Raw genomic sequence first — 68,406 nt, forward strand, 5'->3', positions numbered from 1 at the left:
ATCAGTTTTTTTTTTTTTTGTTTACCACTTCTCTTTTAGAAAAAATGCCAGCCTGAGTGACTAAAAACCAACCTGAGTTACATTAAACTAGTCTGAGTTTTTGAGTATATAACAAAAACAGGTAAAATGAGCCTTCAACAAAATTAATATCCTTTTAATCAAACTTAATCAAATAAAATACCAAAACAATAATAGGCTGGTTTGGATATTTTTGCTTAAACTCAGGCTAGTTTCTGCTTTGAATTTTTTTAACTGAATAGTTATGTTTACATCCTCTTATTACTGTTTTGGTATTTTTATTTGTTCAATTAGGAGGAATTTTTTAAAATTAAAAATATAAAATTTATAAAAAAAATAAACAAAAAAAAAGTTTTTTTGTCATAATTTTTTTCTTTTTAGTTTTTTAAAATTTTGCTTTGAAAGAATTTTTTTAACAATGCAAGGAAGATTTCCTGAATTTTTGAGGCAGTTATCTCAAAAAGCATAGGAGAAGATAGATTTTTAGTGATTTTAATTTATTTGCCATTTTAGTTTGCACCTCCCACATGGAACCTATTGTAGTCTCCAACTTTGACAGGCTATTTCTCAAAAACTATTTAGAGTTTATACTATTTAGGTTATGCTTAACTTTAGGTGAGCACCAATATCAAGCTGAAATTATAATACATTTGATGTATTATTTGATCATTATTTCAGACTAAAAATTTATCTTTTATAAATACATAAATAAAATTAAACTTATAAATCGTAAACTAATAAACTTGAGTATTTAATTGCTTTTATTTTACAATAGAAAAGTGATTATATCAATACAATAATTTGTGTTGATTAGGATATTGTAAAATAAAATTGATTTGATGTTTTAGTTTATAATATATTAATTTAGTTCTTTCTTTGTATTTATATATCTTGTTTAAAACAAAGTATTGTTTTTTAGCCTAAAATTATGGTTATATAAGACATTGAATGTATTATATTGACAGTTTGATATTGGTGCTCACCTAAAGTTAACCAAAACCAAAATCTGTACAAGGCAACTTGTAGCTTAGTTAAAACTCAATAAAATATGACTAAATTGTGAAATAAGTGATTTAACCCCCCTATGCCCATTTTATTGTGATTATTACATCTATTAGTACAGGCAGCACAAAATGAGACAATACGTCATTGATCCAACTTTTCCTAAACCATATTCAATGGACCACATTAAGTTTGATCAGAAAATTAAAGAAAAAAAGTTATTACCTTAATAAATTGCCCTACTTGTATAAAAATGAGAAAACAATAAAGACTCAGTGGATAAGAATATATGTAAATGTCATTTTGTAAATCTGAAATCTAACCTTTATTGGAAAAAGGAACTTTTTTTCAGTTTCGAATGAAAAAATTTACTACAATAGTAGTTACAATAATATTTCAAATTATACTAACTAAGTAGTTCAAAATATTGTAACCATTTATAGCAACTATATTAGTTTGATTCTCTTCAGTGACGTATAGTGTTCATTGTTGGAGAAACAAGAATAAATTTTGTATAACTATTCTTTTACTATTCTAAAGCTTTCTTTAGTTTAATAAACAAATAAAGGCACTCTTACAATAAAATAGCAGAAAGTAAAAAGTAGTACTTTTGAAGTTTTAAAGCAAAAAAAAAATAAAAGTATAAAAAGTAAGTAAAACAGTAAACATACAATCTCAATTTTCTCCCTTTAATTCTAAAATTTTACGAGGATACGAGGAATAAGGATGGTACGAGACGAGGAAGCCTAGCAAATTTTCAAATTAAATCATTAAACATATTACACTGTTTTGTTTTTCGTTTAAAAAATACAGAATAGGATACACATTTCTAAGGTCTCTGTAATTCTTTTCTTAGTTTTTCTTTTTTCAGTTTAGGGCAAAGTCGTCATAAATAAAGTGTAATACACTTGTCTTTGTTTTATAGTTGCCAGGTTTATATATAAAAAGGCCACTTAATTACACTTGCATAAGAACTTTAATTTAAAACAAACTCTTAATCAGTATTCATCAATCTTTATTTATAGAATTTTGTCAACTTACCTTTGTAGTAGTAAAATTTAATCGTGTTTTGTTCTTAGTTAGATTTTTGTAAGACCTTTACAGGAGTTTTTCTCTCTATGGAGTAAAAATGCTCTTTTGTAAATAAAATCCAAGACTTTAAAAACTTTTTTTGAAACTAATAATTTTTGCTAGAAAAAGATATTTAAATTGTTAAAAAATATATTTGTTTCGTTTATCATTTAGATAGCTACATGGACATGATGTAAAACTGTATTAAAGTGATGTACGTCTCAATAATCGTAAGGTATTTTCGTACACTAAGTCCTAAAACTAGATATTTTTAACGTTTTTTTTCCGTTTCATAAAATGTATATTACAATTGTACTAAAAACTAGCATGGTTCATTTAAAAGCTTAACAAAAATAACTTTCAATTAAGTCTACTTTACAGCTTTGGAAAAACTAAAATATTAGTTTAAATATAAATTTTTGATAATAAAATTTTTCTTTTTTTACTTTTATATACTTAATGGTTTGATAAATTGTGTAGTATATTAAGTTAATAAATATCTAAAATTTATAGCTTGCCTAAAGCATGCTTCCTGTTTCCAACTTATTAAGTCACGCCAAAGTCATTTTCCAACCAAATTATTTTTCATCTTATCGTTTTCAATCCAATAAATTCCTATTAAAATCAGTTTAGTTCGATCAACTAAAGTGCATCTAACTTCAATCGTATAAATTTATGCGCCAATATAAAAAATTTCAATTAGTAAGTATAAAAAACTGATAAATAACTTCCTATTTATCTTTGAAAGTTAAAGTAGTCAGTTTTTGTTTGGTTTATAAAATTTTCAGCGTGACAAAAACTTGCTTAGGTGCACTAGTTGTCGTATTTAAGGTTTTCAAGTTTACTATATAAACTTCTTGTATTAATGATTTACAAAAAATCTTATTTTGTTTAAAAATAGAATTAAAATTATTTTACTGCTATAGTTTTCAGTTTCTGACAAAAAAGGTTTTTATAGAGGCCTTCTAAACAACGTATTTACAATAAAAACTAATCATCTTCCAAATGAGAATACTAAAATAAAGCTTATTTATATAAGAATATTGTATAAAAAAATTCTTTAATGCAATAATGCATGGTTTTATATTTAAATTTTATCCAAAGTTGCTGATGAAGTATAACTCAAAAGGGGAGACTTTGGCTAACAAGTTAAGGATGGAAACTGAACAAATTTATTTAAAAGAACAAATATACTTACTTCCAAAAATACCTATTTTAAGTATATGATTAATAAAATTTATTAATATACTATGTTAGATAATTTCGTCTTTTAATTCTTAGTTAAAACTAGTTTAAACTTAATAACTTAGCTTTTAGTTGATTTAATCTAATGATAAAACATAAACTTTAACTACTTTTTAAGAAAGCAGTAATTTCTAAAAAAAAAAGGTATAGTTTAAATTAATGGTAGGCGGGTACACTCCTTCTATACCTAAAACAATTAAATAAGTAAAGCAGATTAATTTAATTCAAATTAATACAGTTTTGTAATTTAACTTTTATTTCTTAAGATTATCTAAAATTTAAAAGTAGATAGTTTTGTTTTCAAAAAGACTAATACTTTTAAATTATCATTTACAATTAAAAAAAAAGTTATAAATAAATTAGTATTATAAGTTTTTACGTATAGTATTAGTTTTAAACTTTAACTATTTCTTATAAAAAAAAAATTGGGCATAGTAAATTAAAGATTTTATTAAGGGTCTGGTAAACGTCATTATTACAGTAAAAGTAAACAACAAAGTTAGTAAATATACATGTAAAAATGGGAAACTAAAGTACTATTTTTACTGTATTTGTGAGCATATCAAGAAATAAATCGTATCTATAACCAGAATGTTTTAATTCACTATGTTATAACTCTTCTCATTCAGTTTTATTTTTAACTTGATTTTATATAAGCATTGAGTTGTTAGGGTTATTTAGGGTTAGTACAGCAGTTAAAGATACTTTAACCACATTTTTATCTTAAAAGTTGCTTAATTTCTGAAATCATAAATTTTAGACTAAATATTTTTTTACAATTTTTTTTTTATTGATTCTTCTTAAAAGCAATTTTAAGATATATCTTTTTACGAATTAATTTTTTAACATACAAAAATCTCGTAGTGTTTGTGAAAAAAAGAAATACTTAAAACGATTTAAAGTAAAATCATTAAGTAAAAAAAATGTATAACTTGTTTTTAAAGTGCGAAATTGAAAACTTCGTTTTTGAGATTTCGCTTGCGGCAAATGAAAGTGCTTCGAAGATTTTTTTTTGTTTATCCTATTTAATGGCAAACACCGAACGAAAAGCAATTTTGTACAGTTTTTTTGCAGGTTTTGAATTGTTGATTTTATTATTATGTACGTTTTCAATTTCTATGTCGTTTTTTTATGTTTTTCAATTTTAAAGCTTTAGATTGAGTTTTTTAGCATTTAAAAACTTGACTTAAAAATTTAATTTCTGTGTACGTAGATAAAAATTTATAAACAATTTATTAACAGAGTTTTTTTATAACTTTGATGTTTTACGTTTATAAAATAATCAAGTTATATACAATCAGTTTTTTAGTTGTTTTATCGCTGACGTTCTCAACAATTGGCTTCCTGAGAAATGACTGGGTAGTTTTAAAAAACAAAGACAAGGATGGAAATGTGACGTCAGCTGTTTATGGCTTGTGGGTTGGTGGACTGTCCGACCTAAATTGCCCTGAAACCCCTATTGATATTTGCTGTGAGAAAAACAAGTTTTTTTTGCCAAAAATTCATAAACAATTTTTTTAGAGATAAACTATTGCATCAAAAATGTTTAAAAAAACATTCATAAAGCGTTAAGCACGATGTAGAAATTTAATTAATAAAACAAATATTTTCAAATAATTCAGCTAGAAAAAACTACTTACTTATGTGTGTTTTTTGGTTATAAGGATGAACTTTTTATTTAATTTTAGTATAAAAAAACAAAGTCTTTTGATATATTATTATTACAGTACCGACGCGAGGATTCTTGTTTGCAAGCTTGACCATCATGCTGCCTTGCCTCATATCCATATCAACTTCTCTCGTAGTGTACCTGACCAAAGGCAACCTGCGTGTTTGCGCCAACTCGGCTCGAGTTTCTGCTGTTTTGCTGCTTGTATCCGGTGAGTATGATATCAATAACTTAGCGGTCTGTCTAAAAAAGTACAATTTTCTAATAATTAAAATTATAATGTTCTTCGGTTTTAGATTTTATGTTTTTAGTACAAACTTTTGAAAAGTTCAAGTTACTTAAAAGGTACAGAAAGTAAATATTACACTAATTAGTTCTATCATTATTTTGTTTTAAGTAACACTTATTGTAGAGAATATTTATTGTAGAGTGTTAGTAGTTTTTTTTGTTAAACTAATTTGTTCCATTCATCTTTTATCAGCTTGCAACCTTGTGATTGGCTTGTCAATTTTTACATCTTTTCACAATGGAACAAGTGAAAGTTTCATTGGATACCAATCATCGTTTTACTTATCCTGGATAGCTTTGTTTATGAGTTTAACGGGAACCATAACCTCGTGTATGTTTACAAAAAATATCAAAGAACAGGCTTTGGTTAGTTTTGTATTGGTTAAGAAACATCTTGTCATAGCTAACTCGAAAAATTAGATAGTATTTACTTTTGAGGTCTCTTTACATTAAATTAGCTTAAATTTAAATTTAAATAATTTTAAAAAGGTACATCACGTTGTGGGTTTTAAGGATTTTGTTATTTTTACTTACTAATATTTAAAAATGTCTGTACAAATGTTTAAACTGAATTATCCTTTTTAAATAAGGAAATTATTAAAAATTTATTTTTCTATTTGAAAATTTAAGATGTTTTTCAAATAAATATGAAATCGTTAAAACTTTAGATTTAGTTATTTCAGCATCAAATTATGAAGTATTTAATTAATAGTTTTTCAACTGAAATATTCAAACCTTACAATGTGTAAAAAATCCAAAAAGTACCTTTATATTACTATAAAAATTATATTTAAAACTTTCAGAAAAATAAAAAGTTTAAAGATAACTCATTTTAATCAATATTTGAAAACATGACTGCTTCAAGACTTGATGAAAACAAAGTGTAAACTACCATACGTGTTTTTGATAAAATATATCTTTTTATAAGCATATTTTGACTTTTTTGATGTCTAGTATAGTTTTTTACTTGTATAGTTTAAACTTTTACATTCTAGTTTAAACACTTACTTACTATATTGAATTCTCTAATTATACAAGGATGTTGTTTTCATGATCTAAAGAGTGAAATAGCTTTAATTTAAACAACTTTAAACTTTTATGACATGATTTAAGTTGAAATATATCAAATAGAAATATTAAATTTTATAGAAAAACTTTCTATTTCTTTCTTGAAAATATGAATAAAATAATAACTATTAAATTCATAATACATATCTTAATCTAAAAAAAAAAAAAAAAGAGTTTTAATAAAATATAACGTGCAGTTTTTAGTTATCTACACACAGAGTTAAATTTATTCTTTTATTTATTAGATGTACAATATGATTTTACATTGAAGACATTTTTTTACACTACATTATAATTTTTAAAGTCATTTATCTTGAACAAAAAAATCAGAATTTATAGTTTAAATAAAATTTCCTTTATACACTATAAAGTAAATTTATATTCAAAAATTCTTGTAACAAAATTATTTTTTTGAAAACAAAGTTTTACACAGTGAGCCTTTTTATGTTCTGTAATCAATTTTTTTAAGTAAAAAAATACTTTTTTCTATTATATAGTTGTTGACTTAAAGATCAGTTTTAATTACTATTAAAATATAAAAAATGTGTAAATATATATACCAGTAAAATCTTTAATTAGGGAAACAGCTTTTTAAATAACTAAAAAAAATACTTTTTTATATTATTATTTAATTTAGCTGACCATGATAATCTATTTCGCACGAATTACTGTTTTGTATAGTTTTGTAAAAATTCCTGTTTACGAGAAAACTGTCTACTGGTAGCAAATGAAAATAAATTAAGTAGCTAACTTTTCCGCTTTAAAACATCTTGTTTTATAAACTCTAAAGTTATGTTTTTAATACATTTTAAAAACTATTTAGCTATGCTTGTACTTCGGACGTAGTTTGGTCACAATTTTTGAATTAACAAAAAAACGCATACAAATCTAAAGGCTAAGCGTTTGAACTTAGCTAATGAAGTGTAGAATGAGTGTAAAAAATGACTTTTAAACTATCTAAAAACATTGACTTACAATTATAGAGTTTTGACAAGACACAGTTTTCAAGTGCATGCATAAAAATGATTACATGACAAATTCATGACATTTTAAATGGTTTAAGATAACCTAATAACTATTAAACCTAACTACTGAGTGATCAATATTTTTAATAGAAAAATGACTATGTTGACTTAGAAATTGAAAATTATTAAACTAAATTGGTTTTTGGTTTTAAAAAAGTTACTCGCTGTTACGTACATTTAGTTAATTAGTTCAAAAGTTTAGTTTTAATAATAAAAATGCGATAAAAAAAACACAATAACACAAAAAAAAATTGAAAAAGCAATAACTCAAAAAAAAAAAATTTACTGTTTAAAAAATAATGTTATTGTTTTATTTTATCTTTAAAAAAATTTTAGTTTGTAAATTCAAGGTAGTACTTTTATTTGAAGTTTTATTAACAATTTTTTTTATAATAAAATCAAATGTATTAATATACGAATTTAGTAATAAAAAAATATTCACCTCAATAGTTTACTAAATGAAATATTGTTTTGTTCATAATAGCTTTAAATGTTTTACTAGTCTTCGTTAGTCTTTGTTATGTGTTTAAGTACAGTTTGTTAACTTAAGCTAAGCCTTGATGTCTCCATTAATTCTTTTTTTTTAGAATTTCATCGTAAGTAAGAATATCATTAACCTCATTAATTTACTGAACAAAGTTAGATTTTTAGTTACAATGAAATTCTGATAAAATAAACATTTATGGGATATCTAGGCTTAGCTAAAGTTAACAAACTATATTTAAACACAAAAAAACTAACGAAAACTAGTAAAACACTTAAAGCTATTATGAGTTAAACTATTAAAAAAATCATTAACGAACTATATTGAAGGTAATAAAAGCTTGTTAATAAACACTAATGATAAATTCTACCTACTGAACAAAGTTGTAAACGTTAAATTTGATAATTAATCTTAAAATAAAGTAAAAATGTACAATTAAGAATAAATAATAATACTAGCTTTAATATTTATAAGTGTTGTAACCCTATGGGTTTTCAGTTGAAATAAAACAGAATTGCATTTATGAGATATATATTTCTAATTTTTTTGATAATATTAGAAATATTTTATTATCAAAGAAAAACCAAAAAATATAATCATAATCTGGTGGATTTATATGTTAAGCAGGTTTCCTCTTGCTCACCTTTCGATGAACTACTTGGTGAAACTTGTACAAACGTCCGTTTCTAAAAATAATAAAATTTTTACTTCTACTTCATTTAATAACTTTTATTTGTAGTATTTAAAGAAAATTATTAAAGAAAAAGTAAGCTACTATGTTTGAAAAAATAAAATCAAGTCTATGTGAAAATTAAATAAGTAAGTGTTGTAATGGTAGCTATATGAAAAAAAAACTACAATGCATTAATACATGTTATAATTGTAAGCAGTCTAAATTGCATAAAGCAGAAAAAATAGTTTTATAGATCAATATAAAACGAGTCTTAAAATTAGTAAATTATTCTTTGAACTTTAATTATTTCAGTTATTATGAATAAGTTTTTTTTTTCAGTTATTATTAAAATTTATTAAACATTATTTAAAATTGAAAAAAACGATTGTTGTTATTAAAATTTCTTAGCATAACTTACAAGAATATAAAGTTTTTTTTAGTACAAATTTTAAAAATTTAACCTGACTAAGGTTTAAGTTGGAACATGTTTCATTGTTGTTTGTTTTAGACTGTGCAACTTGTTGTCCATCAGATTGGTCTTCAACATCTTCATAAGTTTTTGTTGTATTAAAACTCGGCACAACGTAAATCAAACTTGCTATAGCCCCAGCAAACTATAAGTTCAGGTCGTTTTAATCGTTAATGATTTGATACATTGGGTTTAAAAGTTATAAACGACAGATCGAAATAAAACTTGCTACTTACTTCTATTTTTAAGATATGGAAAAAAAAAGTAACGCTAACTGCTTTATATTTATTTTAGGTAAACTTTAAAATTTTGATTTAATGTTTTGAATTTAAGATTTTTAGTTTAATTGTTTTTTTGGTATCAAACTAAAATAATTGAAGTTCTTTTGATCAAATAGACGAGTCATTAAAGATTTTATTTTGGAATACTACTTAACCAATTACTCATAAAATAGAAAAAAATTATAATCTACAACATTAAAAAGCTAGTTTTTGTAAAGTATATTTTAATTGAAATTGATTAGAAGCGTTTAATAACATTCATAAATTATCATCTAAAAATATCTGCACTATAGAAAAAAAAATGTTACTATTACTGTTGTATAATACTAGTTTTACTTTTAGATTAAAATAAATGTATTTACATAAGATAGCTCAACAGCTACCTTTTTAAAAGTAAAAAAAAACTAACAAAAACTGAAGACAAAACAATTAGTATAAGCAAAGGAGTATACATCAACACGTTTATAAGTCCAAAAGCAGCTTTAATTACTGACTCTAAAAAGACCTGTTATTGTTTAAAATAGATTATTGAAACAATGAATAGTTGTTTATCAGAAGTAGAAGAAGTTTAGAATAAGATTTTGAATAAGTAGAATCTAGTCCCAAAATATGTATAGATTTATTCATTCACTAACTTACTTATAAAACAGTGCTTAACTAAACTTATAAGATTCGCAGTTAAAATAAACATTTTATTCAAATAGAACTTCATTTATCTTAATATTTTAGTGAAACATTGCCTCTTAAATAGATTCATGGATCAATAAAATTTGTAATTTTCTCTTTGAATAAGTAATTTACATTGAGTAAACTTATTGTTATTCTTGTAACAAACTTAAAGTATGCAAAATATATATAATAAAATGGTAAGCTACTTGCATTGTGTAATGAGACGAATAGGTCGTATTCAGTCGATCTAGGTTGGTGACCAGCCCTTATAAACTTCTTCTTGATAAGATTTAAAAGTTTTTTTGCATCCTTCAAAACTTGATCAAAATGCTTTTTCGTTCTAGGTTTTAACGCCTAAGACATAAGTTACTTTAATAAATTTCTACAACTATTATAATTATAAAACACTAGTATAGCTTGTGACAAAGCAGTTTTTAAAATTAACATTTTTCAATTCTTTAATTGAGCGCTTATTAGCATTTTGTATTTTCAAAGGTTTATAAAAAAAGCTTACATAATATATATACGTTTACAGCAAAATCATTTATTCTATACAATTTTAATTATTTGTTTTACATATCTAAGTTAACTTTGCTTTATTTATTAAAAATGCTTTAACTAACCATTTTAATCAAGCTAACATAGTCAGTTTCTGATTTGTTACTTTCATTACCTCTTAGAATTTGTGAATATTTAAAAGCTATGAAGATGAAGGTTGTAAAGGTTAAAAGTTGAACAAGTAAGTGAATCACTGCAAAAAGTTTTCTTTTTCGCTGAAATATTATCATATAAGCTAAATTATAGCGAATCAAAAAAAGTAAGTGAATCACTGCAAAAAGTTTTCTTTTTCGCTGAAATATTATCATATAAGCTAAATTATAGCGAATCAAAAAAAATAAACTTTGTTGAACACTTTTAAAGCGTGTTTAATTATTTTTTTTTTCCAAAAATGATTGTACTGATAATAATAAAGCTATAAAAAGGTTACTTTTTTAATAATTAGTTGTAGTATAGCGAAACACTTGAAACATGGTTGCAATAGAAAAAAAAAAGTTAATTTAGTTAGATAAACATAAAATATTTACTACAAAGAAAACTAATAAATTTAAATTACAAAAACTAAACTATTCTTAACTAAGTTTTTTTTTGCTGTGTAACTGTTTTAATAAAAACAAATACATTTAACAAACTACTTACTTTGACTTCATATGTAACTGCTATTGGTAATAGAGCTAAGAAAAGTGAAATAACAGAAGCAACGATAATGTATGTTTTAATATTTTTCTCTTCATCTGAAAGTTATTATTTAAAGCAAATATTTAAAAAATAACAACCAATCTATCAAAAATTAAAACCAAAAATGTAATGAAAATTTTATAAAAAAGTAGTGAAAATTGTCAAGTTAACTTTTTTAGTATGTAAGATAATACTACATTAAACTATTTTCGTTCTGCATTATTTTTATGAAACAAACAAAATTTATTCATTATGTTTTTAAATAGCTGTAGCTTACTTGTTAATTCAAAATCTTTTGTTGGCCTACCTCCTGGAATTTTGTCACAAATCAAACAAGGTAAAAAGTAAGCAACTAATATACTGAAAATTACAGCATAAAATATCTGTTCAAGTTTGTGTGTTTTATAATTTTTTATGAAGTTCATAGAAAAAAAACTCAAATAGTTAAAATAAATAAATATTATTATTTTGTAAAAATTATAAATCTTATTAATTCAATACTAACGAAACCATTTTGCTTAAGCGCAGTTTAAATACTTTTAACTATTTTAATTTTTTAAAGTTTTTAGACTTAGTTAAACAACGTTATTACAATTAATATACTTTCAATAAAAAAATAAAGCAGAAATGTTGCTATAGCATAGTTTAATTTTTTTAAGTCAATACTTGTTTTAGGTTAATACAGTGTAAAAATTTAATTAGTTTCTTTATATTGTTTTTAAAAATATTTGTTTTCAGTTTTGTAAACAGTCTTTGAATTAGTACGTTAGAGTCATATCTACTTTAGATAAACATATGGTTTTTAACTTTTTTGTTTTACTACATCTTCATTAATCGTAAAGCATTTTTAAGGATGTAGTTATTAAGTTATAACAAAATAATAGTAGCAAAAAAATAAACAAAAAAACAAAAAATTTCTAAACTAACAAACGTAAATCCTGCTGTGATCAATGTGCAAAATTGTGCATTCGACAAACTTTTTTGATTTTTATTTCGTCTACTAGTTTTTAGTCCTTTTACTTGAAGCATTGTTACAACACAGATATTAATATTTTTTAATTAATGATATCTGCATAAAAAGTGATGTTATTATGTTCTGTGATTATTTAGTAAAATTTAATTTGTAGTTTAGGTAGAAAAAGTACATTTAAACTATGAACAACATAAATTCGAAAGGAAAAAAGTTTAAGCCTTGTATGTTTTTAAAAATATTTACGCATTTTAGAACTGTGTAGTTTATAATATCGTTTTGAAAAATTTAAAATAAATTACAAGTTTTTAAAGAATAGCGATAAATCATTGATTTTCTATTTTTTATACTTTATGAATTATGATATTATTAGTAACAATGTTAATTAGAGTTTTTGATTGTAATTATATATTAACATTTAAGAGTTTTTTATAGTTATAGAAACAAAAGTATTTTTCTTACAGAAAATAACTGCAAAAAACTATTTTGATAGTGTTGGTTAAAAAAATAACTACTTGAAATTAAAGCTTTATACTTCTATACAACGAAACTAACAATGTTTTACAAAACAAAATAAGTTTTCATGATATCCTACTAAATAAAGGTTTATCTTATGGCATAAAATTAGAGTAAGTGCAAAATGTGTATTCAATAATAGCTAAGTATTTTTATACATTTATAAAATTTTACTAAGTTTTACTATTATTAAAACAACTATATAACTAACTGAAAACTATTTACTAAAAAAAGAACCCAGAATTCAAATATGTTTTGCTAAAAAAGCTATTTTTTTTACAAACTAAATCATCTGATAATGTAAAAAAAATGTAACTAAAAAATATTTATAATTAATTTACAATTTTTGTTTTTCTGTAAATAGTGATTTTAATAAACCAAAATTAAACTAAACATGTATTGTTAAAATAAACATCGATTTCATTCGTTAAAATATTTATTAGTTTGTATTAACTTTAATTGATATTTATCAATTTGATTTAGCGCAATTCCCAAAAGTATTTACTTCTTATATATTACCTACTGAAAATCAAAAAGCTAAAGTTGAGTATGCATATAACAACTTTTTTCAAAACTCGTATAAGATAATTCTTTTCTATTATTTCATAAAACCATGTTTATTTTATTGAACATAAAAAATAAATAGAGTCTGTTAAAACCTTATTCAAATAGAATTGAAACTTTTATTTGACTAAAGTTTAAACAATTTCCATTTATATGTTGTAAAAGTCGTATGATTAACATTTAAAAATTTAATTAGATTTTCATTAACCACTCTCAATGAAATATATCTTTTTACTGTTTAAGTAATTTGTTTGTGTATGCATTATTGTCTTTAAGAATAATTAGTTGGTATTAAGTAAGAGACTAATTTTCATGTCTGTTAGTTTTAAAGTTAATATTTAGATTTGTCTAACAATTATAACAGCACAGTGTGAAAATTTACAAATTAAATAAATAATCTTTACTTAGGTTTTAAATTTTTACTTTTCAGTAATTTATACTTTGAATTTAAACGACTAACAAGTAACAAAAGTCCTTAATAATCTAATTAAACAAACTTTTAAGTTTGTTCGACAGCTTTTAGTTTTTCCATTTTTAGTTTGTTTGTATTAAAATCTGAATGAATTACAATAAAACTTTTAAAATTATTTTTTTTTATATTTATCAAATATAACCCTTCGAGCTTTAACTATGCTACTTTCTCCATTTCAATTTTTAACAGTTTTGGTTAAAGTAAATTTACAAACTAGAAACCTAGAGTAAAGGCTCGAAGTTCAAACCTAGAATTGAACAAAAAATATATGGGTATAAGTTTATGCTACTTTTGCTTTTTGGATGTCCTAAGTGGTTTGTTTTGAAAGAATGGTTACTTCAGATAAGCTTTTATAAATAAAAAAATGTAGTATTTAGCTATTTTACAAAGTTAAACCTAGACAAGCGAAATATACGTCGAGAAAAATAGGTTGTAGCAGTGTTTTTCTTGGAGAAGAGGGTATGTACTATGTAGTTTAACTGGGTCGGAGCCACTTTTGCACGAGGGGTCACTTTAGCACGAAGGGTCACTTTTACACGAGTAGTAAGTTTTGCACGAGTCGTCAACTTTGCACGGAGTCAGTTTTGCACGAAGGGTCATTTTACACGAGTTTAAATTTAGTTTCAGGTAATTGGTAAGCGGTTCTTCCTGTCGGCTTAGAAAGTGGCTGAAAACGACTGGAGTAGTGGTTTTCAATCTTTCTTACCCCTAACCAAACATGGTAACAAGCGTCGCAAATTAAATATATCACTATCAAAAAATCCCCAACAGTAGGATCTTTAAACCTCAAATGTTAATAAACTTTAAAAATAGTTATAGTAGTTATTTTTTAATTTTAGGCAAGGTTTTATCATTCTGAAGATATCAAAACTAATTTAGGGTAAAATCTTTTAAGTTTCATCATTTAAACCTTTGATTTATTTTATAGCTGTAGGACACTTATGCAAAATCTTATTTTGCCTTGTGTCCAAATTTTGATAACTTAAAGAAATTAATGTTAATCACTTGATATTATATTTTTCCATTAAAAAAAACAACAAATAAATATAGTAAAACTAATTCCCAAAAAACTATTTTTCACAAACAAAATAAGTGCTAGTTAAAATGATTTTTGTCTTTGATTTCTTGATTGAACTGGAAATAGCTTGTTTATGGGTGTGGCTAAGGGAAAATGAGAGAATCAAATGATAGATCAAGTGATCTACAGTCCAAAGTCCAGGAAAATGAGAGAATCAAATGAGAGATCGCGTGATTATTGAAAATTCTAGAAAAAGAATCGAAAAACTATAAATACGCCCAATCAGAGCGTGAAGCAGGTCATTTACCTCGAAACAAGCACGAAGCGACACTCTGCTGCTCGCAAATTTAAGCGTTAGCCGCCATCTTGGAAAAGCTAGATGACACCCGAGAAAACCTTCTTATACAACAACGTCGACGGGGCGAACAACTCGATTTGAGTTGTTAACGTGCCATAATCATAAGCCTACGCATACTGTAGCAGACAACTTCTTTGGATCAATTTGAACACTGAATTCCACGATTGAGTCCACAGCGTTCAAAGAAACAAACTGGAACATTCATCTTATTGAGCAAGCCCACACAGATTGTGGCGTCAACCTTAGCTACACTTCTACAAACAAGTTGTTTTCGTACTTTTAAATAATTCTGTCGTAATATTTATACATATTTATATTATCGTATCTACTTACTATTGTACTTGTATTGTAATATTTATACATATTTATATCATCGTGCCTATTTATATTGTATTTTATCGCCACGCTCCGATTACGGGAAGGAAACGGAAGAAGATCAAGCCACGTACATCAAGATTCTGTAAACGAGACGGACCAACGTCGAGTGCCAGAAACTGAGCGACCGGAGACCAGTGACACGTCTCCAGTGACACGTCAAGGAGGGAATCCAGAGCACGTTTTCCTTCTAATTGTTAACTTTAAGTGTTTAGACTTATTGTGAGCTGTCATTGCGTTTATTTGTACATAATAAAACAACATTACTTAGTTTTATTATATTTAGTTATATAAATTATATAGTTATGTCCTTAAAACCCCTAAAAAAGGCATTAGTCTTGAAAGTGCCACGCACACAAACGTGCACCGAAATGAGTTGTTCCGAGACTACTGCTAACCTGGAATCTGATGAGATTGTCGAGCCTGAGACCGAGGCAATTTCGAAGGAAATCAGTGAGGCTCCTAGTCTGGGTAACAATATAGCCACAAATTAATACTGTATAGTTACTTGTTTGGATCAATTCAGCCTATAATTTACAACTGTCATTTGTGGACAAAGCATACATAAAACAAAACTTACTTTTGTATGTTGTAAATAAAACATTAAAGTATTTCTTTAAAGATTTTGTTTCTCACTTTTACTGATTAATAAATATATTACAACACAGAAGTTTAATTTACCTTGAAGAACTTATGTACTTAACTTTATAAAACATTTATACAAAACAAAAAAGTTAATAAATAAAAATGACGAATTAAAGATATGATACAAAAGAATATTATTTTATATTTAAATATTTTTCTTTTATTTTATAAAATATTTAAGTAAATATAAAAAATTATTAATTAATATAATTCAAGAAGAACTTCAATTTTTGTTACTGTAGAAAAAGAAAGTAATATTGAAAAATAATATTATAAACTGTTTTAGTTTTACAATCAAGGTGTTGAAATTGTTTTAGTATATTGTAAAATAAAACTTATTTAATTTAACATTATAATAAGTTTATAACAACAAAAGTAATAAATTTATCCATTGTACAATATGAGAAGAAAAATAGCTATATTTTATTACTTTAGCTTTCCAGTTACTATAGTGATAAAACAGCTGTAATTAGTGGATTTAAAATTTTACCATGCCTGCCCCTAACCCTTTTCTTGTTATGTAAGTGGTTCCTTCTGTCGGCTTAAGGAGTAGCGGTTGACGATTGCAGCGGTGACTTAAACTAGTCAACTGTGCAAAACTGACGTTTCGTGGAAAAATGACAACCATGCAAAATTTAAAACCGTATAAAACTGTCTAGTGTCTATCTTGCAAAGTTGACCCTTCGTACAAAAGTGTCTGCTTGTGCAAAAGTGACTTTGTGCAAGCAAAGACGAATCGTGAAAACTTATCTACTCGTGCGAAAGTGAATCCACGAAAAGTTAACTGTTCGTACAAAGTGACCTTTCGTAACAAAATGCCGCCGTTCAAAAGTGTCCCTTTGCGCTAAGGTGACCTTTCGTGTAAAAGTGACTTCGTGCAAAACAGACCTGTCCCCAGTTTAATTATAAAGCTAAAACTTAGAATCATCTTTTTGTTTGAGTTTTTTTTAAAGCATATAAGTAATAAAATAATTTTAAATTTACTTTATATAAGTAGTTGGTTAGATAAAGAAATTTGAGGTTATTTTTTTTTAGTATACTTGTTTTTTTCATAGAAATTAAAATTTAAAAAAAATTTAAACTATGAGATTGATAAAAAATAATTCGCTTGTCCTATGAAAAAATTTACTTTAACAAGTTATTCCAAGAAAAAACATACAAAACAAGAAGTTCGTAAGTATTCATGCATTAAATAAAAAACCATGTTTAAACAGATTTTAGTAGGTTTCATAAATCTAAAAACTACCTTAAGTATTTTAAAACGATTTGTGTTTCAGCAAAACAATTTAATAACTTAGCAAAAGTTTTAATACAACATTCTTAAATTCTTTTTGAATTCTTAACTATTCTTAACGGACTTTCAAAAAGTAGTTTAGAATAAAATAATTTGAGCAATAAAACTAATTAAAAAATGTGAAATAATGTATAAATATTTGTGTATCTATAAGTTAAAAATTGGCTTCCTTTAAACTTTTATTTATTGTTTTTTAAAAATAACGAGTTTAACTCATTAATTTGTTTTCAAACTCGCCCAATGAACAACACATATGAAGTAAATCCAGTTTTATTGTTTAATAAAGAAGCTTTTGCTTTTACTTGCAAAACTGCATAAAATAACTAACTGTATCTAAGTGGTTTTCTAAGTTTTAAAATCTGTCTATTAAATTAGTAATTTATTCAATTTGTGTACCCAAGGCAACTAAGTAAACATTTCTAATATTTAGAAAATAGTTTTACTAGATAAGATGTTGTTTAGAACTATCAAAAATTTGTGGATCTGATACATGGCTTTGAATACACACTGAGTTGGACTTGCGAGATTAAACCTCTTTGGCCCACAGTCCACATTAAACCTTTTTGAGTTTGTTTTGACCACACAACAGAGTTTCTGTGCTTAGTAAATCATATTTTGTGCACACAATTGCAATATGGGATGCCAGTAATTTAAAAATGTGGTTGTATTTTTTTAGATACTGAACACTTTTCCTAAATGAGACACAACTTAGTTTATGTTCTAATTTGACTATAAATTCTAAATTCTATTTCATTGTAAAATCAATAGCATTGTTATATATTTTGATGTTTTGGAAAAACAATAAACAGAGGTCTCTACTTATACAAGAAGAATCATAACAATATAATTTTTTATAAATTTTATAAACTAAACAATGTTTTGCTCAATGAGCTCATCAGGACTTATTCAAATAAAATGAGCTTATTGAGCTGAACACTTTTTAATTAATAAAATTTAGAGATAAAGAAATTGTAAAAGCAATAACTTAGTTTAGATATTTTTTGAATTCTTGTCTCAGTATTTATTCAACCATAACTGATAAAATAGAGTAAATACTTTAAATTACTTAGAGTTGGAAAGCTTCTAAAACATTACAAAATTAGTAAAATAATTAATACTACTTCTTAGCATATACTTCAGAAAATTAGGATATTATTTGATGTGATAATGTTATTTTTTGTATATTGTTATAAATACAGGATGTTTTTGTGCCAATAGAACCCATGATAACTCTTGCTAGTTAGATAATTTTAAAACACTCAGACCAACTCAGGATAGTTAAGGCCCAAGGGGGGGATAAGACATGTTTTTTTTCAAGTTGATCTTATTTTAATCAGTTTTTTCTAAGCTTGAAGATGCTTTTTATTGTTTTAAAAATTCAAATTATTTTTTGAGATATGACTAGTCAAAGACGGGTAGCGTAATAGGTTCCTTATGGAAAGGGAAAACTAAAACACCAAAAAAAGACTATTTTATTTAAAATCTATGTCCTCCTACATTTTTCAATCAATCTTCTTCAAACTTACACAGTCTAATCTTTATACAATAACAAAAAATGTTACTTTGGAATTTGAAAAAAAAATGTTAAAATATTCTTTAAAAAAAAAAAAACTTTTTTTTTTAATTTTTCTGATAAAATTTTTATTTTTTTACATTATTAAAATTCTAAAGTAACGTTTGTTTCTTTTAATATAAGGAACATTTCCTGAAAATTTGAAGAAGATTGCTTGAAAAATTAAGGAGGAGATAGATTTTTAGTGAATTTTTAAATTTCTGAGAAAATTGACCCCAAAAAATTTGCGGTCCATATGTTTGTATTGGAAACTTTTTACAAAAAATAAAATATCTCAACAGTTAAATGATATTTTTAAATTCTATAAAAAACAGTCTTGTAATTTGTATTTAAAGCTTTCATATAAAAGCCAAAGTTAATTTTTGTAAAAAAAATGTTGGACCCCCCTATGGCCTTAAACTTGAACTTTTTTTGTAAAAATCAAAATAATTTTTGTACTTCTGCTAAATTTCAGGCAAGTTTTTAAGACTTTTAATCATTTTTTAAATAGTGTTTTTATTAAGGGCATAGGGGAGTGTAAAACACTTTTTTCAATTTAGTATTATTTTATAAAGTTTTTACTAAGCTACAAGATTCTTTCACAGATTTAAAAAATTCAAAATAATTTTTGAGATACAGCCGATCAAATTTTGAAGGCAACTATAGATTCCTTATGGAAGGCGCAAACTTAAACAGCAAAAATAGACTATCTCACTAAACATCTATCTTCTCTTACGTTTTTTGAGATAACTACCTCAAAATTTTAGGAAGTGTTCCATGATATATTTAGAAAATTCTATTGGAAAGAATTTAAAAAAAAAACTAAAATATAAGATTTTTATGTAAAAAAAAACTAAAAAACAGTTTTTTATTATAAAGTTTTTGTTTTTGATTTTTAAAGTTTTGTTCCAACAGAATTTTCTCAAATACGGCAAGGAACTTTTTCCTAAAAACTTTAAGGAAGTTATCTCAAAAATAGTAGGAGGAGATAGATTTTTAGTGATTTATAGTTGTTTGCTGTTTTATTTTGCGCCTCCCATAAGGAACCTATTGTTGCCTCTGACTTTGACCAACCATATCTCAAAAATTATTTTGAATTTTTAAAGTCTGTAAAAATCATCTTGTAGCTTAATAAAAACTTTATAAAATAAAATGGAATTGTGAAAAAAGTGTTTTAACCCCGTTTATGCCTTAAAGTCCTTTTGTAATAAATTTTGTGATTTTAGCAACTTAAGCTTCATTATCAGTATTTTTATAGTTTTTAGTTGATTAACTTCTCATAATTTTCTTATAAACTCAAACTAGCTTATTGTAACATAGTCTTGTTTTTGATCACTTCGGCCTACTTTATAGCCTCAAAAAGAGTAACAATCCAGTCAAACCATTCCTATTAAAATTTTAAAGTTTTTTGAGTCAACCAAGTATGATTTGTCATTATAATATTACCTGTCCCTTTATTAATTATAGTTTAATTTATTAAAAAAAAAAAAAAATTAAGCAATCATTTCAAAACTTTTACTCTATAGTCTTAATGAAAAAATTTACTTTTTGTAGAATTAAATTATTATTATTTTTTAAATCATTGTTTTTTAATAATAAAAAAATTGTACCTTATATTATAAAGTACGTTTTTTGAAAAATTTTGCAAAATTTCAGTTAAAAAAAAACAAGTAAAAAACAACAATTTGTAACTTTCTAAAATCTGCCAAAATTTAAGATAAAGGTTGTTTTGACATACCTTTATATTGTTTTTTTATCAAACTAATTATACTTTAAAAGTTAAATTTATTTTTACCATGTAAAACAAGGTTTTAAAGTGGGCAACATTGCTCCATGGGTTTAGTTTTGGTTATCGCAAAGGAATTAACTAGTAAGGAAGCAAGAAGTGAATGGTTAATTAATTAAGTGATAGGAAATGTCTAATAAAAGATGATAGTTTTAAAATTTTCTGCCAAGTGGTCAATTATAATAATAAGTTTTATAAACTCTGCTGTAAAAAGTATCTTATAGTATACTACCCTCTAAACTTTCAAATAAAGAGCAATGTTATTTTTTGTAATAAAAATGTTGATCTATTCTATGGCTTTAACAGAGTTGTCACACACTCAGGACACTCAGGATATTTTGAAATTTTTGAAAATATCAAGATTACTCAGTGTAAATTAGGATAACTCTAGATATTTTAGATTAATTTTTAAACTCAGGTTGATTCAGAATATTTTGTTTTGTTATAATAACTCGGGATAGTTTTAAGATATCTAAAAATCTCAGGCTAGTTCTTAAGGTTTTGAATGAGATTTCATTGATTAAGTTTCAGTGTTTTGTTACTTAATAACCATTTTTTTGAAGATCTTTATTTTTTCAAAAGGATTTGAAAAATCTTAGGATGACTCAGGACAGAGTAATTTGACTTAATTAAATATTTGAACTCTGCTTTAAGCAAAATAAAAATATTATATCTCTAGGATTAAGGCCATAGGGGGGGGGGTCCGACTTTTTTTTTTACAAAAAATAACTTTGGCTTTTATATGAAAGCTTTAAATACAAACTACTAGCCTGTTTTTATAGAATTTAAAAATATCATTTAACTTTTGAGATATTTTATTTTTTGTAAAAATTTTCCGATACAAAAGTATGGACCGCAAATTTTTCGGGGTCAATTTTCTCGGAAATTTTAAAACTCACTAAAAATCTATCTCCTCCTTCATTTTTTGACCTAGAGACTTCAAATTTTCAGGAATTGTTCCTTTTAATATTTTGAAGAATCCTAAAGTTGGAATTTTTGAAATTTTGAAAAATAAAAATTTTATTCACAAAAAACTAAAAAAAAGGGTAGTTTTTTGACAATATTTTTTTTTTTACTCAAAATTAATAAAATTCCTACAACAAATCTCTTTAAAGTTTAATGATACACATTCTGTAAAAATTTGAGAAAGATTACTCAAAAAATGAAGGAGGAGATAGATTTTTAGTGAAATAGTTTTTTTTCGCATTTTTAGTTTTCGCCTTCCATAAGGAACCTATTGAGCGCCCTTTCTTTGATCGCTTATATCTCAAAAGTTACTTTGAGTTTTTTTAAGCGGTTAAAAGTGTCTGATAGCTCAGATTAAATTCTACAAAATAAGATCAAGTTGTAAAAAACAAAGTGGACCCCCCCCCCTATGGCCTTAATTTCAAATAAAAGATTTACTAGAATGCAAGTCTATGATTTTATAGTCATAGGGTTTTGTTTAGTAGCTTTTGTTAGTGTGGCTAGTTTACCTAGAAACTTAGATAAAACTTGATTTTAATATTTTAGGCAAAAAAATCTGGAATTTTAAACAATGTTTATATACAACATTAATTAATCAAAATTTTATTTGTAAAACTCAGTTTCACCCTTTTTGGGACCTTCAGTTACAATTTAAATCTTATTCAAATAGAATATTTAAAACTTTTATATGTATAATAGTGAAAGTTTTATCAGTTAAAAAACAAACTCCATACACAAAAAAAAAACACATTATACAAGGTTTGTATATATTTATATATTTATTTATCTAATTATATAAAAACTATAATTTAAACAGCTGTTTCACACATTGAAATGTAAAATTTCATGTGATTAATAAACTGTAACTTACTGACGATCACATGAAATTTTACATTTCAATGTGTGAAACAGCTGTTTAAATTATAGTTTTTATATAATTAGATAAATATTTAGCTCCAACTTAATTTGTCGAGCACTATCAATCAGAACTTTTTATAAAACCTTTAATATATATATATATATATAGATATATATATAAACCTTGTATAATGTGTAATTATATATAAATAAATTTATATATATATAAAGTTTAATTTAAAACACATTTCTTGGGAAGTCAAAAAGTTCTAGCATGCAAGTTTTTAAAAATCAGCCTAAGGTTTTTACAAGGTGTTTTTGTGACAATTGCCACATGTAAAAAAATATATTGAGCTGAAAACTCAAAGTCTGCAATTTTTAAAAGCACCCTTATGTATATTAAGCTAATTTTATGTAACATATCTACTTTGCATTTTTATAAGAGTTTTTTATGTTGATCAACCATTTTTAGTTTTATGATTGAAAAAAATCTGTTCAAATTAATTTTTGATGCTAAGCTTTCAAAAAATTTTTATTTTATTTTACTCATTTATATAAAAAATGCAAATATGAAATTATTTAAGAGATTTTTTTTACAATCTATAAATACATATATTATATATTAACAAAACTTCAATTTAACTATCAAAAACTACTAAACAATTAGAAACTGAAAAGATTTTTTAAGATACTCATTGGGTTTTAATCTATCATAAAAATGTTTTTCATAAAAAAACTAATAAGTTTCATATAATTTATTTGAAACTGTCTTTTCTGTGTTTTAAGTTTAGATAATTAAAGGCATTGGAGTGTTTACCTGGTTGTTTACTAGTTGATCTTGTTTTTTACAGTTTTATGTTAGCTATTCGAATCCAAGTAACAAAGTTATGTAATTTTAATATGTAGGTGTTAAAAATGAGTCAATAGATTCCTTATTAAAAACGCAAAACAAAAGGCAAAAACTAACATGTTGATAAAAATAAGTTTTCCTCATTTTCTAACCAATAAAAAAAAAACAATTTTGTTACTTAAAAATAAAAAAGACCTATAAAAAACATTTGATAAAAAAAACACTTTTTTGAATTTTGTTTATTATCTTTTTCTTTCTACATTTTAACTTTTGTTTGTGAATTAAAAAAAAATGAAAACAGGCTTGCTCGCTTAAAAAATAAAAAAATGAAGTTTTAAAGTTTTTAGAAAATTAACAAGGAAAATATTGCAGTCTATAAGTTTTTATTGGAAACTATATACAATATTAACTAGGTATCGAAAGTTATTTCTAACTAATATATTTTATAAAAACCAAACTTATACTTGATACTTTAGACAGTCATTTAAGAAAATAAGACCCAATGTAAATTTTTTTTAGAAAATTCTCACTCCTATGCCCCTAAATAAAAAAAAAGACTGTTTATTATTAACATAAAAATAAAAAACGAAAAAAAAGTAGTTCAACAAATTATGCTCTAATTGATATTCAAAAAGCAAGTATTTTGAATTCATAAGTTAAAATTTTTTTAAAAGTTTTTTTAACTTATATATTTATATAAATTTTAGTTATATATTCTTCATGTTTTATACAAATTAGGAATTAAAGTTTTATGTAGGTTATACATTTATAAACTCTTGTTTTATCAAAAGCTTTTTTAATCACTGTTATTTTGAAAAAAGCTGATTTTATAGTTTACACTAGTTAGTTGTATATTATTTTATTTTGTTGTTAGTTTAAAGTTTTTTAGCTGCAGTATCAGAACAAGCAATTTTAATTCTTAAAGTTAAATACAAAGAAAATAATCTGTGTATAAGTACTACATTTAGTATTTAGTTCTGCAAAACTTTTAAAGTACTGAATAATAAATTTTATATGATTTTAAATAAGCATTTGTGATCAGCTAAATAAGATTTTTTTTATAAAACCATTTTATTTTTTTTGAGTGTAATTTTTTGCTTTACTGTTATTATATTTTAGTTATTGATTTTATTGTTAGTAGCTGTATTAAGTTCTTTGAAATGATACAATTACTATAATAAACAGCCAGTGATTTTTATCTGTTTAGTATTTTAAATATAGTTGTAAGCTTGAAGTAAACTTATTAAGAACTGATGTCATTTTACTTAAAGCTGACAAACAATCCTACTTACTTTCACACCCTGTAACAATCAAAATAATCAATAATCAAAATATAGTTTTGTTTCTGTGAAATAAATTTTACTGTAACAAACCTATTTTTAGATGTTCTAAGAGCATAGAAAGTCCCTACTCAATTTATTAGTCTTGTTAATAATAGTTATTAAAAATACATTTAAAACTACATGTTTGTGATTTAAAATAAAAACATCTAATGAAATACTTGCTTAGTAGTTAATAATTATAATAATTTTTGGGTGTAAAAATCTACAAAACCAATTTTTAATCATTCACCTTAACGTTTCTGCATTCTAATAAGTTTGTCTTATGCATAATTCAATAACTGTTTTTCAGAAAATGAGGTTTATACTAACTCTAAGCTTAGTGTTACTTGTTTATCTAAATAATGTGTCTTGTTTCTACGTTCCTGGAGTGGCTCCAGTTGAATTTCAGATTGGTCAAGAAGTTGAAATAAAGGTTTGTTGTCTGCCTTAAAAAGTTTATTTCTTACTTTTTACCTTGTACTAGTTTTTGTTTTAAAAATTATTTAAAAATGAAGATACTCATAAAGTTGTATGATATGGTATACATACAATATTAAAGTGAGATATATTTAAGTATCTTATTAAAACAAATAAAACTTGAAAAAAAAGTTATATTTTTGTTTTATTCATTACTAGAATTTTATTTAACAAACTATCAAATTATATTACATTTTAGGGTGTGAAAATGACTAGTTCAAAAACACAATTACCGTATGAATATTATTCACTACCTTTCTGTAAACCTGAAGTTGTTGAATATAAAACCGAAAATTTGGGTTTGTTTTGTTTTCTTAATAAAAATTCTAAAAAAGGCTTGCTTGTATACATAAACATTTCAAAATGTGAATGTTTTTTTCAAAGTAGCCTAAAATTAATCTTCAAGACTTATGACAGCAATAATTAAGATGTATTTTTGTTGAGCAATATCTTGAAACATTAAAATACATATAGTATTATTGATTTTATTTTTTGTTTGAAACTTAGAAATAATATTTTTTTCATTTTAAAAGTAAATTAATTAAAATATAAGTTTTAATGTTTAAATTATGTTAAATTATTGTATTGACTTTGATATTTTTATAATTTAAAATAGTGTTAAAAAAAGCCACATAAATTTGTCTAAATAATTTTTCAATGTTAAACCATTTAGTATTTTATTTTTAATTTTTTAAAAGCATGACTTGAGTGGAGTCAAGTGAATTTAAGAACTCATTTTAAAGATAAACTTTAACTAAAACATCAGGCGAGGTGTTGCGTGGAGATAGGATTGTAAACACTCCTTATGTTGTTAAGATGAAAAAAGAGTCTCAATGCAATGTCTTATGTGAGAACACGATAACTAAAGATCAAGCAAAATTATTTATAGAAAGAATTAAGCAGCACTACTCTGTTCATTTGTTAGTTATTGTTTCTTATATTTGAACCCTATTAATTGGGTATCAAATTTACTGTAATACTGTACAAAATAGCAATAGAAAAACATTTGTACAAGAAAAAAGTTAACTTAATACTTTTTTCTAAATTTGAAGACAAAACCCTAATAAATATTAATATTAACTTTTTATTAGTAACAAAAACAATATGAAAAATGTTAAAAAAGATTCCAGTAGATAAAAAATAAACAAAACAAATGGTTGACAGGTTAGCTGACAACCTGCCATCAGCAACACACATAAAAATGGAAAGTGAGGAAATAGTCGAACATGGTTACAAGCTGGGTATTCATCTCAATGATGAGTCTACTTATATCAACAATCACCTCGTCATCAAAATGAAGTTTTTATTCTTGCTAATTAAAGAAATATCTTTATAACTAGTCTAAAATTTAAGCATCAAGGTTTTTTACTTGCACATTTTTCCTTTAAAATCATAAAATAGATTTTAGTAAATGGATATTGCATATGTTATATATAAGTAACTTTATCGAATTATGTTTAGTTTTGTTATTTTAAAATTAAGTCGTACTTGTTTTATACTTAATGAAAATATTTAAAATTTAAAATTTATTTATGCAAAAGCTTTAAAAAAGTCATTTCCATTCAATAAAAAAGAATTGGTACATAATGATCAAGCACTTGTAAAAGTTTTGTCTCTGTTTTAAATTTTTCTGTGCTTTTAACAACAAAAGCTATCATCAAATGTTAGACTTTTTAGCCCGAAAACATTTATAAGCAAAATAAAAAAATATATTCCAAATTTTTATAGGTACAACGAGAATCAAGAAGATTCAACGTTCCGCGTTGTTGGTTTCGAAGTGATACCAGTGTCGCTTTCCAGAGCTTCAGTGAATGTAAAAGACGGTATGTGCACTGTTGGTGAGCAAACTGCAAAGGAGAAAATAACCGAAGCAACAACATCAGTATTGTTCACCTACCAAGTTAAATGGGAGGTTTGTAGTTTTGTGTTATACTACCAAAACGTTATTTTTTGCTGTATAAGTTAAAAAACTACAAGTATTTAAAAAAAAAGATATTCATTATTAAACATTTTAAGCTTGTCTATTTTTAAAAGTAAGTCATAACATAAAAGTTAAATAAAGGAATTTCAAAAATTTATTTTAACTTTAATAAAATGCATAGTAATGTTAATTAATAAATAAACCAAGTTTTTTCTACAACATGACTATCAAGCAGGAATTCTGACAAAGTTTTAATAAAAGCAAATAATATTAAACTAATGTTAAAACTCTAAACCTTATTCATTCACATCAAAATTTGTATTGGAATTATATTTTTCTAGCAAAGTGACATAAGATGGGCATCCCGGTGGGACAGCTATTTGTCCATGGGAGACGCGCAAATTCACTGGTTTTCCATCGTCAACTCAATTGTTGTTGTGCTCTTTCTTGCTGGTTTGTTGATGTGGTTATATGTGCAAATTTGTGTCAAGTAAAAGCCTATAATTTATTATACATTAAAGACTTATGATTATTTCTAAACCATTCAAATATGTAAGCGTTTGAAATCTTTTATCAATTGTAATGTTTTCCTTGACGTTTTGTTAATAAATATGGTGACATTTGCATGTTTATTTTTCGCTCTTTAAAAAGGATCTTACCAAATTTTAATTTATAAGTTAGTTATAATATTATTTTATTAACCGTTTAAGTTTATCTTTCTCCAAAGACCACTTATCATCTCTAAACTATTCAAATGTATAAATAATATATTTTTTTTTAATTGAAAGTCTAAACCGCAGGAGTGCTGACGATGATCATAGTGCGAACTCTGAGACGCGACATCGCTCAGTACAACAAGGAAGACGACGACCTGGAAGACGCGTTGGAAGAAACCGGATGGAAATTAGTTCACGGTGATGTCTTCAGACCCCCCAGAAGAGTTTGTTTATTTGAATTTTTAGTATCACAAAATAATATATTTTGTGTAATAATTAAAATTCATAAGTTGAAAAACTTTTGATAATGCTTCTTATTGTTTTTAATAAAACATTTAGATCATGTTGCTGGTTTCGTTCTTTGGTGCTGGCGTGCAGTTGTTCGGTATGGCGATAGTGACAATAGTCGTGGCCATGTTGGGAATGTTGTCCCCTTCGTCCAGAGGTTCGCTGCTCAACGCCTCTTTCGCCTTGTACGTCCTCATGGGGTTAGTTTGTTTTAGTTGTGCATTAAACTATTAAATTTTTCAAGTTAATTAATTTATTTTAAACTATTCATCATTTTACTTCTATGTTTCTGTTTTTATTCACAGCCCAAAAGTTTATACTTTAAATATTGTAAACTGTTCGTTGCTTCCAGTTCTGTTTGTAAACACAATTTGAATACGACAGTGTTTTTGGCGGGTACTTCGCCGGAAGGTTGTACAAATCGCTGAAAGGCCAGCTGTGGAAGCGTGCTGCCGTGCAGACTGCTCTTTTATACCCCGCCGTCGTCGCCACCATCGCCTTCATGCTCAACTTTCTCATCTGGGGCAAGCACTCGTCTGGCGCTGTTAGTTTTGTGTTTAAAAAGTTATTTTTTTGATTTGTTTTACAAAATGAGAATTTTTTAATTAAATAAAAACATGTTTAAATAGCTTCAATGAAATCAATCACCAATAATTTTTACGGAGTACTTTTAGGTTGTTTACTTGTAATCATCAACACAATAAAACTGTTATTAACAATGTAATATTTAACAATATTTTTATTAGCTAAAATGTTATTGATTAACTCTGTAATCGATCAAAATATTTTTTTAATAGCCACATCTATTAAGCATGCAAGCATAAAGCATAAGTGTTCATTTGTAAACAAATAAAAATCTTATAGTTTTGTTTTTATGGTGAGAGTGAGCTTTCAGTTTTGTTGTATGAAATACAACAGTTTTTTTCAGAACTAGCAATAACAAGTAGTGTAAATGCTAGTTAACACTTATGAAATTTTCCAGACGCTTGTAAATATTTGCTCTTTAAATGTGTTAACCTGAATTATTTTAAGTAATCACTTTCTAAAGTAAACTGGTTTGACTGCATTTGTAGTTTTCGTAGCAAACTTTCTGACCAACTTGTTACATTTCTTCCACCACATTTTTTTATATATTACAAAATATTTTATACTATTTATATTAACTAACTCTGTTTCTAGTCTGTTGATATCACATCTTTTTAACTGAATAATAATTTTATAGCTTGTCCAAATTTTATTATAAACTGTAGTAATTTGAGCATTAAGTTTAATAAAAATATTATAAATATGTTTATTATATATAGAGTTATATATATTATAATTATATAATTTTTGATTGTATTTTAACAAGTTACTCAACATAAAACTTCAACTTAAACATTTCAGCTGCCGTTTTCAACGATGGTGCTGATACTGGTGCTGGTGGTCGGAGTGTCGCTTCCGCTAACGCTCGTCGGTTTCTACTTCGGTTACAGGAAGCAGGCTTACGAGAACCCCGTCAGAACGAACCAAATTCCCAGGCAGGTGCCGGATCAACAGTGGTACAAGGGATCAATTGCTAGGTATTTGAAGTTTGAGAAAAATGATTCATGTAGAATAAGATAAATTTTAAATATTGTATATTACATGCAGTTTTTATTAAATTGTTTTTGGTTAAAAAGCTGTAAAAGTGTGTTTTTTTATTTTGTATTTCTAATATATATTTTGTCACTTTATTTTGTACAAATATTGTATTTAGTATGGAAATGATTAATTTTGTAACATTAATTTTTTTGTAACAGTGTTATGATGGCTGGTGTTCTACCTTTTGGTGCAGTTTTCATTGAACTCTTCTTTATATTCACTGTAAGTTATTAATACTATTTTATTGTGACTCTATCTTGTTTTTAAATTTAAATTTATTATTTTGCAGTTTTCTTTTAATTACTAGGCTATGTTTAAAATTTTTATCATAAAAATAAAAATTTTCAACTAACAAACTAACAGGCTATTTGGGAAAATCAGTTTTACTACATGTTCGGTTTTCTCTTCCTCGTATTTGTAATTCTGATCATCGCCTGCAGTCAGATTGCCATTGTCATGGTCTACTTTCAACTGTGCACAGAGGTTTGTACTTTGATTTTTAGATTAAATTTAAATTGAAGTAATGAAATTTTAACCAGCTTTGCTAAGCTCAAAGTAGAGTAGATTTTACAATCAAGTAACAGCAAATATATTAAAAAATGTTTTAAGTAATTTTCCAAACGCATTGTTATGTTTTTATTTAATTAAATATTTTTATTCAAAGGACTACCACTGGTGGTGGAGAAGCTTCATGGTATCCGGAGGATCAGCCGTCTACGTGTTCCTCTACTCGCTCTTCTACTTCCACACTCAGGTAATAAACTAAGCGCTTTTGCGGTTTTCAAACTAATTATTGATACCTTTACTATTTTTTAATGTTTTAAAAGTGTGTATTATTTTAAACGAAATCTATACTAAGTATAGATTGATTTATTTGTGTATAGTTATTTTGAATTTTTAAAATTATATATTTGTGACCTGGAATAATACAAGTAAAAGAAAGTTTATAATTTCAAGTATATCTTGATATTTTTATATAATTCTTTTATTATTACTATTTTAAGTTTTTAAAGTTAAACATCTGTCATTACTACTATCCTAATAGATTATTCAGTAAGTACTTAAAATTTTTTTTTATGAGACTTAAAAGCAACTTAGTTTTGAGTTCTATATTGTAACTACAGTACACTACCGCTTAAGTACGCAAATTGAACCCGACCAAAAAGTGCGTACTTAGCACGGGTAGTGCGTACTTTTTGAAGACATAGTATAATAAGAACTTTAGTTATTTGTTTTCTTTCTTACAACTAGCCACCAAATAATTAAGCCAAATAAACAAGTCTTTTTATTTTAAATAACATTTAATACATAATTCTAATCTGCAAAACTTTTTATTAGATTTTAAAATGATTTATTTTGTCTATTATTTATTAATATAGAAAGTCAATGTCAGTCAAAGGTATAAAAAAGAATAATAAGCCATATTTTGTTTTGTTAGAGGTAAAGTACCAAACTACATTGTGTTTACCAAACATTTTGAAAACATCAATGTGTGTACATTTAAATTAAGTTATGACTTAACTATGTTGTATTTGTAGGTTTTTTTAGCTTTGTCATCTAGATTTATTTATTTAACCGCATTACAGCTCAAATATCATTGTTCTTTTCACTTTTCTGCAACCACTACATAAGTATTTAGTTTATTAACTTTTAATATCAGGACTGTCACAATTTCAGGCTCGTTAGACTACTTAGGATTACTCACGCTAGTTTAAAATTTGTGAAAGTCTTAGGCTAACTCAGCAGGTTGGCCATTCTACCTTTCTTGATAAGTGCGTACTTAAGGCGTGATGCGTACCAAAAAAAGTGCGTACTTAAGCGGTAGTCTACTGATTTAAACTTTTTATTGTATTAATCTGATGTTATTGTATTGTATAATTTTTTAAAGTTTAGTTTAAGCTGTGTAAGTTTAATTATTTGTAATGATTACAAATTTCCTACGTAGCATGATGTAATTACAGTTTTTATGAGCATCTAAATTAACGTTAACAAAGTTCTACTGTTACAAAAGTTTCTAAGGTTTTTATAATGTGTTTTTAAATCTTAGTTAGAACATACAAAAGTTGTATATGTTTTCGTTGAGAAATATATAAAAATAATCTTTGTTGTTTTAAAAAGTTGTTGAAAATAACAAATAGTTTTCTATTTAAAGTTTAATTATTTTTAGCTGGCACACTAAAAAAAAGTTGTTTATATTTAAAACTTTTATTAAGCAATCTGAATTTGAAAAGTAAATTTTTTTTTTCAAAGTTTTAGAAGTTATCAAACTTCCTCCTTAAGGTCATAAAATTGGTCCTAGTCCGCACGTTAGTTGTTAATTAAAAAATTGCACACATATGATTATATAAAACATCGGTACTAGCTAAAAAGCGTACATTATTATTCTTAAATATTGCGATTCATTTCTTATGATAATTTTTATTAATTAATTAAATTATTTAATGTGAATTTTATAGCATTTTAAAATTTATTGTAAATTACATATTTCAAATTGAAACAAAACATTAGTTTTCAATTATATGCTTAATTAAGTATAAAAAAACGCATTTTTAAAAATTAAAATAATAATTTTATAGAAGTAGAAGCTTTTTTTTTTAATTTGCATATGATTTAATTTTTTTTTATTATTTTTACAGCTGAACATCACAGCGGTCATCCCGACGATCTTGTACTTCGGATACACAGTCATCATCGTCATCACCTTCTGGATTCTCACCGGTTCCATCGGCTTCTACGCGTCCTACAGATTCGTCAGGATGATCTACTCGCAAGTTAAAATAGACTGATCACCCTCTTTATTTTGTTGTTTTTAGTGAACATTAAGGTTCATCAACATGTTTGAAAAAGTTAGGACATGTTGAATATTTATTACATACTTTATCAAATTCTAAAGAATGCTCTATTTTATTTTCCCCCTAAATTAATAACCTTACATAAACTATTTTAGATTATCTTTTTCAGTGGAAAAACTTTTGATGTTAAGTTTAATTTGATGTTAAAGGTCCTATTTTGTAAAAACTAACAGCTTTATAATTAAGTTAGCCTAGTTTGAAAAGATGTAAAAGTAGTTCTTTTAGTGAATTTTAATAATTAATTAGTTAAGTTTTAACCTTTTTGGTATTAATTGAAATTTTACATAATCAGCAGTCAGTATCAAACATTTTATGTATTATAATAGTATTTAATATATGGTAATCTTATTTTACATATAATTTTTCAATGTTTCAACCCAATAACAATAATAACAATATTTAAGAGTATTTATGTACTTGAGTTTAACCATTCTTGGAGTATTACCCGTGTTTTTAACAAATTTGTGAAACACCAAGCATTTGCTATATGAGTTGCATATGCTGTTCAACTAAAAGATGAATAACTAAGATTAATCATTTCCTAACTTTTGCTAATTTTTAAACACTTCCTATGCTGTAGAGGCAATAAGTTTTTTATTGGTCAGTTTTTTTTTAATTAAGCTAATTTACTAATATCTAAGTTTTGTTGTTTTAAATTAACATTAGTTGTTGTTGATTATTAGTTTTAGTATATTTAAGGAAAATTTTTTGTTATTAGTTTTAATTTAGTTTAACATAATTCATCTAAGGCCACCTTACTACTATTCTAATGTTTATATCTTTACTCACACAATTGATTTATTTTACCAAGAAGGGGTAAAATTGCCAATGAAAACAGTTATAAATTAATTTTTACATAAGTTTTAGTTTAACTTGGATTGATTCACTGTTAATAAAATAAAAACATTCTATGTTTTTACATATATATGCGAAGTTATCAGTTTTTTTCCAAATAAGCATGCATTTATTACTTGCTATTTGTTTCGTATGGTAACAAGTTTCACTAAAACTTATTTATTAGCCACTATTATTTTATGCTTACATGTAATAGTACACACTTTTCAATGTAGTATAAATTAGTTTTTGTCAGTTTCATGTTAGTTTACAACTTGCTAAAGCATTGAATACAATTGCAATATGTTTATGTATTTCTTAGTTGTAAATTTGGCTGTTTTTGTTTCGCTTTTGTTTCAAGTTTTATACATAAAAAGTTTAAAAATTTCGTGCTATTTTTTACTACTTTAATTTATAATAAATTATTTCGTACGAAGGCAAAAAATTTCTTACACAAATAAATTATAAGATATTAATAAGTTTATTTAAAAATAATTGTATTTGAGTAGTATATGCAAATAAGTATTTGTCACTGATGAAAATATAAAATTTTTAGTTTTTATTTAATGAAATATAATTATGCTTTTGCAAATAATGATAGTGTCAGACTTAAATAACTTTTTTGCTTTACAGCTTAAGTAGAGTTAAGTTAAATAAACTTTTTTTTGAAAGGAGAAAAATATACTTGAATAGTTGTGTTCGAAGCAGTCAGCAATTTTTTCTATGTTGTAGGAATAATTTTTTGACGTGTTTTTTTTTTAGGTAGTCGGTAGTTTTGATGTTACTGTTAACCACACGAATGAAACTTTTTTATAACTCAGGATGGAAAATCATAAAATATGGAATCCTTAAAAATAATGAAGCTTATATTTTTGTAAAGACAACAAAAGTCCTACAATTTTGAATTTTATATAAATATTTTCTAGTTCTAAGAATGGTTTTAATTTTTTGTTTGAAAATAAAAAGTACTACAAAATTGTTTGTAAATCTTTCTGTAAACACCTGAAACAAATACTTAACTTTAAATATTTTTTAAAGTTAACAAAGTTGTCTTTTAATTTATAATTTGAACTAGGTTTTTTTACGGAAGCTAAATAAAAACATTATTTTAGTTGAAATTGCCATTAAACTATATAGGAATAGCACTGTAAAAACCTAGTTTGAAACAAAAGTGATTGTTATCAACACTTAAGGCTGCTTATTAATATACTATAAATAGATAAAAACACTTTTATTTCCTGAAAACTTGGTCGTTTTTATATTGAGATTTGAGATAGTAATACTTTTTTACCGATACATGTAGTAATAACACTTGTATAGAATAAAAAGTATTGTTATATTAAAGAGAATTTGTTTATTTTTTAGAACTGTATTTACACTTGAATACACTTGTTTTCATATAAAAAGTTGCTCGCGGACCGCAGTTACTTAAAATAATTTTGCAATATACATAAAAATAGTATCTAAAACTAAACAATATAAGTACTATTAGTTATGAGATTAAGATCCAAGTTGAATTTTTTTATCAAATAAATGATTGTTTTAAACAAATATTTTTATAGCTAAAAAGTAAATCGCGGGCTAAAGTTTTCTGTTTTTTTTGCCGACCTCTTTTGTATTTAAAAGAAAAATCTTGCAAAGTTGGTTCACAATTGGAAATAAGATTATTTTTTAGATTATAATTTTTGAGCAGAAAGCCAACATTCTAGTCCATTCATAGTTTAAAATTTAAACTAAAAAACCCGCCCACTACAAAATTTATGTCAGTTGGTGCGAGGCGATTTGAAGAGGATTTGCTTTAAATAAATTAAGATTCATTAAAAGTTTAAAATCAGCGATTAAAGAAGAAAAAAACAATATTTAATAAAAAAGGTTTTAATTATTGTTTCATAGTTTAAAAAAGGTTTGTTTAATTAGTAGTTTTGTCATAATTTTAGTCGTTATCTAAAAAGTAAGATAAAAACAATGCATATGCAATTTCGTACTTTTTTTGTCGTTACTCTAGTAAACTTTCAAATATTTAGGTACTTTCAGCACGACATGAGTTTATTTAAGAATAAGTTTTTCAAATCTTTGTTTTAGTTAATTTAGATAAATTTGAAATACAAACTAAAAATAATTTTTTTCTTCTGATTTGTAGTCACTTTTATTAGTTTAGTTCATTGAATGACAAAAAAAGCGCTAAAAAAGGTAGTTTACAAAAGACCTTTCGATATTAGAGTCGTACACTATTTGAATACAGTTTAACGTCTTGTCCAGGACAGACAACTTTTTCTTCAACAATACTCGAAAATAAAAAACATTTTTAAAATTTTTATAGAATAATTTTAGTTTAAAGCGTTCTTTTTTATTATCTAAACGTTTTATTAAAAATCTAACGTGTATCAAAAAATATATATGAGTTTAGCTTTAGCTTAGTTTCAAAACAAATCTTATTTTTTTATATACAAAATGAGTAGAAAAATATAATTTAGAAAGTTACTATTCTGAGTCTGACAGTTTTGATCTAAATTATATAAAATTGTAAACTTCATTAAAATTTATTTTTTGAAAGATTTACAAACTTTAACTTTAGACGAAATTTATTTCTTCATTTCAAGCAAATTGGGCTCACTGTGGTTTGCACACAATGTAAATTGTTTTAATACCACTATTTTCTTGAAGAATTAAAAAAATCTTTATGATTTCGTTTTATGAAAGCCTTAAAGACCATTTAAAACAATTTAAATCTATTTTGTTGAAAACCTTTGAGATCAAAAACTTAAGTAATTCTAATTAATTTGTTATCATGGTTCAATATTTCTTTAGTTTAGCATTGCTAAATTCACAAGTCTTGGAAGAACTTAAAAAAATAACTATTTAAGTGAAACAAACTAAGTTTAAAACAGAAATACTGTTGATATTCAGTAATTTGTTAAAATTAAGTTTTTATAAAACCTAGAAAAAAAAAGAGATATGAACAAAGTTTCCAAAAAAAACATTTGGCCAACCTGACAACTGTGTACATTTAAATCTGTGAATTCAATTTTTATGTGCGTTTTTGTATTAATCTTAAAGCATTATGTTATTATCATCAGAGCTATTAAAATTGTAATTAAGATGTTCTAAAGTTAAACATTTTTAGTAGACTAAGAAAGAAAATAATAATTTAAAACTAGTGTAGGGTATGTAACGCATTAAAATTAATACTTCAATTCTAATGAACTCTATTAATAAATTATTTTTATTTAAGGTATTTTGTGCGCCTTAATTTCAGCACTGTTAGTTTGTTAAAAGTTTTCAATAAAGATAATTCTCAAAAACAAAGCTAGAAATTTTGACTGTTTTAATCAGCTATATTATTTGTAAAATTTATTAGTTTGGGACTATTTATATTACAACAAAGCTAGATTATAGTTATTTGCCTAAATTTTTTTTACAATACTATTAAAGAACAAATTTAAAAAACTTATTTTTTCTAAATTTGCATCTACTTTAAACTAAAATAAAACTCCACAACCCCCTTTAAATTTTTGAGATTTAAAGTGACATTATATAAATTTATATCTTAAATTTATAATTTTGCTATGTTTTTGTAGACATTCTTTTATTAGCAGCTTATAAAGGATGTCTAAAACGAAAGTCAAACGAACGTTACATGATATAATAAGACACAAAAAAGGAAGCATTAACAAGCCAAAGCTGCTTAGTAAAGCAGTGTAAGTGGTATATTTTGTTACTGGTGTGTATTATAGCTGCCAACAAAGAGTGATTGAAGCTATAAAAATGTCGTTTTGTTTACAAAATCCAGAATTTGAGATGCTAGAACCGTTGCTTTAAAACAGCATGGTTTAAATTTGTTAAACTAGGTTGTTTTAAAACTAACTCTTAATTTAAATAAAAGGTTAACAAAAACATTTTTATACTTGGAAAAAAACTTTTGAAAATAGCAATTAATGAAACGAATGAAAAAAATATAAGTTATGTTTTCCAAATTGCCATTTGGCCACTTAAAAATATGCTTTTGCGTTTAAGTGCATTGTTTCCCGGGTAGGCCTATACTGCACCGTTCTACTTCAAGTATTTACTAATTAGCACTGCTACTTGATAAAATTTTTATTTGTTGAGCAACTTTTTTCATTCTTGGCAAAATCAGCTTTTCTAAAACTCCACGCATTAATTCATCTTCACTATTTACTCCGTTTGTCTTTTTTATGTCTGATAGAGCCCAAAAAGCTCTTTTGGCAAGATGGGTAGTGGGCATTGCAACTAGTTTGTTTACTGCTAAAATCGCAAGAGATTTGTAATTTGAATCTTGAAGCGTTTTAACCCAGAACTCTGAGTAGGAACTTTGAAGCAATTCGCTTTTTTTTACCAAATCGTTTTTCAATTCTATCAATTTGCCTGTTTTTTCTTCGTTATTCAATTTGGCATCATCAACATCCTGAATGACAAATGGGTTTACAATCCACTTATTTTGATTAGAGTCATCTGAAAAATCTTCAAGGTTAAACTGACAATTAGGATTGTTTTTTTCAATAAAAGCTCTAAAATCTTTCTACTTTTTTGCTTTTCCAGAAGTGTTAACAGCAACACACTTCTCCCACTGAAGCTTTTCTGCTGTGAAAAATTCTTCTAACTTTGTAAAAATGCTGGTTCCTGTTGAGTCGACACCAACATAACCGCAGAAAAGCATGTGGTCTGAAATTTTGCTGGTACTTGCGTCTGGAAATCTTGCAAACACCAGCAGGTAAGTTTCACCGAACTGATCAACACTCACATGAATCAGTAAGCCAAAACAGGGCGAATCACGTAATTTTACTAACAACTGATCTTTCAAGTCTTGGGCTATCAGCGTGCAATTACTTACCATTGTGTTCTCAGACAATGAAATTTTTTTCATGCTTTCAAGTTCTTCACTTTCTCCAAGGATAGTTTCAACAGTCATTATTATGCAGTCTTTTATTACTTCTTCAGCATAAGTAAAGGGTTTTCTTTCTTTCATCAACATATGAGATACTTCTAATGACGAAAGTATTTGACGATCGCTTTGATTATCTTTGTTGTTGCTCAAAGAAGCTGATTTTTGGTTGTCAGATGCCATTTTATTTTAATGAATTTTAACTACTTAAGCTGCAGATTTTTTACCTTTCTTATCTATAAGCTGTATGAAATTTTTTATTTTTTTGTTTAATTATTTTGTTAAAAACATAATTTGCTATCTTTTAAATTTCTAAAATATGGTATAGGACTTAAGTTTTTTAGAACAAAATTCTTAACTTATACTTTTCTATTCAAATCTAAAAAATATCTATAAAAACATGTCAAACAAAAAATTTAAGAAAAGTCAAGTCTTGAACTTATAACTTTGTATATACTAAATTATAAAACTAAAGTACTAGTTAAATAAAATAACAAGATTAAGTACTAGTTAAACAAGATTATCATTAAATTTTTTCATTAGAAATTGATCAAATTATTTTCAAACTATTAAAGCTAGTTTGGTAAATTTAATCTTGAGAAAATTTTTAGTTCTATAAGTAAACTTAATTTATAGACTTGGAAATCCTAGTCCCAAAAAAGAAGGGTGAATACTTTTTGCCTGTAAAGTTAATACCAAAACAAAAATAATATGTTTGTATTTTTCAGTTGCATTAAGATTTCATTTAAAAACTGTATACCTTTATTTCGAGGGAAAGATTGTTTTTAGAATTAGTTTGTAGCTCTAAAGTTTTGTCTTTATTTTTAGTTTTAAGTTAATTTCTAAATAAGAAACTATGTTAAGTAGTATAAAAACATTGAAAAGATCCTGTAAAGTTACTTTAAATGTATTTTTAATAATTTTTTTTTGATGATGACAAAAAAATCTTATTTATATGATAGATTTTTTGTGTTAAATCAAAATTTTACTACATAAAATGTTAAAATTATCAAAAATACCAGGTTTTTCCAAGTTATTTTTGCCTAAATTGTCAATTTTCATGTTTTTCCAGGTAAAGTGCCAAAAATCTTTGAGCCAAAATACTGTCTTTAGACATTTTAAAGTCTTTAAACAAAATTTATTATAAAATAACAAATATTGAAACTATTTCAACTAAAGATCTATTGAAAAACTGGAACCAAACTGTCTTGAGTCAGCCTGAGTTTTTATAATTCTTTTAAACAGTCCTGAGTTCTTTTCAAAATATAAATCTGTCCTGAATTATCTTGAGTGTAAGTTGCTATATTGTACTTATTACAATCTGAAAATAGTTTTTATAAATTTATATTAATTTTTTAACACAAAATAATTTCACATTTTGTTTACTAATATACATACACATACAAAAACGAAGATTAAATTTTTCAACTTGTACGTGTTTTATAGTTTTAAATGAATTGCTATTTTTGAATTAGCACCTGAACTTTATGTTGCTAGTTTTTGAAATAAAAGTTTTACAAAAGTTAAATATGACTTTTTTACAATTAAGAGACTTTAACTTTTTTCAGTTACATAATTAGTTTGACAAGAGTAAATTAAAAAAAAATCTATATCCTTCTTTAAAATAAAAACAGTTTACTCAACTTACTAATACTATTTGACCATTACTTAAATGAAGTTGTAAAATATACCTAAAATGTATTGTGATAAAGAACTTGTTATAGAGCTTCAATTTTATTACAAATATTTCCTTTAATGGTATTTAGATAAATATTTGAAATAAAGATAAATTTTAAAATTATGAAAAAATTACTTGGTAATATAACTTTATACTACTGTATAAGTTTAAATTGCAGTATATTTAAACCATTGAAAAAAAAAACAGAAGCAGTTTTTTTCTTTTTATCTAATAAAAAAACTGACTGTATTAAATAAAGATTCCAAATTTAAATTTACAAAACAATAATAGAGGGTATAAAATACAAATTTATAGACAAACATTTATCTAATGTTTTATATAATTAAATTGTTAAACTATCTTTTTTTTTTTTAAATCACTTGATATATTGGAAGTGAAAAGGTTGCCATTCTTTTAGTTAAAAATACTGCCCTGAGTAACCCTGATTTTTTTTCGAATCCTTTATAAGAAAAACTTGCTTTTGGCACCTGCATTAAATGTTCTATAAACTTATTATAAATACTGTTTTTGAAGATTAGACAAAACGAGTTTGTACTCTTTTTGTTTTTACTGAAAACAAGTATTTATAAGTTATAAAAAAACAACTTTATCATTTAAGGTGTATAAAAGTACATAATTTTACTAAACTATATAAGTAATTAAATCATAAGGTATATTGAAACTTTTTATTGCATTGTTAAACTTTTAAACCTCTTAAACTGTTTCTGTATAATTTAATCTCAAATCATGATAAATATAAATTTAAGATGTAAAACAAAAACTACAATGTAGAATAGTTAAGAGCTAGCCGCAAAGCTAATAAAGTTTAAAATAAGCATCTAAAAATCAACAAAATCATGTTCTTGAAAAATTTTTGATATATAAAACAAATAATATTGACCCTGGGTCAACTTAATTTTATTCTAGATCTACAAAAAAATTCTACCTTGAGATTTTAAAAATTTCTAAAAACTATCCTAAGATTTTTAAAAAATCTAAATCTATCCTGAGATTTTTACAAAAATCAAAGTTACGCGGATTCATCCAGAGTTTAAATAAACTAGTCAAAACATCCTGAATTATCTAGAGTTACCCTGATCTTCATGAGAAATTCTAGAATTTAGAACTATACTGAGTTTCCCTGAGTGTGAGGTAACCCTGAAGTAAAGTAGTGGGAGATAATTAAATTAATAAAAGTATATCCATTAATTTATTAATAAAGTTATTTGTAAAATTAAAAGGTATATTTTACAATATGGAATTAATAGAAATTTCAAGGTATAACTTGTGTGATGAATTTTAAATAGCACACTTTTAACAGGTTTGCCACTCTTTAAGAGGAATAAGCCAGCCTGAGTGACCAAAAACTAGTCTGAGTTACATCAAGCTATCTTGAGTTGGCTAAGGTTTATTAACTTATTAAAAATAACAATAATGAGAGCCAAAAATTTAAATAAAATGATATTAAATTTTTGGCTCTAATTTGATATTAAATGAGTCATTTTTTTTAAATAGCAAAGCAATAAGAAAAGGACTTAATAAAAAAAATAAAAAACTAGACTAAAACCTAGTAAAAAAATTCAAACTAGCCTTAGATTTGAAATGTACTATGAAAACAATTACAGTAGCCTGCTGCTTAAGTACACACTTTTTTTGGTACACTATCCACTTTTCCAGAAAGCAGGGTTGCCATTCGTTTTTTCATAAGTTTTCCCAGGTTTTTCAAATTTCTTCCAGGTTTTTAAAAGTACACATTTTTGGGTGTGTTTATAGTTTAGAGTTAAGTTAAAGGCAAGAAACTGTGTTAAATAGTATAAAAACATTGAAAAGATACTGTAAAGCTACTTTAAATATGTTTTCTTATAAAAATTGTCTTTTGATGATGACAATAATTTTTTATTTATATCTTCATTTGGGTCAATTTGAAGTTTTACAACTGAACACGTGAAAATTGTTAAAATTCCAGGTTTTTCCAGGTTTTTTTAGTGATTTTTGTACGAAATTTCAGGTTTTTCCAGGTAAAGTGGCAACCCTAAAAAAGGCAAAAAAAAATCTTAATTTTTTTATTCAAAAACTTTCAGAATATCTGCAAAAGAAAGGCTAAATTAAATTTGATACAATATAAAACATATAACCAGGATTATAATTATTGACATAACAGCGCTCTCTTTAATAAACGATCTTCTCACATCTGTTAAAGAGTTATCTACTCATTTTATTACACTTAACATGCATATAATTTTAATTGAAAATTGTAACTAGTTTTTGTGGTTTTCACCAGACAGTTAACGCCATAATAAAGTTGAAAATACAATAAACTCATAACTGGTTGCCCTAGGCCAACCATCTCCAGTTGAGGCATTTGATATGATCTCCTGCCCTCACCTAGATCTAGTTGTCCCGGGTCCACCAGTTAGAATAGTGGCAGTTGACTAGCACGCTTAAATTGTATGTTCAAATTTAGGTTGGTGTTAACCAATGGCGTTGCGTGGCATTTTTTTAGGTGGTGCAGAAAATTTATAAAAAAAATTGCTTAGTTGCCCTTGTGCTCAAATCACCCCTGCTCTGCTTTGTTTTCATTTTTTGTTTACAATGGCTTGTGGAACTGATACTTAAACTTGTACTGTTTTAGGGAATTTTAAACTTAGCTTACTTACTGCAATATATTGACTTTGCAGTATGTAATTCTTTAAGAAATTTTGCTTTTTTGAGGGTTTACTATCATTTCTAACTCGCTATTTTTTCTAACCAAATCATTTCTAACCCGATCACTTCTAACCCGATCACTTCTAACCCGGTAATTTCTAACCCAATCACTTCTAACCCGATCATTTCTAACCCGATCACTTCTAACCCGATCACTTCCAACCCGATCATTTCTAACCCGATCATTTCTAACCCGATCATTTCTAACCCGATCATATCTAACCCGATCGTTTCTTACCCGACAATTATTAACCCGATCTGTATTAATGTGTTTGTTTATTACTGTTTTAAAATAAGGGTTTGTTTTAAAAACAAATTAATCTTAACAAAGTTGTTTTTTTAATAAAATTTAGTTTGTTTTGCTAAAATAAAACTTAATTTTTTTATAGCTTTTGTTAAAATTAATTTTTTGATACTTGTTGCTATTGGAAGTTTGATATCCTACGCTAAACCCAGGCATCAAAATCTAGGCCACTTAAACTGAATGACACTTAATAAAGAGACGTAAATTTATATACCGTAAAATCAAAAACTACAGTTTTATCCAATATTTCTAGATTAACAGCAAAAGAAATCAACACTTTAGTATAGTACTAATTGACTTATTTGTGGTTTAAAGGAGAAGGTTTTTAACAAATTTGGTTTAACTCCCTAATAAGCAAGTTTAATATCAATTCTTTCATCGAACAGTGAGTTCCAATAAAACCAAACACAGCTGCACAGTATTTCAATTAAGAATTAACTTCCGATTTCTTTTCAACAAAAAACCTTCTCTTAAAAATTCAGCAACACATATTGAGACGATTTAGTTGACTATTTCAATGATTTTAGTGCAGCAGTCAGCAAAACAGTCTGAATTACGCACTTGTTTATTAAAATTAGGTTCATGGTTACTTTTGTAAAATTCATTCGGAACATTTAGAATGTCAGAATTCAAACAAACTACGAAAATTCAAGAATTAAATTAATTGTTGTTCAAACATCAACCGGATAAACATCCTGACTTTTAGAGTTAGGCTATGTACATTTGTGCAACCGTTTGGTATTTCATTGTTTTTTTATCAATTATTTTTGTCACTTTTTCAAAGCATAATCTATACAATTAAAATAAACATTATTGGAATTAAGGTACAGACAATTGTAAAAAAAAAATAAAAATTTAAGTGCATTGACTAACCACTAAATTAAAAATTTCAAGTCCAAAGCACATTAAGAATACAGGTCAAATAAATATATATGGAAAGTATTGAAAAACGTTTTATTATTTACAGAGGAAAGGCGCTGCAAATAAAATCAAATTATAGAATGAACCAAATTCTACATATTAAATCAATGGTTTATAAGTTTTAAAACTTGTAAATTACTGATAGTTTCTAGTATAAAGTATTTTATCTTAATCAAGTAAACTTAAATAAAAGTTGTTCAATTTTTTTGCAAAAATTAGTTTTGTTTGAAAGCTAATTCCACATTTAAACTGAAAGATAATTATTACTGCATGAATTTTTCGATTTATTTTCGTGGAGTTTATTAGTTTTAAAAACAATAGGAAAAGTATAAGTCTTTTGAATTCTTAAGATTAAATATTAAGTTTTGATAGTCGTCAATTTAAGAAATATAATGAGTATTGCAGCCGTTAAAGACTACTCCGTACTTTTTCTTTGAAGATATTCTATATGGTTAATAAATATTTGTCAACTATGGAGACCAGATTAGCAAGTTGCATTCAAATTTAGGGCGAATTTGTATGAAATACAATTTTTTAAGAATATTAATATCAATATATATGAAACTTGAAATAATAAAGTTAATAAAATTTAGTAATTGTAATTAGTATGGTGGTTTCATCTAAAATTATCATTATTAAATTCTAAATTCTTAAAACGAAAGTGTATACTGTTTAATAAGTCAAAAGTAGAGGTAGACGTTTTTTAATACTTAGAACCTGTCATTTACTAAAACTTAAATTTAATTTTCTTTTTTTTAAGCCAATGGTAAATTATATTTAAAAATTAAATAAGATATATTGTGTACTTTTTACTTTAAAGATGACAATCAAAGTTCTCAACTTAAATATAAGGAGAATTATCAATTAGAAATTTTAAATTTTATTAACAATACAATGTTTCACTCGCTTAAAACTAGTCAAACAAGATCATCAGTTGAATAAAATCTATTTCAAATAGAATTCTATTTGAAATAGATTTTATTCAACTGATGATCTCCGTTTGACTAGTTTCAAGCGAGTGAAACATTGTATTGTTAATAGAATTTAAAATTTATAGTTAGATATATTATATGTTAAACTTAACTATAAAAGTTAAGTTTCGAAAACTTATTATTTTGTTTTTTTTTTCTTTCAAAATATGATGTATATAGAGAAAAATAAATTTACATTTATCATGAAAATTTAAAAGTTTTTAAAATTTAAAATTCCAAAAACAGTTTCTCACGATTAATAGTAGAAACTTCTTTAAAAAAATTATTGATATATTTTAAAAGATATTGTTTCACAGGTTTCCAAAAACACAAAAACTTAAGATTGTTAGCGATAATTAAATATGAGTTATTTAATTAATTTATATAATTTAAAAACTTATAATAAAATAATAAAATTTGTTTGTTTTGTGAAACTCTAATATAGGTTTAAGTTTCTAATGAAGAAAAAACTTAGAGGTGCAAAAAAACACCGAGAATAAAGTCAACAGACTTCAAACTGGCTTTACTGTAATGAATAAAAAGTAAATATGTTGCGTGTAATAATCGTCCGAAAAAATAGTTGATTAAAGGAAACAAAGAACTTGATGGAGTTTTTATAAACTTCTGCTCCTAGTTATACTTAATTTAACTATAACTAATTATTACTCTATTTCAAAATGTTTTTTCAGTAATTAATTCGTTTTCACTTAGGTTATTTTAATTGATCACAAGTAAGTAAATTTTAAAGAAATTTTTATCAACTAAAGTACTAATTTAAGTCGTAATTGAAACATTTTGTATATTATATAAATTTAAGTGAATGTTTTTAAGAAGATTACCTGGGCGAGATTTGATTAGACTCGGACTTGTTATACAAATAAACATGTCTGTTTAACTATTAGTGACTTCTTTTGCTCAAGGACTAAGCAGGAATTTATTAATGATGTGAAATCAAGGCGGTCAATCGACGTAACATACTTTTACGGTTTGTTATATGACATAACTGTTTTAATATCTAGGTTATACCTAAAAATCATGCTTTTTCACTTAAAACAACAAAAGTATTAATTTCTCCTAGTGTATGTTTGAATTTAATTATCTTAATAGGCCTATGCAAGTTGTATAACAATTTGTAAAAGTTATTAAAATGAAACTTATAACTAACCTAATATAAAACGTTAATACATTAGTCAGCAATAATACCACATTTACAACAGACTTACAATGTAGTTTTTAGACCGTAATATAAAGGTTTTTATATCTGAATATTACAATTGTAAAGGTTTACTTTTAAAAATTTGCAAATGTTAAAATTATTATAGTCACCTGAATTATTATAAGATCCAACTTAAATATAGTTATAACTGCTTACTTTAAAGTCCTACAAAGAATAGTTCAAAATATTGTAAAGTAAACAATTTAGTGAATTATATAGGATTATTGAAAAACGTCTGTTATAGTAAATTAAAAGAACAAATAAACATGAAATAATGAAAAAAAAAATTGAAATTGTGTGTAAGATGAAATATCAAAAAATGAGGTAATAAAAATAGACTAAACTTATGTTAAGTTAATACTAAAATTAAAGTATATACTAACAACGTTTTTTACGTAACACATTAAAATCATAATGTTTTAAAAAAACTAAAAAAAAAAAAAATTACAACTTTATTAAGACTAGTTTGTTTTTGAATGAAATCCAGATTAAAAAATAAAAATAAAATAAACAAGTATAATGGGTTAGAAATGATCGGGTTAGAAGTGATCGGATTAGAAGTGATCTTGTTAGAAATGATCGAGTTAAAAGTGATCGGGTTAGAAGTGATCGGGTTAGAAGTGATCGGGTTAGAAGTGATCGGGTTAGAAGTGATCGGGTTAGAAGTGATCGGGTTAGAAGTGATCGGGTTAGAAATAATCTTGTTAGAATGATCGGGTTAGAAGTGATAGGGTTAGAAGTGATCGGGTTAGAAGTGCACGGGCTAGAAATGATCGGCTCCCTTTTTGAGTTTATTTGCAGCAGTCAGCTAAGAGTTTGCAGTGTAGTGAGTAAAATGGTCGTTGTCGAAGTTGGAGTTTTCTAATAGATTTTATTGTAGAAAATAACTAAAACGTTATAGATACTTAATTTTTTCTTACAAAGTTTTAAGGTGGTGCAATTGCGGCAGTGCAACACCCCTGGTGTTAACTGAATGATGAAAACCATAAAAGATAATTACAAATTTTATAAATTCAAAACAAACATATAAAAAGAAACAACAACAAAAACCAAAGTTAGAAAAGTTAATGATTATTTGTCATTTTGCACTTATACTATAAATGTTTCTAGTGATATAAACTTTCTTGATTGATTTTTTACTTAAAAACCAAATTAATAACTATTAAGTATTAATACATCATAATAATTGATGCTTTGAAAATGTTTGTTAAACACTTTGTAGTTTGGTACTTTCTCCCTAACAAAACAAATATGGAAAATATGGCTTAATATTTTTTTTTATATCATTGACTGACATTGACTTTCTACAGCTAAATATGTATTAATTAAATGGAAACTATTTATATAAAAAATAAATCATTTTAAATCTATAAAATTACTTTGCAAATTAGAACTGTGTATTAAATGTTAACAAAAAAAACTTGTTTACTTGGTCAAATTATTTTGTATCTAGTTGTAATAAATAAAAAAAACAACTAAAGTTCATTTTATACTATGTCGACAAAAAGTACGCACTACCCGTGCTAAGTACACATTTTTTGGTCGAGTTCAATTTGCGTACTTAAGCGGCGGTAGTCTACTGTATAATTATTAAGTCATTAAACATATTGATAATAAAATAGTAGCAAAACAATCATAGTTGAATAAAAATAAAAAGCCATTTCAGAGAGTAATAACTACCAGGGCTCCATATACTTTAAATTTTTGGTTTTATTTTAGGTAAATTTATGAAAACAATTATATGAATTATATTATACGAGCGTTAACTTAACTCGATTAGCATTTTTTAACAATTAAAAAAAAACGTTCAAACTTTAGATCCAATTATTTTCTTTATCTTTAAAGCTAATTAAGATTTTCTAGAGAACGCTCCTTTGCCTTTAATTAAAAAAAAAATCACTGGATTTGGGTTTGACTTTTTGAGTGGAAACCCTTAGAAAAATTTGTTTTTGGATATTTTTACTCCAACCGATGTTTTGGTCAAAAAATATTATTATTATGTTTTTTATATTCTTACTCTGCTGTGTTTTAAATGGTCGGTGTTTTTTTTTTAATTTCTAATATTTTAATAATATATACAAATATGCCCGATTGTAAATTTCGAAGACCCTCAATTTTCTAAAGGTCACTGAAGCAAAAAAATAGAATGAATACACTTAATTATGACTATTTTAAATGGTCCACACTTTTTTTTAAATCTAAACTGTTTTAATTTAAGACATGAAGCATGCACGTTTTGAAAAAATTATCATTATTTGAACATGAAATCCCTCATATTTCTCGTTTGTTCGGTTCGTTCGGTATCCAGAATTCTTTATTTCTTGAGTTCTAGCAACTCTGCCAAGGATGAACAAAAGTGCTCGTAAATAATTGAAACTCGTATCATCATTAAGTTATTTATCGATATAAAATATTAAGATAATTCGTTTAGCTGATTTAAGGAAGTCTTCTGTACTGTTGGTGTGTATGGTGTTGAAGTCAATTTTTGTGAAAACTTAATAGAATTTAGACTAATTAAACTAAAACTATTTATAAATAGATCCATATCAAATTATTTCATCAAAACAAAAAGTTTTCGTTTATTTGTTTGTCTACTACATTTAAAGCAAAAAAAGATCTTTGTTAAATGCTTAGATTTTGAAAAGCTTGGTTTTCAGAAAATGTACAATAAAAAAAAAAAAAAACAAAACATTAAAAAAAAATATATACATAGTTGCTGTTTTAATCAAAATACTTGATATCTTAGATAAAGTAGTAATTTTTTTTTGAATATAATCATTATACAAGTTGTTTAGAGCAGTAGAATGTAAACTCAAACACATGTAAAACCACTCGCATTTTCTAATAAAACAAATTGCTTTGATTTAAGTGGTTGCAAATTAAAAGAAGTTTTACTTTTTTAAAGAAATTAAGTGAAAAATAGCCTTAAAAAAGGCGCTAGACTTACAGAACTTCATTTTTAGTTACAATGCTTTAATTACAAAATTACATTCAAGTCCATTAGGATTCACAAAGTTTAACTATAGGTAAAGTTATTTCAAATCTATTTAGAAAATTAAATAGTTTTGAAGCTATAATTTATTTTTATCATTATAAAGTTCTAAAGTGTCTTTTATAAGTTTTTATTGAACTTTCTTTTTAATACAAACTGACATTAAGTTTTAAATTAATGAAGATTAATAAAAAAATGTTCTTTTTCAGATTTAATAGAATAATAACTAAAACTGTAACCGCACTGTACAGTTATTCTTTTATTGAAAAAATTAAGCTGAATAAACTATATATAAGTCTGTTAAGCTATTTATAATCTGTAAAAAGTGTGAAGTATACGAGGACAACTTTTGGTTAAAGATAAAGATTATGAAACTTTGTTGCCTAGTTATTTTTTGTTTAGTTATTTTCTAATTACAAACACAATACAACTTTTCAGATTTACTTTAATCAATTTTCGTAGTTCTTTTAATTTATGTTTTCAAACTTTTTAAAATTAATAAGATCTGCTTATAGTAATAAAGCTGTAATTTTTCGAAATAAAAGCTTCTACAAGTATTGTAAGCCTACTCCCGCTAAAAAGTGCTTCTTTTCCTAACTAAATATATTTTTATAAATAAATATACATACACTTAAAAAAACCATTTTGCTTTAATGATAATAATTTAGCTTACTGTAAATTTTTAGAAAACGTTATGTTTGTCAGGCATTATTTTTAAGCTAAAAAGTACAGTACACAACACAAATCATTTATTAGTCTGGCTTTTAAAAAATTGATAACTTAAATTCAGGATTTTTAGCACTTTATATGTGATGGTGCTGGATATAATAAACTAAGTTTGCTAGTTGCCTTGTTCTTAGAAGCTTGTATAATTATATACGACTATTGAAATAATAAAATAAAAAACTCTTATAAAAAAGTTTAGATGGTAACATCTCAATAAATAGTAAACATTTGGGAAAAAAATAAAAAGTGACCGTTTGTGTTTAAATCAGAGCTTCCAAGCAAGATATGGCTATTTTTAACCCCTTATTAACCCCTCCCACAAGATATCTCAAAAGAATTCCCTTAAATACACCTAAGACCTTTTTTTTTTTCTGTTCTTCATCTTCAACTCAAGAATATCTAGTGTATATTTCCAACTATGGCCCCTTTTCTACTCAGCCATCAGATTAAGACAAGTTCATTGCATTTAAAAAATGTGTTTTTTCAACATTTTTTGTTACAATTGTTTTCTTCTTAAAGCTAAACAGTTTTCATTTTTTTACTAGTTTTACTGCATAATTTCATTTTACAAGAATACTTGAATACGTAGCTTTTTAATTATAAAACGGTATTAGAAGTAAATTTTTAAATATAATAAGTTTTAGTGATACGTTAAATAGACGTTTAAAGCAGACTATTTTTTATGTTAGTAAACTAAAAGTGAAAACAACTAAATACTAACATATAAAAGTAAAACTAAGTTTTCAGCCAATAATCTAAAGCTTTCATGGACTCCAGCAAACAGTAGAACAATAATAACTTAATAAAAAGGTTCGTTACATTTTGTAATCCTTTAAAATCACAGAACTTCAAAACCACGGTATCTCTCTGTTGTAATTTATAACATTTACTGATAATTGTATAGGATTGTTATCTGTGAAAAGTACAAACACTATTGTTCGGCGCACCACAACAAACACTGCGGGGGTAATTTACGATAATTTGTGGGTTGTACGTTTGTTGTTTTGTTCTGTTTTCTTAGCTTAATTCGAAACTGGAGGTTATCTCTACAGTGGGTGAACTTGATAAGTTTACAGAAATTTTAATTTACTACCATCACATTAAATGTTTACACTCATTTCTTTGTAAACTATTTTTATAACTTCGGCTAAATTTATTAGCGGTAAAACTAAATTAAATTTGTTGTTGCAAATTATATAAGATCTTTGTTAACTTGTATAGTTTAGCTAATAAACACACTTAAAAAATCTCATAATTAACAAATATCAAACAAATGTAGTATTTTGTTATGTTTTTTTTTTGAGTTTGCATGCTTTCTAAAACTTTCTGACCAGTTCACTTGAACCACTTGCTGAATACTCAAGTGGTTTTGTAGTCTCTTAACTTTCACTAACTATGTGTCACGATATTTCATTAGTATTTTGCAACTTTTTATTCTTTTGGCTATTATTTTGCTGAAGTTTCTTAAACATCAGTTTCATCAGCATCGAACTTATATAAAAGCAACAAGTGTGTTTTTTACAAACATTTTAAACTCTTTGCCTTTTAGAAGTTAAACTTCAAAATTATATTTCAATAATAAAAATTTCAATGCTATGAACTTTGCAGCTTATGGCCCCAAGGGGGCCATATTTCTTACTTTCGTAAACCCTGGTCTAAATTATAAGATAACAATAAAATATTTGAAAAAAAAAAAAATTTATAACTGCTAAAAATAGTCGTATTTTAACATGTTATTTTTACCATAAATCAAAAAAAAAATTCTGAAAAAAAGGTGTCTATGTAGGTTTTAGTAAATAGATAAGAGAATTATAAAACAATTTAAAAAACGTTTATTAAACGATAAAGTTCACAATAACTAACAATTATCAGAATTTGATTTGTCGGAATTTGATTAGTCGTGCACCCGATATTTTTCGCGAGCCGTACGTTACCACATCCCTATATTAAAGAAAAGTTTTTTGAAGTTAAATAATACTACAGGAATGTTATAAGTAATTGTTTCTGGAACTGTTGTCTCATACTTTATTTGTTTGTTTTAATAGCTTTTTAGCATTTTAAAAAGACTGAGAACTATCTTGAATAACTTATATAAAACTTTTGTGTTTTTAGATACCAGTTAAAACTAGATATTTTGTAAAATTAAGTAACTAAATTTTAGTTTAATACTTATAAATTTAGACCGTTTAGGGACTGTTTTTGTAAAATTAACTTGTCAAAAAAGAGGTTTTATAAAACATTAAGTAATAGCATGTTCAAATTGTGAATATAAAAGCTGTTTAAGTATTAAAAGTAATACTATGAAACACAATAAATCCTCTATTTATGTTTTACAGGTTTTAGTGTTTTTGATCTAAATGTGTAGTCAAGTTCAAAACAGTTTGATTTATGCTAATTTGTAAAAATAAAACTAGCTTAACAATGTTAAAAAATTTTAATAATATTTAAACTAGTTTAGGTTTTCAACTAAAGTAAAGCTAATCCAGTTAAAACTAGACAAATTCCGATTTAAATGTTATTATTACAAACGACGTACTTTAAGTCACGACGTTTTTACGCAAGTCAAATTTTACGTGACGATTGTATTTTTGTTACAATAAAAACATACGTAAAAAATGTCTTATGATGTGTCATCTCTTCTTAAAATAAATAAAGTATGATAATATCACGTAGGTAAGTAAAACATTCAAGTAGTTATGAAAACCCTAAAATGTCAAAAAAAACAACACAGCTGAATGTTAAAAAAATAAATCAAACTTTATGTTAACAATCATTCAACTTGATACGAAGTGTTATAAGACGCAATTTTAACTTAGTTTGTTACTTGGTATACATGATGAATAAGTACTTTTACCATTTGCGGTTATTTTAAATGTCAGAGTAAAAATTTTGTAGCATGTTATACTCAATACAATGAAAAATCGTTTGATTTGTGTCCTTTGTACAAAATTTGATTTTATAAAATTTAAAAATGTATAATTTTGTTCACAAAGCTGTAACTTAAAAAATTCATAACATTGAAATCTTTGTTATATAAATAAAACTTGTAAGTTTGACCTCTAAAAGACAAAAAGTTTTAAACTATTGTAAAAATATACACTCATGGCTAAAATTTCATTGTCATTATAACAAATAAACACGAATTTAAAAAATAAATTGAGGATAATTAAAAATTACATTGTGTTTAAGAAACTGAAAGCAAAACAATAGCCAAAAGAATAAAAAATTGCAAAATACTATTGCAACATAATGACATAGTTAGTGAAAGTTAAGAGACTATAAAAACACTTGAGTATTCAGCAAGTGGGTCAAGTGGACTGGTCAGAACGTTTTAGAAAGCATGCAAACTCAAAAAAAACATCAACTTTTTTTTAATGTTTATCAATTAAAAAATTATGAAACATGTTTTTTATTTAATTATACAAGTTAACAAAGAGAAATATAATTTATAAAAACAAAATTAAATTAGTTTTACCGCTTATAAATTTTGCCGAAGTTATGAAAATAATTTACCAAAAAAATACTGTAAATGTATTATGTAATGGTAGTATATCAAAAAAAAAACAAGTTGACCCTTTGTAGATATAATCTCTATTTTTGAACTAAGCTTAGAAAACTGAAAAAACAACAAATGTATTTATTACCTACCGAAATAATAAATTACCCCCGCAGTGTTTGTTGTGGTGCACATAACAATAGTGTTTGTTTCTGTGCTTTTCACAGATTACGACTCCTTAAAATTATAAATGTTATTTTAATAGAGAGATACCGTGGTTTTGAAATTTTTTGGTTTTCTAAATGATTTTAAAAGGTAACAAGTCTTTCTAATTGGTTTTTAAATGTTCTACAACTTTCTGGTGTCCATGTCATTTTGAATAAATATTTTAAACAACACTTTATATAAATTTTAAAACACTAAATAAGCTAAGAAAACTCGCATACTCTTAGATGAAAGATTTAGATAATTTTCTAAAAACTTAATAAAACTCATAAGTTTAACATTCAAAGTAAACTTTTTACCTATTAGTAGGTTATTTTAAAACCTACTTTTTTTTTGAAAAATTATTCTGGTTTAGAACGACTGTTTAACTTGTCACTATAACTTATTGAATTTAGTTATTTACTTACTTTAAATTGTTTTTAAAGTTGAGAAGCTACGTTATCAAGTATGTTTGTAAAATAAAAATAGTAAGTAAATTAATACTATTTAGCTTAAATAAAATTTTTTGAAATAATGATTTTGTAATTTTTTTTTCTAGTAAATACATTGAGTTATAAGAAAATAACTATTGAAAATGTTGAATAAGCATATTTTAGAAATGCAATGAACTTTCCTTAATCTTTATCAAAAGGTATAGAATACACAAAATAATTCAAAATGGTGTCGATTAAAGTCTTTCCATAAACACAATGCTTAATATCACAGCTGGAATACATTATCGCTTATCAGTTTCCTTTCTAGTTATTCACGTAAAACTGTTTTTGTTGAAAGTTTGTTCACCTTTATGAATAAAATTACTATGTATTGTACAATTTTTAAATGCAATAAGTTGTAAAAAAGTACACTAAAAAGTATAAGTTCAATGAAATAGACACAAAAAAGAAAAAAAAAAGACATTAAGTCAGAAAGATTACCGGTAGTATACTCAGCTATAATATTTAATCTTACATTACTTTTTAACTTGTAAATTTTTGCCTTTAAACCGTTATACAGTTTATCAAATTAGCATAGTTTTAAAAATTATTGTTGTTAAAGAAAATAATTACATTAAAAAAAACCTATTGAAAAAGTTATAAATATTTCAAAGTTTAGAAAACTCGATACAGTTATTAGAAAAACAAGTAAAGATCCTTAAATGATGTTGTTAAGTATTTTATCTAACTTTTTTTGGCAAATAACCCGTAAACTTAAACTAAGTTTGATAATAATGTGAATGTAAAAAAACTTTATCGTTATATAATCTTTTGGCATCATTTATTTATAACTTTTTATGTGCAGTATTTTATTTGTTTCTGTTTTATGAATTTTAACTTATAAAACTACACTAAAGATGTAGTAACACATAAATTCAGCCTTAAAAATCAGCCTATAAAATGCAAACTTATATCATCGATCAAAATAAATTTTGAAGTTTGTTGCAACTTTGGTTAAGTTTCTTCTCGAAAGCAACTGAAGATCCATTGTCAAATACTTTTACGTTAAGAGAATGGTGCTCGTAATCAGCTATATAAAGGTCTTCTGTTGACTAAAACTTAAAAGTTAAAACTTGGTACTTTTATCAATTTATAATAAATTACACTAGAATATCAAGAACTGTGTACAAGAAACTAGGTTAAAGGTTGTACCTACTAAAAGTAAAAAAGTTTCAATGAAACTCTGTTACCTTTTTTATTTAACTAGACTAGATTTCTTATTTGACTTTTGTTATTCTTTATTCAAATAAAGCTTTTTGAAAATTCAATTAAGCATACAAAAATAGTTTTAAAGTTTGTTTATTTAATAAAAAGTAAACTTTATAAAGCAAAAATCAATTATGTTGAATAATGACATATCACATGCTCTTTAAAGAAGAACAAATGTTTAAACAACGCTTTTTGAGTAAAATAAATAGTTATTTAACACTTTACTTTCATTGTTGAAATGATATGGTTTTAGCAAGGTAAAGAAATAACTTAAAAGTTCATTTATTCTAAAAAACGTATCCTGCTTTATTAATGTTTGTCAAACTTTTGACAATAATACGAGTAAACAAAAGTATCGAATATGATTTATTACACGTTTAACTTTTATTTAAACTAACAACATTAAAAAGACTGTTGAAAAACAAATGCGGTATTTTAAAAAAATATTAAGTTAATTTAATAATATTGCTTTTAATTGTTTTTTAGTTTTAATATGTTTTTTATTGAAGTTAATTAAAAAAAGACATTCTAAATACGAGAACAATTGTCATAGTTTTTTAGTCTTTTTTCACTTATAAAAGGGAAATTTAAAGGCATTTTTGGCTTTAAAGCTATTTTTAACCTTAACTATCTTATTAAACTCTTACTTTATCTAATAGAACTGTTTTTTAAAAGCTTTGCTATTTACTCTAGAGGTTTCTCATTGATGATTAGACGAGCAATTTTATTTTATCAGAAATTATTAGGTAGTAACGTTTTACCTAATAGGAATCGTCAGTTGAAAATAAAGTTAAATTCAAAAAGTATATGGTTTAGAACAAAAATGTCTAATAAACGGTTATACTTTATTTATATATAAGTATAACAACAACTTAGGTAAGAGTTTAAAAAAATGAAAGTATTCAAAAAATATATTTCAAAGAAGTTTGAATATGTTTTGTTGCATATATTTTTAAGAATATAAGTACAGTGATTATTCATTTATCCGAACATGTTGTGAAAGATTTTTCTGTAAACATGTCCGGATAAATGCAAAAAATATTTTTTTTACAAAATAACCTAACGCTGTATATTAGGCAATGCGTAATAGATAATAAAAGCTTAGCTTCTCATTTTTTGCTTTAAACTTTTCCTCATTTTTCAAAATGTAGTACAAAGTTGACCTGCCTATGCTAAACTGCTCAAATTTAAAATACTTTGGCACACTGTTTTTTACCATTTTACAAACTTCTAGTTTTTTCAATGGTTAGTGCAACTTGTTTCTTTTTTTTGAAGTCTTTTCCATTTATAAAACCTGGTATGTTGAGTGTGTCAAACTTAGAATTTAATCAACGATCTAAAAAACTTTATAAGTTTTGATAAAAACTTTATAACATATTTTAAATAACACTGTTAAAGAAAATTAAAAAAACGACTTACTTTACATACAAAGGTTTTTGATAACTAAACTAGTAAAGAACAAAACTTGGTTTAGGCTTTAGTAGTATTATTACGTTATAATAAAGAACTAAGTTGGAGAATTTATAAAGTTACTCAAAGTTTCCTTACACCACGAAAGCTTAATTTATTTGTATTTGATATTGAAGTTTTTTTAATTTTGCCGAATTTTTGTCCAGAATAAGTGAGCGTCCGGATAAATGAAGTCCAGATAAATGAATAAGTACTGTACTTAATTTATATTTTAAGTTATCAGCCTTGCTTTTTAACTATATGTAAAAGTTATGAAAGTAATTTAAAACAAAGCTTCTAAATTTATCACCTCATTCAATGTTGATTAAGTTAAAAAGTAAGATTTTCTTACAAACGTAACCAAATCAAACAAGTGTCCAGATGTTGTTTACAGTTAATCGTAGCTCTAGTTCATTCAACTTGCTGTTCAAACAACCTTTACCACATAAAGGTAAAAAATTCAATGTATTAGAAGAACGCAGCACTTTGAAATATAATTTTATAATGACTTTTTTGGAGACTGTTTATTCTGGGATTATCAAAAAACACAATTAAACAAGACCAACTAATGTTGTGAACTTTTAAACAAATATTATGTTAAACTGTATTTGTTTTATCAATTGTAAATTCACACTTCAACGTTAAAACAAAAAGCTACAAAATTTGAGGGATATTGATTTACAATTAAAAATTTTAGTAATATTTCACTTCAAATGTTTTTATTAAGAAATAAATTGGATATGCACCTGTGTACTAAAAAGTGATGTGTAATTGTTAAAATGTATCTTTTTATAAGTTTTATGCATAATTACCTTTTTTTTTTTTGTGATTTTTCGTGTTTTTAAGTTTACGTAAAACTTCTATAGTTTTCTAATTATTTAGTTTTACAGAACGTTGGTTCAAAAAAGGTTATAGATTTATATTTTAGAGAAAGTTTAACATTGCAAGTAAAATAAAATTCTATAAAAGTCAGTACATATATGGAATCTATAGAAGTCTAAACTTAAAAGTTTTAAACTTAAACCATGATTAATTAAAACTAATGAAAAAAAACAAAAAAATTACGTTTTTAACTTGTTAAAAGATACTTTAACTAGATAAAAAAAAAACAAAAAAAAAACGCAAATATTACCTAAGATTTATCTAAAAAATTAAGAGTAAAGCTATTATCAAATAGTAATATGTTTACTTTGTTTTATAAAGTTTCTAATGTTTTTATATTTTGAAAAATATTAGTCAAAAAATTTATTGATTCATGAGTAGAGCTTATGTTTACAAACTATATTAAAACACATAACAAAAAGTTTATAACACTGTTGTTATTAAGTTTATTTAACAAAACAAAGGCTCAAAAACACTTTTGTCCAAGGACCTGGATGCACGAGAAGAACTCTCGGTCATCGAGCGCAAACCCAAAAAATAAACTAAGCCTTAATGTCTCCATAAATGTTTATTTTGATTCTCAGATGTTTATTTTAACTGATGATCTCATTAATCTTGTTTATTGAGTGAAACATTGTTTTATAAATAAATTCGTTGATTTATAAATTTGTAACTTTCTCCTTGGGTACAAGTTGAGAAATTTGAGTGTTACTCTTAAAACAAACTAAAGTTAGAGAAAAAATTGTCTATATTAAATTCGGTTAACCAAGAAAAAACAAACTTCGATCGTTTAACTAATTTTCAAAATTTACTTTTGAATTCCTTCAAATAGGTTTTTTTTATAAAGTTTCTAAAGTTATATATAAGATTTTATTGTTTGTTTTTTCTGTTAAGTTTCTCATGTTAATGTTTCTAAACATTTTTGATCTAACTTAATATTTGTTTGCTTACAATTTGTTTTACCTGTTATTCCACCGTGTTTAACACAAATATGAATGAGAAGCAAATATTAAACATGTAATATTACTTAATAAGTGCATCATACCTTACTTGTTTATGTTGCAAGAATGAGTTAGACTTGAAGTACTTGAAGTATGTCAAAAAGTAGCATTAGTTTTTTCAAAATATAACTAAAAAATAAATCTAATAACTTTTTTCATTTGGTCACTAAAAGATAAAGTCCAAAGTAGTAATTTTTTATAAAACTTAAATGATTTTTATATGTCAAACTACATTGTTATATATTCTTTTAGGCCATCTTACAACATTTAACACTGATATAGAAGCATAAAACTATTGAGCTCTAGTAAATTGAATAAAATTGCAAATTACAAGTTTAATATCAAACGAGGCCGGTTCCAGTAGCATAGTATATTTCTTTTTGTATTGAAACTAAGAGGATTTAAGAGGATTTACCCCTTGAACAGTTAAGACTTATTAATATATGATATAACATACTTTAAAAAGTTTAGTTTAAAAGTTGTTGGAATTAAAAAGTATATTTTAGTTTCTCTTTAGTGTAAAATGTTTAATGTATAAGTAATAAAAATACAGTTCGAAATTAAATAAAGTATAAATCTAAATACATTTGAAGTTAGAAATTAGTAAACTTGGGCATGAAATAATTTGAAAATACTAACAAATAAAAACATAATACGACAAATTTTGTAATACCAAACAAAGTTTTTATTATTTACAAACAAAAATAATTTAATGAAAGAAAAGCTTTCATACTTTTAAATAATTGGTTCTGTTCGTGAGCTTTTTTGAAATAAAAGTTGTTTTAATCTAAGCTTTATTATATGCGTTTTAATTTATAAACCAAATTCGCTATATACTTGTTTTAAAAAACATGTCTTAGATTGGTTCTAACAGTTATTAGTTGTTATATACTTTTTTCCGGCATTTAGTTGTTTAATTAATAGTGTTTTTTTACTAAGTATATGATTTACTGTAAAATTTAGTAACAAAATACTTTTTGAGATAGTAGTTATGAAAGACTTATTTGAAGTACGAAACGGAGATAAGTTTTTTGACGAGAACAAGAAACAGTACGTATTAGGTTTTCAAAAGTTGTTTTCTCTGAGCATTTCAAGTGACATGTGACAGTATTACATCAAGTGTCGTTGTTATTGTCAAGTTAGAGTTTGTGGTTTCGTAGTAATGTGATGCTTACAAAAGTAATAAAAACACAAAATCTTGCTTGCCATGATGTTTGTAGGTCCGTAATTTTGATTATATATATAATTGTGATATTTTGCGAAACATTGATAATACATAATATTTCTTATAAATTAAATAAAGCAAATAAAGGGTTTTAAATTAATTACAGACTCGTAAAATTTTGGAAGGATTTTAAACTATTTGTTATATGAACCTACTTAGTGATTAGTAAATATATAGTTTTAATTTTTTTGCGGCAGTCAGGCTTTAGATTTATTTTTTCAGTTAGTTTTCAACGCCCAAATATATTTAATAATTCATAATACATACTAAATTACTCAGTAGTGAGTTTTGTCAACCAAAACTTGTCTTTGCGTTTTAAGTTTAAATAACTTTCAAAAAGAAATAAGTACCAACCCTTTTATAAACCTACAACCTATTTTGCGTTTACTCCCTTATGTAATATTTTTGAGTACCATTTAGGTATTTAACTTTTACTAAGTATATTAAACTGTGTTTTAATTTCTAGTATAATTTAAACTAACAATTTCTATTATAGTTCAGCTGCATTGTTCTTTATTTTTATACAAAAAACTTCACGTACTTTACTATACGAATAGCAAAAAAAAACTTAAGTCTTTGGTTTGTGATTTAAATTTCAGAATACTTTACTCTAGTTGGCTAAAATTTCTAGGAGTAGAACTAAGTCTTTTACCATTAAAACGACTTTATTGTTTGTATAGTTATTTAACGATTACTTCAAAGAACAGTTTGTTTGTTTAAGAAATGAATCAAAACTTAAGCTATGTACAAGTGTATTTTTGTTATATAACTAAAAAAACTGTAATAGTATTGATAATTATTTATATAAGTACACTTGTATTATTTAATTAAAGTAATTAATTATAGATAGCTTTAGAAGTTAAATTTTGTGATGTTTCAATATATTTTAGTTATAATCATTTAAAATAGATTTTCGATATGTTAGTAGTTTAGTTAAGATATTTTTTTTAAACAAAAAAATTAAACCGTTTAATCTTAATTACAACAGATTTGATTAAAAAAAATTTGCTTAGAACTTTTTATTTGTAATCATTTTTTGTTGAAAAAGTTCAGGAAATGTTTAGAAGAAAAAAAGCTGTATAGCTTGTAAAACAATTTGCTGCTTGTCAGGTCCAGAAGCTAAATCTAAATTAAACTAATAAAATATGTTCACAAAACAATAAAGAATAAAGATTCTGTTATTGTTTTTTTCTTTGTTTTATTACAGTATTTATAGAAATGATTGAAAGATGCAGTGAAAAGCTACAAAATTAAAAAAGTTATATAAAGTAAGTCATATAAGTAATAGTGTAATGATAATGTATATAACAAACTGTTTTATGAATATAATTAATACTTTTAATTTAAAAGAAAAAAAAAACTTGGTAAAAATCTTATGTAAATCCAAAATTTTTTTTACATCACGCCCTATCGACTTCTTTAATTTGTAAAAGCATTTCCTATATTGCATTAAAAATTTGCTGAGCCTAAAACAGTGACCAATACTAAAATTTTAAGTAAATTTTCCTGAATAAGAAAAAACACAAGAAGTATCGAAAATTGAAATATTCTTTGAAACTTTTTCATTCAAAACATCGTCGCAAGAAAAAATGCCAATGGTTATATCGTTATTGTGTCTATTGTTGTCCTCTGCTCTGCTTTTGTTCATCATTCTCTTTTGGAACGACCTTGATCGGTACATGGCTGCTGTTTCGCCAAACTCTGCCGTTGTTGTTATTGTCTTCTCGTCGAAGTGAACCTGAAAAGAATAACAATAATTAAATATGTATAACCTAAAATTGAGTTTCAATGCAACTTTTTATTTTAAGATGTTTTGATCTCGAAAAAGAAAACAAACATACTTTTCTTTTTGTTTTAGAAGAGGGAATAAACTTTTTATTTTTTCTCTGCTTGTGACATACTAGAATACCGTTCAATTTTTCACTTTTGCATTTAGGAGGCGAAACTTTTTTGTCGTCTGTAGTTGTCTTCAGTTTGCACAAAATATTGCTGAACTCGCTCGATGCACGCGGCATGAACTTGGGCGAAGAACTCAAATCAGAAGTATCACTTTCATACGAATCACATCTTTTGTATGAAGCAGCCTGTGTTTATAAAAAACAAGTATGATAAATGCACTGTTTTAGTTTTTACTAAAGTTTCTTAAAAACAAAAGTTATCTTGTTTAGCATTAACTTTCTTGATAAAAAGTATGTAAGTTTAAATTTTATAAATAATACATTACCTGTCTATCTGTGATCGGAATACATCTGTTTAAAAAATGATTTTCGTTTCGATTCTTCTCCATTACAACACACCGTTCAATCATATTATTAAGAAAATTACTTTATAAAATATTAAACTTCCACTGGAGTAGTACTTATGCTTTAAATCCAAACTCTTATCTCAACTTATATTTACAGCACTCATAGAAAAAGGGAAACGAGAGAAAAGAACAGTATAGCGACATCGTGTGGCCAACATTAAGTAAGAATTAACCAAAAAGGGGGTTAGTGCTTCTCAAAGGCAACTCCCACAAAGTAAAACCACCGTGTTGAAACTTTTGTTAAGTTGCTAGTTAAGCTCAGCCTTTAATTAAAATCCGGTTTATAAATAACAAATCCGTTCAAATCAAAATAATTTTTTTCTCATACTTGAAAAGTTTTATAAAGAAAACTTTAACAAACTTCACAAATATTAATTGTTAGTAGGGGTTTCAGTTTAATTTAAGTTTCTAAAGACTTTTCAAGAAATTAGTTTTGTTGGTTAAAAGTCAATTATAAAACCCAGTTGAACATCACTTTTAAATACTTAACTTTGTTTTTAGCTTTTAACAACAAAATAATGTTATGTTTATTGAACGACAAAAAAGTGCTCAAAATGTTTGATTCTAGGACCTGGTGTACGTCAAAACCTTTTGGTTATCAAGTCGCACACCACGGACACCTTTTAACTTCTTGTCCAGAACTAAGTTTTCATTTAAATGATTTTTTTTGTGCTTACTTAAGTTAAAACAAACATTTTATCCAATACAGTGTTTTTCGGAATTTTTGATAGCTTTTTAATAATAAATTATATTTTAATCTTGATAGATGATTATAAAAAACTTATCGCAATTATTTTGTAGCTCAATGACCTATCTAAAGGTCTTTCTACACATCAGAATTTTTGAGTATATGTTTTCTTTATTTATTAAACTTGATTTCTAACAAAATTTACTTTTTTTTTCATGAGTACAAGTAATTTTATATTGTAAAGAAAAAAAAATAAAAATATTCATTTTACGTTAAAACTTTCAATTTTATTTAAATACTGAAATATTTTTTAACTTAATTTTAAACTATCTTAATTTTTAATTTATTTTTAACAATTAAAAGATTATTTCAGAACAACATACTTCTTACTATTGATATTTTTTCTTACAGATTATTAGGCATGAACTTGCATAGTAATTTTAATAAACTTTAGTTTGCAGTATAGTACAAAAATTTTAAGATATTTATTCAAAAACATACATTTTTATAATTTTTGTAATTCTATTTATAAATACTTATCTACACAAACATTTTATCATACCACTTCGATTATTAGGCTTCTGGTCTATTTAGAGTATTTTATACACGTATGTATATAAAAAATATTAGCTTTCGTTAAGCTTTTGAATAAAGACCAAAATTTTGTTATCGACTTTAAAAGTACATAAATAAGTTATAAACTTACATAGTTTTTTATAAATTAAATAAGCTATAAACTTATTTTTCAATAATTTTTTTTGTTTTTAATTTAAAATAATATGTTTTGAAAAATATAAAAATTCATACATACTTAGTTTAAAAGTTGATTGTTAAAAGTTGATTGTTATAAGTTCATTTCAAAGCTTGTTTTCAAAAGTCTCTTTTGAGCCTAAAAACAAACAGTTTTTGTTTTTTCTATGCTAGTAGCTTAACCAAAAAGCGCTCAATGAATAGCAGTCGGCACTTAAATAAATATACAGAAGTTAATAAAGGATTGGGTGTGTAAACTACAATACGGTTATCTTAAAAACAAAAAATTTTCTGTAATATTTTGTATTGCTAAAAGTAAAGAAGTATTTAAAAAAAAACTACGTAAGTTTATACCGTTGTTCACAAACTAACCCTTAAATCAACAACACCTGTTTATTAAACTTTATATAAAAATTTGCATATTTAGTAATGAACAAATGTTTTAAGTTTTTTTTTTGCAAGCATTATCATAACGAAATGGGTTTATAGCTATAAAAATTGTAAAAAAAACTATTCAAATATCTGAAGTTCTACTTTAGTATATTTTTTTGATAAATTTGTCTATTAAAGCAATTAAAAAAATATTTTTCTTATAAATAATTTGTATTTATTATTTGTGGTAGTTTTAAAAATATTATAAGAGTTAGTTAGGAAGTCTTAAGATGTTAAGGTAAAATACTGTATCCAAAACATTTATCAGTGAAAGTTTAATTTAGAATAAACTTAAAATGACTATATCTCCTAAAAAAACAGTACATTACTCTAATTAATTTAGAACTTTTTGTATGTTTGGAAATACTTTTCCTTTGAAAAAAAATTGAGAACTAGATTTGTACTATCTTTTGTAATTGCTAATAAAATAGTGAAAAAACAAACTGACAATAAATTAGAGTGTAGAAATTTACATTAAAAAGATCTATTTGAAAAAGAGATAGTTCTTATTTTGCTTTTCTAAAACTTTTAAAGTTTAAAATTTGTTAATTTTGAGTTATTTCACTTTTATTTCTGCAAATTAATTACTAAACCAAGTTTTACTTATAAGTTTATCTAACTTAAAGGGGTAAATAGAAAGTAAACCTAATAAAAAAACTTTACAGTAGAGCATACAAGATTTGTTCTAAATAATTACTTCATTTAGAAGTGGAGAGAATAAAAAATATTTTAATAAAAAATGGATACCCACCAGATTTGATTAAGAGGTTATAAAATAACAACACAATAATCTAAATCAACCTAAGAATACGTATCGGAGAAGTTACTAGCAACTTTAAAACTACCATGTATTGGAGAAAGATCACGTGTATTTGAGAATATAGTAAAAGATTTATAAAAACATCTTACAATCAAGTTAGTCCAAGAGTTATATTTCTCTCAAAACTTTTATTTAAAGTGCAGTTAAAGGATCCGATACCAGACCGAGACAAAAGTTGTTTAGTGTACTAGTTTAACTGCTTCTGCGAAAGAAGCTAAATCGGTCAGACTTCGAGGCATTTAAAAACCAGGATAAAATAACATTTACCTGCTTGTGTGTTGAAATTCATTGAAAAAAAACATGAAATTAAGACAACGGCAACCAATAAAAACTTATAACCAATAAAAATTTTGCAACCAGCAAAAAGATCTTCAGTTGCAGAACATCTTTTAAATAGTAGAGATTGTGCTAGGAAATATGACATATCTAGATTTAAAATAATCCATCATTCCAACAGTGTAATTGATCTCGTGAAGTTGGAGGCTGTCTCTATATTTTTTGAGAAACCAGGATTGTGCAAACAAAAGGAGTTTGATCACAAAGTGTCTTTATTTAGTTGAATTATCCATTTTGTTTCCGTTAGTAGTGTTTGAGTTTAATTAGTTATCACTTTACAGTGATTATTTATTGCGCTAATTACTGTGTATTTATTAGTTAGGCTTTTAAACAATAAATACAAGGTTCCGTAGAGTTTTATAAGTAATGTCGCTGGATTTAGTAGATTAAATTTGTATAAAAAGTGTTCAAATACAAAACTCAGTTTTATATATTACAAAAAGATACTACGTCCATTGGCCAACTTTTCTAGTCGATAGATTACAAGATTAATTCTTTCACGAGCCACATGATTTTGAAAAACTTTACCTTCAAAACTTTATAAATTACATAATATTTTAATCAATTAAACATCTCTACTAAAATTTAAACTAATGTCACATTTGAAATTATTTTTTATTAAAATAGTTCTTTTTTGCTTTGAACAAAATATTTTTAGTTAAAAGATTCGTCGTATGCCCGATGTTTCTATTTAGAAACCGTACCTTGCCCACCTTTACTCTGTAGTAGAGAATTTTTGAATTCAAGTTATGTTATTGAAATGAATAAAATAAACTGTTGTCATTGGAAATCTTATATCAAGTTTTTTTTGTTTGTTTTAGAAGCTACTTTTCATTTTAAAAAAGTTAAGAGCTAACTTGAACAACTGATTCAAAATGTTGTGTTTTTAAACTGAAGTTACAACTAGATTTTTTATACTAATTATATTGAACAACAAAAAAACAGTTTCAAAAAGTTTTGCCCAAAAACCTGGTGAACGAAAGATATTTGGGTTGTCGAGTCATACACCGTTAATACAGTTTAATGTCTTGTCAAGGACAAAGTAGTAACAACGTTTAAGCTTAAATTCTTGTTAGAGACAATACTTTAATTTATTAGAATTAATTATTAAAACAATAAAAGATTTTGTAATCGTTTTAAACTAAAAAGTTGTAAAAAGTATCAAAAGTTATGTTATGTAAAACAGTAATCGTCTACTTTATTTCAAAAGGTTTTAATACTTATAATATAAATGTGTAGCAAATTTATTAACATTTTGATTAAAGCTAATTTGTAAAAATAAAACTAGCTTAGCAATGCTAAAAAATTTAAAATGGTAAGAAAACTGAAACATGTTTACGAGTAGAATTACGTTTTTGACTAAAATAAATAGTTCCAGTAGAAACTAGGTGAGTTCCAATTTGAATGTTGTTATTACCAAAGACGCACTTTAGGTCACGACGTTTTTACGCAAATCAAATTTTACGTGACCGTTTTATTATTTTTACAATAAAAACATACGTATAAAAATTGTCTTACGATGTGACATCTCTCCTTAAAATAAACAAAGTATCATCACGTTGTTAAGTAAGTTGTTTTGAGAAACAGGAAATGACAGAAAATATAACAAAGCTGAATGTTATTAAAAAAACAAAGTTAAAATAGTTAACAATCATATTTTTTAATTTATTGTATTAGTTCCTACAGCTTTAACTTAGTTTGTTACTTATTATAAACGATGAATAAACGATTTTACTATTTGCAGTTATTTTCATTGTCGAATTAAGGTTTTGTAGCTTCTTATATTTCCTACACTAAAACATGTTTGAATACTTTATATGTGTCCTATATAGAATTCTTGATTTTCTAAACTTAAAAATATATAGCTCTTTTCAAAAAGCTTTAATTTTAAAAGTTTATCGCATTGAAAATATTATTACCAAAATATAACTTGGTCTAAAATTTTATTATTAAATACTTTTAAAGTTTAACTTACAAAAGGCAACGAGTTTTAAGTTTTTGTAAATTATACACTCATGACTAAAGTTTTATTGTCATGAAAAAATAAAAAAACTAACTTAAATTTATTTTTGTATAAGTTCGATGCTGATGAAACTGATGTTTAAGAAACTAAAAGCGAAATAATAGCCAAAAGAATAAAAAGTTGCAAAATACTATTGCAACATAATGACATAGTTAGTGAAAGTTAAGAGACTACAAAACCACTTGAGTATTCAGCAAGTGGGTCAAGTGGACTTATCAGAACGTTTTAGAAAGCATGCAAACTCAGAAACTAAAAACACATAACAACATATTACGTTTTTAAAATTTTTATTCATAATAATATTAATGAAGTATCTTTATTAGATAAACTCTACAAGTTAAGAAAGAGCTTATACAACTTGCAACAACAAATTCAACTGAGGTTTACGGCTTATAAACTTCTCCGAAGTTATGAAAATGCTTTACCAAGAAATGAATGTAAACATATTATGCGATGATAGTATATCAAAACTGCTGCAAACTAAACAAGTTGACCCTCTGTAGAGATAATCTCCAGTTTCGAATTAAGCTAAGAAAACAGAACAAAACAACAAACGTATTACCCACAAATTATCATAAATTACCCCCGCAGTGTTTGTTGTGGTGCGCCGAACAATAGTGTTCTATACTTTTCACAGATAACAGCCATTTACAATTATTTGTAAATGTTATAAATTACAACATAGAGATACCGTGGTTTTGAAGTTTTATGATTTTAAAGGATTATATAGTGTAACGAACCTTTTTACTCAGTTTTTAATGTTCTACCGTTTGCTGGAGTCCATGAAAACTTAAGATAATTGGCTAAAAACTAAATTTTACTTTTAAAAATTAGTAAGTTTTTTTCACTCTTAGTTTAGAATTATAAGAAAAATATTCTGCTTTAAAACGAATATCTAACGTATCACTGAAACTTATTAAATTTTTTTATTATTATTAAAAGTATATTTTTAAATTTAATAAATATAATACGGTTTTATAATTAAAAAGCGACGTATTCTAGTGTTCTTGTAAAATGAAACTATGTAAAAAATAAAAACATGTTTAGCTGTAAGACAGTTAGTAAAAGAAATTTGTAAATATAATGGTTTTGTATTTTTTTTCCAGTAAACACATTGAGTTATTAGAAAGTAATTGTAACGAAAAATCTTGAAAAAACACATTTAAAAAATGCAATGAACTTGCTTTAATCTTTATCAAACGATATAGAATACACAAAATAAT

At 25.2% G+C, this 68,406-nt stretch overlaps 3 protein-coding genes across 3 annotated transcripts; 2 read left to right on the plus strand and 1 right to left on the minus strand.

Moving 5' to 3' along the window:
- Nucleotides 1-4,364: 4,364 nt before the first annotated feature.
- Nucleotides 4,365-15,096, plus strand: LOC145836531 (uncharacterized). The gene is made up of 5 exons (XM_082944329.1): nucleotides 4,365-4,410; nucleotides 4,646-4,807; nucleotides 5,064-5,216; nucleotides 5,487-5,659; nucleotides 15,025-15,096. The coding sequence occupies exons 1-5, from the start codon at nucleotides 4,365-4,367 to the stop codon at nucleotides 15,094-15,096; spliced, it is 606 nt and encodes a 201-aa protein (XP_082800455.1).
- A 9,961-nt stretch (nucleotides 15,097-25,057) lies between these two features.
- Nucleotides 25,058-33,891, plus strand: LOC145844676 (transmembrane 9 superfamily member 4-like). The gene is made up of 14 exons (XM_082952088.1): nucleotides 25,058-25,177; nucleotides 25,421-25,520; nucleotides 25,988-26,141; nucleotides 26,386-26,520; nucleotides 26,950-27,133; nucleotides 27,484-27,595; nucleotides 27,943-28,082; nucleotides 28,198-28,346; nucleotides 28,531-28,690; nucleotides 29,533-29,708; nucleotides 29,928-29,991; nucleotides 30,133-30,252; nucleotides 30,434-30,523; nucleotides 32,406-33,891. The coding sequence occupies exons 1-14, from the start codon at nucleotides 25,058-25,060 to the stop codon at nucleotides 32,553-32,555; spliced, it is 1,854 nt and encodes a 617-aa protein (XP_082808214.1). The 3' UTR covers nucleotides 32,556-33,891.
- Nucleotides 33,892-61,080: 27,189 nt separating this feature from the next.
- On the minus strand, nucleotides 61,081-62,191 carry LOC145848124 (uncharacterized). Its single transcript, XM_082953824.1, has 3 exons — nucleotides 62,054-62,191; nucleotides 61,671-61,913; nucleotides 61,081-61,567 (listed from the first exon to the last, which is right to left on the minus strand). The coding sequence occupies exons 1-3, from the start codon at nucleotides 62,135-62,137 to the stop codon at nucleotides 61,322-61,324; spliced, it is 573 nt and encodes a 190-aa protein (XP_082809950.1). The 5' UTR covers nucleotides 62,138-62,191; the 3' UTR covers nucleotides 61,081-61,321.
- Between the last annotated feature and the right edge of the window lie 6,215 nt (nucleotides 62,192-68,406).

The sequence above is a fragment of the Thalia democratica genome, chromosome 1 (assembly GCF_965202585.1).
Source record: "Thalia democratica chromosome 1, ktThaDemo2.hap1.1, whole genome shotgun sequence".
In the NCBI taxonomy this organism is placed as follows: Eukaryota; Metazoa; Chordata; class Thaliacea; order Salpida; family Salpidae; genus Thalia; species Thalia democratica.

Excerpts from the sequence above, each read along its gene's own strand:
- LOC145836531 (XM_082944329.1), top strand. The coding sequence starts at position 4,365 with ATGGCAAACACCGAACGAAAAGCAATTTTGTACAGTTTTTTTGCAG. Across the intron at positions 4,808-5,063 it reads AACCCCTATTGATATTTGCT|TACCGACGCGAGGATTCTTG; the intron begins GTGAGAAAAACA and ends TTATTATTACAG. Across the intron at positions 5,660-15,024 it reads ATATCAAAGAACAGGCTTTG|AGCGTGAAGCAGGTCATTTA; the intron begins GTTAGTTTTGTA and ends ACGCCCAATCAG.
- LOC145844676 (XM_082952088.1), top strand. The coding sequence starts at position 25,058 with ATGAGGTTTATACTAACTCTAAGCTTAGTGTTACTTGTTTATCTAAAT. Across the intron at positions 26,142-26,385 it reads CAGCACTACTCTGTTCATTT|GTTAGCTGACAACCTGCCAT; the intron begins GTTAGTTATTGT and ends AATGGTTGACAG. Across the intron at positions 29,992-30,132 it reads AACTCTTCTTTATATTCACT|GCTATTTGGGAAAATCAGTT; the intron begins GTAAGTTATTAA and ends ACAAACTAACAG.
- LOC145848124 (XM_082953824.1), bottom strand. The coding sequence starts at position 62,137 with ATGATTGAACGGTGTGTTGTAATGGAGAAGAATCGAAACGAAAATCAT. Across the intron at positions 61,914-62,053 it reads TTCCGATCACAGATAGACAG|GCTGCTTCATACAAAAGATG; the intron begins GTAATGTATTAT and ends TTATAAACACAG. Across the intron at positions 61,568-61,670 it reads CTTCTAAAACAAAAAGAAAA|GTTCACTTCGACGAGAAGAC; the intron begins GTATGTTTGTTT and ends TATTCTTTTCAG.